Below are 72,089 nucleotides of genomic sequence, written 5' to 3'. Positions count from 1 at the left end.
TGAGTCAACTCTTCTCATGAGGTGGCCAAAGTACTGGAGTTTCAGCTTCAGCATCATTCCTTCCAAAGAAATCCCAGGGTTGATCTCGTTCAGAATGGACTGGTTGGATCTCCTTGCAGTCCAAGGGACTCTCAAGAGTCTTCTCCAACACCACACTTCAAAAGCATCAATTCTTCGGTGCTCAGCCTTCTTCACAGTCCAACTCTCACATCCATACATGACCACAGGAAAAACCATAGCCTTGACTAGACGGACCTTAGTCGGCAAAGTAATGTCTCTGCTTTTGAATATGCTATCTAGGTTGGTCATAACTTTTCTTCCAAGGAGTAAGCATCTTTTAATTTCATGGCTGCAGTCACCATCTGTGGTGATTTTGGAGCCCCCCCAAAAAAAGTCTGACACTGTTTCCACTGTTTCCCCATCTATTTCCCATGAAGTGATGGGACCGGATGCCATGATCTTCGTTTTCTGAATGTTGAGCTTTAAGCCAACTTTTTCTCTCTCCTCTTTCACTTTCATCAAGAGGCATTTTAGTTCCTCTTCACTTTCTGCCAGAAGGGTGGTGTCATCTGCATATCTGAGGTTATTGATATTTCTCCCGGCAATCTTGATTCCAGCTTGTGCTTCATCCAGTCCAGTATTTCTCATGGTGTTCAGTTCAGTTCAGTTGCTCAGTCAACTGAAGTGTCCGGCTCTTTGTGACCCCATGAATCGCAGCATGCCAGGCCTCCCTGTTCATCACCATCTCCCAGAGTTCACTCAGACTCACGTCCATCGAGTCCGTGATGCCATCCCGCCATCTCATCCTCTGTCATCCCCTTCTCCTCCTGCCCCCAATCCCTCCCAGCATCAGAGTCTTTTCCAATGAGTCAACTCCTCTCATGAGGTGGCCAAAGTACTGGAGTCTCATGGTGTACTCTGCATATAAGTTAAATAAGCAGGGTGACAACATACAGCCTTAATGTACTCCTTTCCCAATTTGGAACCAGTCTGTTGTTCCATGTCCAGTTCTAACTGCTGCTTCCTGACCTGCATACAGATTTCTCAAGAGGTAGGTCAGGTGGTCTGGTATTCCCATCTCTTTCAGAATTTTCCACAGTTTGTTGTGATCCATGCAGTCAAAGGCTTTGACATAGTTAATGAAGCAGAATTAGATGTTTTTCTGGAACTCTCTTCCTTTTTCGATGATCCAGTGGATGCTGGCAATTTGATCTCTGGTTTCTCTGCCTTTTCTAAATCCAGCTTGAACATCTGGAAGTTCATGGTTCATGTATTGCTGAAGCCTGGCTTGGAGAATTTTGAGCATTACTTTACTAGCGTGTGAGATGAGTGCAGTTGTGCAGTACTTTGAGCATACTTTGCATTGCCTTTCTTTGGGATTGGAATGAAAACTGACCTTTGCCAGTTCTGTGGCCATTGCTGAGTTTTCCAAATTTGCTGGCATATTGAGTGAAGCACTTTCACAGCATCGTCTTTTAGAATTTGAAATAGCTCAACTGGAAGTCCATCACCTCTACTAGCTTTGTTCGTATTGATGCTTCCTAAGGCCCACTTGACTTCACTTCCCAGGATGTCTGGTTCTAGGTAAGTGATCACACCATCGCAGTTATCTGGGTCATTAAGATCTTTTTTGTATAATTCTTCTGTGTATTCTTGCCGCCTCTTCTTAATATCTTCTGCTTCTGTTAGGTCCGTACAATTTCTGCCCTTTATCGAGCCCGTCTTTGCATGAGATATCCCCTTGGTGTCTCTAATTTTCTTGTAGAGATCTCTAGTCTTTCCCATTCTATTGTTTTCATCTATTTTTTTGCATTGATCACCAAGGAAGCCTTTCTTATCTCTCCTTGCTATTCTTTGGAACTCTGCGTTCAAATGGATATACCTTTCCTTTTCTCCTTTGCCTTTCACGTCTCTTCTTTTCACAGCTATTTGCAAGGCCTCCTCAGACAATCATTTTGCCTTTTTGCATTTCTTTTTCTTGGGGATGGTCTTGATCACTGCTTCCTATACAGTGTCACGAACCTCCATCCATAGTTCTTCAGGCACTCTATAAGCTCTAATCCCTTGAATCTACTTGTCACTTCTACTGTATAATTGCAAGCGTTTTGATTTAGGTCATACCTGAATGGTCTAGTGGTTTTTCCTACTTTCTTCAATCTAAGTCTGAACTTGGCAATAAAGAGTTCATGATCTGAGCCACAGTCACTTCCTGGTCTCTTTTTTCCTGACTGTATAGAGCTTCTCCATCTTCAGCTGCAAAAAATATAATCAGTCTGATTTCTGCATTAACCATCTGGTGATGTCCATGTGTAGAGTCTTCTCTTATGTTGTTGGAAGAGGGTATTTGCTATGACCAGTGCATTCTCTTGGCAAAACTCCATTAGCCTTTGCCCTGCTTCATTTTGTACTCCAAGGCCAAATTTGCCTGTTACTTCAGATATTTGTTGAGTTCCTACTTTTGCATTCCAGTCCCCTTTAATGAAAAGGACATCTTTTTTGGGGGGTGTTAATTCTAGAAGGTCTTATAGGTCTTCATAGAACTGTTCAGCTTCAGCTTCTTCAGCATTACTGGTCAGGGCATTGACTTGGTTTACTGTGATATTGAATGGTTTGCCTTGGAAATGAACAGAGATCATCCTGTTGTTTTTGGGTTACATCAATTAACAAAAGAGAAGAAGATTCCTACCCTTATATTCTAGCAAAGAAAACAGACAATGATCAATAAAAGCACTTCCTCTTTTTAATCTTTTTATTTATTTATTAAATTTTTTAATTGAAAAAATAATTGATTTACAATGTATTAATTTCTGCTGTACAGTACTGATTCAGTTATATTTATATATGTGTGTGTGTTACACACTTTTTTCATATTCTTTTCCATTATGGTTTATCACAGGATGTTGAATATAGTCACCTGTTCTATACAATAGAACCTTCTTATTTGTCCATTCTATACATAATAGTTTGCATTTGCTGATTTCTACCTCCACTCTACCCCTTCTCCACCCCCTCCCCACTGGCAATCACAAGTCTGTTCTCTCTGAGAGTCACTTGAGTCTTTTTCTATTTCATAGATGGTTCATTTGTGTCATATTTTAGATTCCACATATGGTGATATGATATTTGTTGTTCTTTTTCTGACTTACTTCACTTAGTATGATCATCTCTAGTTCCATCCATGTTGCTGCAAATGGCATTATTTCCTTCTTTTTTTATGGCTGAGTGGAATTCCGTATGTGGCGCACCCTCTTTATCTACTCATCTGTCGACGAACACTCAGGTTGTTTCCTTGGCTATTGTGAATAGTGAAAAAACACTTCCTCTTAAGTAACAGGGAGAAATCCGATTGGTTTTTTGTTGCCATCAACTACTAGAAACCATAAGACAGTATAGCTCTTGATCCTGAAGTCTCACCAAAATAATAGAATCCAACAATATGTTACAGTGATAATTGCTCCAAATAGATCCTAGAGACAGTTTTAAAATCAATGTGGGCCAGTTTAAATGCTGGTAAATGCTTAACAATTAGCTCTCAGAAATAAATAACAAAATCAATTAAGTCCTCATTTGTAGCATTTTCCATTTTTTAATTTTTGTGGTATAAATGCTCTAACTATAACCATTTCAAATTAACATGATATATCATTAAACACAGCTTTGGGGGAAAAATATGTATAATGACCCTTAAGAACCCGTGCAACCTTGCTCCAGCACACCACTGATTGCAGGCTCATAGGGTAATGAAAGGGACTTCAAAGTCTATGAATAAATATTTCTTGCTCATGGTGTATTGCCATCAATTCTGACAGAGGTGTCACAGGTGAATTGCTAGAAATACCATATTTCCTTAAATCACCTCTTTGACTCAACAAAATCTTTTGCGGGGGACAGAAATAGAAACATTAAACATATTTATTGTATTTACTAACTAGAGCACATACCGTACTTACAGTTTCTTTTTATTTATTTTGACCATGGACAGTTATGCAGAGCATTGTAGTGAGAAGCTGCTATTTTGGGAGAGCTTTGCTGCTTGTGCAGATTTAATATTGACCTTGAATTTGAGATACGTTAAAGAGTATCTGGGTTTGGTCTATATTTCTTATTGGGTTAAGCAGATGTTTTGTTTTCTTAATTAAATTATGTATTGAGGATCGTTAAACAGTTCCTCTAGAAAATCAGCCAGGAGATTTTGTCAGACCCGTGTCTGAGTCCTTTCATGAAGGGTAAGTCATTTACACCAAATTATTCCACCTGGATGTTTGTTGTCTCTGATTTCACTGTGTGTGTTTATCCAACAAAATGAAACCCTACTCGGGTCTAGAGCACACTTGGTTGGTCCTTTAATAAAAACTGTGCAAGAGTGCTTACTCCTCTTCTGACAAACTTTGATTCGCTTCTCAAGGTGTCTGCCTGAACTTATGCACTAGGAACTTTTTCATTTCAAGACTGAAACGTGAGGTAACATCTTGGTGAAATTTTCAACAATTTTTAGACAACCATATTAAGTAAAAGTCAAAAAAGCACCAAATGTAGTATAACTTTGGAATTGTAGGATAAAAGTAAAAATATGAAGACAGACGTTTATGAGAGATGCATTGTTGTTGGCTGTCAAGATGGAAGAAGACAGCCACAAGCCAAGGAATGTGGGTAGCATCTAGACGCTAGGGAAGGTTGGAAAACAGATTCTCCCTTCAAGCCTCTGGAAGGATCACAGGCCTGGTGACAACTTGATCTTAGCCCAGTGAGACCCATATCTGATTTCTAAGCTATGGAACTGCAAGATAATAAATTTATGTTGTTTTCAGCCACTAGGTTTGTGGTAACTTGTTACAGCTGCCATAGGAAATGAATGCCCATGTGCTTCTTTACACTTTCCAGCCTCTCTCGCAGAGAGAGTGTAGGTGGGCTGTGAGACTAGTTGTGGCTCTTAGAACAGGAGTAGATGTGTGATTTGCACCCTAACTAGACAACATGCCACAATCTCTCTCTCTGCTGGTTGGACAGCCAAATCCAGAGAGCCAAATGTTTAGGGTTCCAAGGAAGCTCCAGTGGAGGGCAGAGCCACGGTTTGCAAGGAACCTTCAATCTGAAGTTAGCATGTGGAAGAGTGTTTGTTGTCTAGGAGGGCTGACCCAACCAAGCACATGAGGGCTGATCCCCAGAGTCCCCAGAGATCATTCTTCTTGCAGCAGAGCCTCTCCTAATCTAACTCCAGAATCTCCCAGTCAGAGATTCTGGAATTTTTTTTTTAAAGAATTTGATACTTGAGTTGTTGTTGTTGTTGTTTATAAAGATTGATCTCTTCTAAATGGGCAGTCAGAACTTTGTTGGGCATCCTTAAGCATTTTTTGTAATTTAGTGTTTTAAAAATTTCACATAGCACCTGGAGAGCCTTGTAATAAAATTTCCACACCTAGGGCTTGTGAAGGTCTTAAACCTGTTCTGCTTTCTGGGCCATGGAGGCACCCACAGCCTGACAGTATGGACAGACAGATCACTCGTCTCTTACAGGTTCTTCTCACCCTTTCCAAGATATGCTTTCTATTCCCATGAATTTCTACTTTTGTTCAGAGATTTTGTTTTTTTCTTAGAATATGTACCTCACCCCCTCCTTCAAGCTCAGCTCAATCCTTTTTGTTGCAAGAAGGCTTTCTACATTCTCCAAGGAACGTGAATTTTCCTCTTCTACGATTCCCCGTATTCTTTCATCATATTTGCTACATTTGTACCTGTCCTCTCGCCCTCCATACACACACATGCACATAATAAAATGTTGAAGGAGGAGACAGAACAAACTCCATCTTGAAAGCAGGACTCCATCTTGGGCCGGACTGGACTGTGAGCTATATGCCCAGGATCTATGGAAACAACATACCAACTGGAAAACCAGGCCCCCAGAAAGAAGAGCCCCAGGGCTCTCCATCCCTAAAAGAATACCCTAATTATCTGTGTAAGCGAATAGAATCATACATTCTATTATGCTTATTGGGGTATGACCACAAGCCTATTGATAATTGTCCACTGTTAGCTACCTAGGCTTAAGGCTTATGAATCACAGGTTAACTTTGATTGTATCTTTCTTTTTCCCTTGTTCAGACTAGTTTCAGGGAATTTGGGGGAGGTGGGTTTGGGCATGTACACTTAAGGTATATAAGGTTTTCATAAAACTGGTCAGGGTCCTTGGCTAAGAGGAGACTCTGCTTTGGGCCCGCCGGTGTAATAAACTGCACTCCACTATCTGCATTGTCCTTCTGAGTGAGTGTGTTTCCCAGAAGGCATGGCTACAACAATGTAGCTTCTAGAAGGCAGGTAGCATCCCATACTCCCTGTTGTTGTCACCATAACAGTGCTCTAAATGTAGTAAATGTTCAGTGCATTTATAAATTTTAGCAAAACTATCTGTGGCTGGTGGGACAGTTCTGTTTTGTTTGTTGGTTTACCAGACTAGGTCATGTGGTGTGTTTTAAATTATCCTGTAGGATTGCTCCATTTATATGAGGCAAAGTCCCCATGATGTACCTTGTTCATCCACCAAAAAATAATCTGAAGGCTTACTCTAAAGCAGACACTGTGTGTACACACTGGGGCACCGTGTACTCTGTGTCACTATCATACATCATCAGCTAGGACAGCTGCAAACCACGTACAGAGTGGCACCTACTGCGTGCCAGACTGTACAGCTGACTTGCATCAGCCTGAGCCCCCAGCCAATCCTTCTCTTTCCAGGACTTCTTCCATTTCAGGGAAGTCTAGCCTCCCAGCATCTGGGGATCAAACTGTTCTTTTGCTCATGTTTGTTTGCACATCAGGAATTTTTAATTTTAGGAACAGTTTGTCTCTCTGGCTCAGATCTCTGTGTTCCCATACCATTTATTTATGATGTAACTAATAATCTATTGTATAGAATTAAACTCAATTTCCATTTTGAAATTATATTTATTTAAAATGCAAGAGGGATATGTAGGAGCTGTTTAGGCCCTGGAGCTAATCCCTGTCTATTATTTCTCCATTTCTTTACAGCTCACTGAGAAGGGTGGAGGAGAATAGGAAAGGGGAGACTGTTCTTTCACGAGTAATTGTTTGGCCAAGCTACACCATTGGGGAAGTAGCATTCAGAGGGTCACCCCAGGGGCAGGGCTGGCTGTGTCCGGTTGTGATGAATGGTGCACACTGGGAGGTGGAATTTGTCCAACAACAGGAAAAGCCTAATAGGAGATGATGATTGTTAGAACATTTATAGGCATAGAGAATAGGATCTATGTCTGCCGTATGTATTCTATGTACCAACACAATGCCTTGGCTTAGTAACTGCCACATAATATTTAATGATGACTGAATGAATGAATGCCATATTCTGGCTTCATTCTCCAAACACTCTATAAAAATTATGGCATCTCATTCATGTCTTCCTCTATAAATCAGGGATTTGATCAAGTATGCAGTTTACTCTTTTGGAATCATTTTGCTTAATTACAAAGACCTCAGGGTCTTGGATAAGAAAAAACAGCATAGCACCGGTAATGCAGGTTAAATATAAGATACATGGGTTCAATCCCTGGGTTGGTAAGATCCCCTGGAGGAAGCCACAGCAACTCACTTCAGTATTCTTGCCTGGAGAATCCCACGGACAGAGAAGCCTGGCAGACTGCAGTCCATGGAGTCGCACAGAGTCAGACACAACTGAAGTGACTTAGCATGAGGGAAAGAGAATAGGATAGGATCTTTCTAGAGACTTTTCAAATAATCTAGAGCTCCACTTCCCTGTGTGGTTAGTTTCACTATTCTAAGCCACCCTTCCAACATGTTGAGAGCCCTTATGAGGACCAGGATCAGCCGTATATGACAATAGATAAATGCTCTGCAGTCTACAACTCTGGGTTCTAGTCCTGATTCCCTACTGACAATAAGGAAGTCGTTTAAGCACCCTGCCTTCAATTTCTCGTCTGTAATATGGGGGTGATAATAGTACCTATCTCATGAGATTACTATGAAGATTAATTTGTGTATTATTCGCATGAAATACTCAGCCCAGCCCAGGGACAGAGTAAGCTCTGAACCGTAATTAGCTCAAAACACAGCACACAGAACATCACAGACATTTTTTAAAAACTTAATATTGGGGTATAGCAGAATAATAACGTTGTGATAGTTTCAGGTGAACAGCAAAGGCACTCAGCCAAACGTATATGTATCCATTCTCCCCCAAAATCCCTTCCCATCTGGGCTGCCACATAACACTGAGCAGAGTTCTATGTGCTACACAGTAGCTCCTTGTTGGTTATCCATTTAAAATGCAGCAGTGTGTACATGTCCATCCCAAACTCCCTACCTATCCCTACCTCATGGCAACCATAAGTTTGTTCTCTAAGTCTGTGAGTCTCTTTCTGTTTTGTAGGTTCATTTGTATCATTTCCTTTTAGATTTCATATATAAGGGATGAGAACATCACAGACATTTTTTGATTGCCTGACTGAAATGGGGTCTAGCTTGGAGAAAGTGGAACAAATTAGTATCAGACAGCTCATCAGGATTCCTTCTAAATCTGTAGTTCAAGCTTTTCTCTTGCCTTGGTTATTTCTCCAAATGTGAGCAATTCAGGACTCTGCAAGGAGGAAAATGGGTCTGTTTGCAGGAATAAGTTATGATTTAGGGAAGCTCTGTAAAGGGATAGTTTTCAGGGTTTGGCTCATTCTTGACTAAATGCCTTAAAGAATTTGAAGAGTGTCTGAGCTATTTATTATTCCTCTTCACTGAGGGCCAGGTAAGAGGAGATGGGACTCAGTGGCAGCTGGCACACCCCTGCTAGACAGGAAGAAATTCCTGGAAGCAATTTAGTTTTGTCATGCGGGTGTATGTTCCTTGATTCTTTGTCTCGTCACAACAGAGATTTGGAGTGACGGACATTAACACCTCCTCGGCGTATCACAGCTCTCAGGTCTTGGATAGACCGTGTTATAGCTCTCAGGTCTCGAATGGACCATGTTATAGCTCTTAGACAAATTGGTGTTACTGCTCAGTGTTACAGCTCTATTTTATTTAGAAGATAGCAGGAAAATCCATCATCAAGGTGTGAGGGCACGTCAATCTAAAGACATGAGGAGAAGAGCACCCCAGCGCGTGGGGGGGAGAGAGAGAGAGAGAGAGCTGGCTTTGGCTCTTCTATTTATATGTTTATCTCTCCCTGGGCCTGTCCTATGTAAATTGGGCCAGCCAGGAGTGTTGTTTGTTTTACCTGAGGTCCTCACTCCGGTTCTTGGACCTTCTTTTGTTTCATTTTTGTGGGCTTTTCCCTTCCTTGTCTTGTAGCCACCGCCATTTTGGACTCCTTTTCCCTGTTCTACCTACCTAACAATTTCCTAAGGAGGGCAAATGATAACCCTTCTATGAAAAAAAAATTAATGAATTTTATTGAGATGTATTTTATATACAATAAAATGCATTCATTTATTGAGTGGAGCTCAATGAGTTTTAACAGATGAATGCATTCATGTAACTAGCCACAATCCAGATATAACACATTTCCATTGCTCCAAAAAATTCCTTCATTCCTTTTTTAGGGCCAGCCTCCCTGCATTTTGAGTCTCAGGCAATCGCTGGTCCATTTTCTTTCACTATTTTGCCTGTTTTGGGATTTCACATGGAAGGAGTCACACAGTATGTACTCTTCTGTGTTTGGTGTCTTTTGTTCATCCATGTTTTTGTAATAGCTGCCGCTTATTCATTTTTGTTACTCAGAAATACTCTGTTGTATGGATAGCTTCTTTCATCTGTCTATTCACATGCAGATGAACATTTGCATTGTTTCCAGGTTGTGATCATGATAAAGTTGCTCTTGTGTACAAGTCTTTGTGTGTGTTTTCCAAAATGGCTGTGCCAATTTATATTCCCACCAACAGAGTATGAGAGTTTCAATTTCTCCACATCCTCACCAGTGACTGGAATTTGTGGAAGACAAAATAATGGCCTCCCAAAGGTGTCCATGTCCTAATCCCCCAAACCTGTGAATATGACACCTTCCATGGTAAAAGGGACTCTGTAGCTAAGATGACCAAGTTAATGATCTTGAGATAAGAAGGTTGTCCTGGATCCTTTATGTAGGCCAGTGTAATCATAAGAATCATTTAAAGATGGAAGACAGGTAGAAGCATGAACTGGCAGTTACAGAGGGAGAGCTAATATCTTCTGTTGCTTTGTCTTAAACACATGGTTTATCCCACTCATCAGTGGTTGAGCTGAGCCTTTAAGCCAGGTTTGCCTAGTTTATATGTACATTCACTCTGCCCCTCAGTCTTCTCAGAGCAAGACACTATTAGGACCCCTCTCAACAGAGAGGTGATTGTGGGGTTTGCTGGATGACCTTGGGAAACTGGGGAGAGAGTGACAGAAGGAGCTGAGAAAGGAATTCTGGGGAACTTACTTCCGGGATAACCAAGTTGAGTCATGCAAACCATCCCATGTAGCAAATCCTGGAAACCTCTTTCCATGTATTACTCTCAAAAGCAGCAGGGTGTACCATCCATGGCAGAGCTCAAACATTACTCAGGAGTCTTCCAGCAAGCACTAAAATTGCTTGTGCAATTCAGTTTTGCATTACTTTCAGTCGTAATTCAGAGACTTAGTATATGGCTTTCCTGATGGCTCAGACAATAAAGAATCTGCCTGCAGTGCAGGAGAACCTGTGTCTAATCCCTGAGTCAGAAAGATCCCCTGGAGAAGGGAATGGCCAGTATTCTTACCTGGAGAATTCTGTGGACAGAGGAGACTGGTGGGCTACAGTCCATGAGGTTGCAAAGAGTCAGATGTGACTGAGCGACTATGCTTTCACTGTACTTCAATGTTCATTTACTTTCTTTTCCTTCTTTCAGAAGATTAGAGGAGGACTTATCATTTCAGTTTTGACCAATGGTTTAAACAGTAAAAAGGGGGTAAACAAGTTAATTTTAAAAAAGCACTCTTTACAGAAATGCAAGGTGATGAATTTTTCAAGCATTGGAACATAGATGACAGTTAGTACTGGGTCTGGATTCCATTTAAAAGAAAAGGAATAAAGTTGAAAAAAAAATACTTCAGTAGTTGTATGCCAAGGATTTCAGCAAAGACAAAACAGCCTGAAAGTACAGGATGAGTCATCAAATGTGTTTGTCAAGGCTTTTCCAGATAGTAAGGGCTGTACTTTTGTGCAGGGAGAATTTCTGTTTGCAGCTTGCTAGTAGCAGTCACCACACCAGTAGTTTCATACTAGCTGCTCACCATCAAAATCACTATGGACAAATGAGAGTAACCATGGGGCAAAATTATTTTTAGCTGATTTACAGGCATCCAGAAGGACCTGGAACCCCAAAGTTCACAGCTCTTCTGCCTGCCTCACTATGTCCATGGTCCTTGTACCAAAAATCCATTCTCTCCTGCCTCAGCTCAACATCCATCTCTTACTGGTTTCATCATTATAGGCTAAGAAATCCTTTCCAGAGACAATGCTAATTTTTCTCCAACATGCAAATTCCCACAGATATTTGGAGGAGAAAAGCAGCTTTTCGTGAGAGTATGTGTGTGTGTGCACAGGGCAGAAGACAGGCAGGTGCACTGAGATGGGCAGGTTAGCCACCACCCGGGAGCTCATTATATTCACTAGGTAATTATTTATCAAGCATTTACCTCTGTACCAGGCTCTGTGCTAGGTGAAGTGGAAACCATGGAGAATGAAATAGATGACTCATCTTTTTTCTGGACGATGCCGTTTAAAAACATTTTTTGTGAAAGTTAAAAAGTTAATTTGTGTCTATGAGAGCTTGATCTGAAATTGTGGGTTTGGGAAATGGTGTGACATATTTATTCCTATTTTTCACATTTCACACGCCCTCATCTCCACCCTATTGCAGTCCTTATCTGACTTTGGTAGATCAGTCTGTCAGTAGATTAGAGAGCAGGGACCTGTGCGTCATAATCTATTTCCTTAAATTTTTTTGTCATTGACTTTTGCAGAGACAAGACTGAGGGCAGCCATGTCCCCAGTGGCGGAAACTGCAGAAACATCAGTCATAATATCTTATGGCCTGTATCATCTCTCATGTCTTTTTCAGTAGGCTCAGGTTGTAAATTTCTTAGACAATGCCATCCATTTATTTTTAAAACTTGGAAAAAAAAAATCCCCAAGTAATAGAGAGAGTGATGTGGATTCATGTAGGACAGAAGCTCTCAAAGCATCTCAGACCAGTGGTTTCCCTGAATCTGAGCGATCACCACGTTGTTCTGTTTTCACTCGGACATTCCCTGACTCCATGGACTTGATGCCAGCAGTTGGGTCTCTTCCCGAGGTTCTAGCAGAGAGTCCAGATGAATATTCAATTAGATATGTCTTCCAGCCTCAGCCAGGACCCTAAGTGCATTCAACCTTGTTCCACAAGCTAAGTGTCTCTCCTTTTCTCTTGAGATGACGCTTTCACACCTTCTCCATCCTCCTCATGGGGTTGAACCCTCAGTTTCCCCTTCACTCCTGCATAACAGAAGGCACGCTGAAGTAGTGGTAGTGGTAGTCGCTCAGTCATGTTTGACTCTTTGTGACCCTGTGGACTGTAGCCCACCGGGGCCCTCTGTCCATGGGATTTCCCAGGCAAAAATACTGGGGTGGGTTGCCAGAAGGCGCACTGAAGCAGTCAGGTGAAAATGCCTTCAGCTTCCTGCCTGCCTCATGGCTCCCCTTTCCCTTTCCTTCCTATTCTGATAGAAGAGGTACCTGCTCGGTCTGAGACTGAAGCTGTGCGTGGGTCCCACCCACTCTGGTCTGCTCAGGGACCTTGCACTTATCAGCCTCCTCTCTGCTGGCTTCTTTCCACTGTTTTTTACACATACTCTATACATTTCTCCTATTAAAAAAAATCTCTCTACCCCAGATAATCCTCCAGCTGCTGCCTTTTTTCTCTCCTCCTACTCATGCATTTACATTCTCAGCTCCTTCTAGATCAGCCACGGGTCCCCAACCCCTAAGCCTGTGGCCTCTTAGGAACCTCACCACCACCCTACCCACCTCCTGGGCTGGCACAGCAGGAGATGAGTGGAGGTGCTTCTCTCCATGGCTCTCTCCCATTATTGCCTGAACCAACCCCTCCACCTCCTCACCCTATCCATGGAAAAATTGTCTTCCACAAAACTGCTCCCTGGTGCCAAAAAGGTTGGGGACTGCTGGCAGCCTATTGCAGTTTGACTTCTGTCTCCATTACTCCATTGAAACTGTTTTAGGTGTTAATCACACAAGGATGCAACTAATCTCTTCTTCCTCTGACACCTGGCTGCCCTTCAATCTTGCTGTCTGGGGCTAGGTTTTGGTTTTGTGTTTTTTTAAAAAATACCTTTTGGATGAATCTAGAATAGGTCTCTGGCTTTTCTGACTGCTCTTAAATAATAAGAAACCCTCTTGTCACGCTAGAGTTTCACAAACAACTCCATTTCCAATATTTAAATGCCAGGCCCAACTTTTATCTAAGGTTACATCTTGTCCCCTCCCTGAGTTCAGGACAGCTCCAGGTGAGAAGCCACTTTGAGCAAGGGGACCATGTTTGGCTGTCCTTCTCTTCCTCTCCATCCCTTACTCCCAGACTTGAAAGCTACAAGCTCTAATCTCTGGAAGATTGGAGTGGGGAAAGAGGGAAGAGGTCAGGCTCAGGAAAGCTCTCAATTGGCTGACCATTATGGATTGCACTTGGTTTCCTTTGCACACAGCATGTATGTATTTCAATCTGACTCTGTGTCAGGGCACTTGGTGGATTCTTTGAAGTCTTCATTTGTAGGACTCTCTCTCCTGCTATTCCCTTGAATGGACAGGTATACCCTTTGGCTGGGCACTTAGAATCCCCACCTCCTCTCCCCTCCAACAGGCTGTCCCAGGTGGGGTTTAAGAAACCCAGCAGGCTCTATCCGATGGCTCACATGTGGTTCAGGGAAGCCCTGATCAAGCCTTGGCTGTGACAAATCCTTGGAGTGCAAAGAGTCAAGCACAGCTGCTTCTCCTGGCCCTTCCCACAGACCAGGATGCTCGCAACCACAGCTTCTCTGCCTTCAGATGCCTCAGGCATATGACAGAGTCCTCTGTGCCCTACAAACTGCAGAAAGCACATAATGAGCTTCCCAGGTGGTTCCATGCAAGTTCCTCTCACTTGATTTGAATAAAACAAGGGGAAAGGACTTCCTTTTCTCTCTCCACCTCCCTGTGACTTGCAGGACACAGATGACTCATCAAAAAACTATCCCCTCTCTTAGCCTCTTTAAACATCTTGTATAAAGTGATCAGCTAACGATCTAAAAAAATATCTGGACACCTCCTTCATACGTCCAGTGTAGGTATTTAGTGCACCATGGTGGAAAATGGGAGTCCCCTTTAACATTCTCTTGCAACCACATCTCAGCCTTTATCTTATCCACCTGTAACCAGATCAATTCAGAGGGAATAACATGAGCAGAGTAGACACTGAAAATCCAGAGCACCTGAGTAGGCGTCTAGAATTGCCCGTGGCCGAATTCTAGGGCAGAGGAGAAGTCATCTTAAAATGAACCTTTTGTTGAAATGCTGCTTGGTGGCTTTTAGCTCTGACACAGACTCAGTTCTTGGATCCTCTGAGCCTTGCTCCTCCTCCAAGGTGACATGCTTCAGCCAGGCTGTGGTGACAGTTGCTGAAGAAGAAGCTCCACTATGGGCTCTGTCGGGCTGGACAGGGCTAGGTTAGCCATGCAAAGGACTCCAGTTTTGTCCTATAGGACTCAGGGACTCTGGGGAGGTTTTTAAGCAGAGGAACATTATAATCTGACCTGTGTGTAAGAAGGATGGCCCTGACTGTGATGTCTTTACCTTTACCTTATTAAGCCTGGGCACTTTTTTTTTTAACATTTGCTTGTGGGGACTGCAACAATCCCAGTGGACATTTTTTCTGTCCCTAACATGTCTTAGTTTGCATAACAAAACTCCACAGACTGAGTGACTTAACAACAGAAACTTATTTTCTCATAGTTTTGGAGACTGGAAGTTCAAGATTAGGGTGCCAGTATGGTTGGTTCGTGGTGAAGGCTCTTTTCCTGGTGTGTAGACAGCTTCTTTCTCACTGTGTCCTCATGTAACCTTTGCTCGCTGTGTGCATGCAGAGAGAGCGCAAGCTCTGGTCTCGCATCCTCTTCTTTTAAGGACGCTAATTATACCACTGCTTTTGTGCCCTTATTTAACCTTAATTACTTCTGTGAGGGCCCTTTCTCCAAATACAGTTATACTGTTGGTGGGGGGTAGGGCTTCAACAAATGAAATTTGGAGGACAAACAGTCCATCACAATACTCAATAGATTTTTTAAAATAATTGGGAATATCCAGCTCTTAAAATGTTCCAGGGGCTTAAATGCAGTGCAGCCCCATGACGTCAATCAAGGTGCAATAATTAATCAGCAGGTAAACGCAAGATCTCTTTTAGTCCAGCTGTTGACCAACTTTGATTTTCTTCTTTAACCTGTCTTGACTGTCAGTTTATCCCAGTTAAATCTGTGCTACTTGAATTTCCCCAGAGATTCCTATTTACTCTCCTCCATCTGACTCTGGGAGCTTATCAGGCCCAGAGTTCAAATTCTGACTTTGCAAGGGATCCCTGTGAGTCCTGTGTCCTTTCCATCCCTGCTCCTGGAGCATCCCGAATTGCGTCAGATGCCCCTGTGCCTGGTCTGTGGACGTGAAATCTGTGGGAAAGCTGGCTGTCCTGTTCTGATGGGAAACAATTACTCATGAGTCTCTGTGCACTGGTTGGGATGTGCCACCTCAGAGGAGGAGCTGCCCTACAGGACTCGAGAAAACTGAGTCTGTGTCAAAGTAAAAACAGCCAGCCAGCATTTCCAACAGAATGTCATTATGAAGTGGATACATGTGGAATTTAAGTAAGCAAGGGTGAAATAAATATTTTATAAATATTTTTATTTCAGTTATGTTAGTATATCCTGTTGGCTTTTTTTCTTTCTTATTCCCACCTTCTTCATTCATTCCCTCTTTCTTTTCCTTCCTTCCTTTCTTTCTTCTTCTCTCTCTTTTTCTTTAAAAAAAAAAACCAACAATAGTTTTGGTGGACTTTAAAAATAAGTTGCAATCTCTGCAGTTTTTTTTTTTTTTAATTTCTTATTTTTTGGCCACACCACACAGTATGTGGGATCTTAGTTTCTAGACCAAGGGTTGAACCCAGGACTGCTGCAGTAGAAGCACAGAGTCTTAACCACTGGGCCATCAGGTAAGTCCTAATCTCTGCAATTTCGATAGCAAACACTGGCTATGTATTATGAAGTGCACTTGACCCATAATAAATTCTAAGATTTAGTCCTCCTGTCATTTTTTGTACAGTTTATTGAAAATACTAAATAGCCATATGATTACAAAAGCATACATTTCTAGGATTAAAAATTTGAAAAATTCAAATAAGCATAAAGATAAACTCAGTTACAAACAGAAATAACCATAGTGAACATAAACATTTGCCTGCCTTGTTTTTGGTCCATACATATAATGCATTTACCATTCGGTCATGTTTCCAACAATTATTTGTTGACCTCTCTCAAGGAACTTACCTTCTAGTGGGAAACTAGACAAGAAATAAAGTCTCAGGTAGTGATGAACTCTATTATAAAGATAAGACAGAATGATATGATAGAATTCATAATCAGAAGACTTGTGAAGACCTAAGGAAAAAACACTTTAAGCAAAAGGAACAGCTGGTACAAAGCCTTAAAAACACGAGTACCCTTTATCCAGTCATTTCACCTGAGATTTTGCATAGTACAAAAAAATATTATGTGTGTATATATATGTATGTGAATATGTGTGTGTGTGTATATATATATGTATATAAAGATGGTTGCACTGTTGTTTATAGTAACAGATGGCTATATTCAATCTAATTGTCAATAGGAACAGGTTAAATATTCATGGTGCTTCCATGAAATGAAACACTTTATAGTTGCTAAAAATTGAGTGGCTCTCTCTTTATATACTGATATGGAAAGCTCTCTAAATATGCTTATTTATTAAAATGGGGTTGTATTATATACACATCTTACAAACTTTTCAAGTAATACCTGAAAAACCTTTTTCCATGTATTTAAATACTCTTCAGTAATGTCATAGGTAATACTGCATGGTCTCGCTTTGGATGGACCATGGTTTAATTGTCAGTCCAATATTGGGGGTGAGAGTCCTACAAGCAGAGCTCAGGACACAAATAAGAAAATCATGGTCTCAGTGGGTGTATGGTAAATTATTCAATGAAAATATGAAGAAGGTATTTAGGAAGCATGCTCATGCTCAGTTGCTTAGTCGTGTCTGCCTCTGCAACCCCATGGACTGTAGCCGGCCAGGCTCCTCTGTCCGTGGGATTTTCCAGGCAAGAACACTGGAGTGGGTTGCCATTTCCTTCTCCACTAGGAAGCATAGAGGAACACTGAATTCTGCCCTGGGATGCCTGGCAGAAGGGTCAGGGACAACTTCCCAAAATGATGCCACTCAGTTGAGGGGATTTCACTTGACCTGACCTGTTTATCTACCACTCCACAATTGCCGGAAGGGTAGCCATCCTTCTGCCCCTAAAGCACTGAAATAATCCTTCCCCATTTTTTAATAAAGCCAAGCCTTAGTTACCGCCTAAGTAGGCTGACCCTAAATCCCAGTTTATCCAGGGTTGTTCCATTTACACCTATTGTCCCTATGTAGTAACGCTCCTTTTCATTCTCAGTCATGTCCCAGCTTGGTTGATAAATGACAAGGCACCCCATCTAATCCTCTTCCTCCCAGCCTTAATCAATCAAAGTTCAGTCAAAGGAAACTTTATGAAAGAATTGAATTTTAAGGGAAGATAATAATAATTATCAGCAGCTTCATACATCCCATGCCTCATTCCTCTGTACCCTGTCTTTTTGCCCCAGGATCAATCTCTTCTAACTCTTAACTATTTCTTATGTTTAGCACCATTTCTTTAAATAATACGCTACTTAATTTTACCATTTCATATCTCCTATTGACTTCTGCTGTAGAATGATTTGTTTCCCTCTAAAATTTATATGTTGAAGTACCAACTCCTAATGTGACTATGTTTGGAAATAGAGTCTTTATACAGTAATTAAGGTTAAATGAGGTCGTAAGGGTGGAGCCTGATCGGATAGGATTAGTGCTCTTGTAAGATGAGGAAGAGACAGAGTGCTTTCTAAGAGTATTCACAGAGGAAAGGCCACAGGAGATCCCAATGACAAGGTGGCTGTCCTCAAGCCAACCAGGAACCAAACTGGCCCATACCTAGATCTGGGACTTCTCTGTCTCCAGAACTGTCAGAAATAGATGTCTGCCATTTAAGCCAGCCAGTCTGTGGTATTTTGTAATGGCCGCCTGAGTAGACTAAGAACCTCCTACTGTGAAGAAGAGACCTTAGCTTCTTCCTACAATTTCCCTCCACACACACACACACACCCATCATACATACACAAAACATCTCATGCACAAACACACACACAGTACACCCCATATATATGAATAATGCACACACTTGTACACATTCACTCACACCTCACATGTACCTCACACACACACAGCCCTTATGTACACATACATTCAGACATGCTTCACACTCACACTCACTTTTCACACACATCTCATATATACCTCACATACTCACACATGCATCTCGTACACACACACCCCTCACCCAGCCCATATTCACACATACACACACACCCTTGTCTTCTCCCCACCTTCTCCTGTTTCTTACCTAGTGTTGGCTTCTGTCCCATTCTCTTTGTCTTTGATGGTTTATGTGTAATGGGTTCTTAAATCTTTTCCCTGACACATTAGTGGGATTTCAGGATGGTGATCACGTCTTCCACCCGCCATGCTTAACCAGAAGCTTATATCACTTATCTTTCCCCCGCATGTGCCCCTAATCCACTCTCCACTCATCGCCTCTGCTGATTTGCCAAGAAATGTTCCTGAAGAAGCACTCATGTCTCCACTGTCCTGACATGCAAGCCTCTATGACCGTAAGCTGGCTTCCTCAACCTTGGTGATTTCCAGCCCTTGAACTCTGGCCAGTCGGTGTGGCCTAAGTTCTCCTTCAGGACTCCTTAAGCTCAGCTTCTGTAGATAAAATATCTTTATGATATGGGTTCACTCCCAGTTATCATTTCAGAGAGGCATGTGAAAGTGTTTTTTAAAACTGCATGGGGGCACTGTTCAAATAGAAGCATTATTATTATTAACATTAACAAAGTGAAAAATGCATAAACTTTTAAATTATGCCACCAAGATAGTACCCTCAGCACTTAAATAAAATACTTACTTATTTGGTTGCACCGGGTCTTAGCTCTGAACTCTTATGGCATGTGCAATCTAATTCCCTGACCAGGGATCAAACCTGGGCTCCCTGCATGGCGAGCACGGAGTCTTAGCCACTGGACCAACAGGAACTCCCAACCCTCAGCATTTTTAATCATTGGACCTCAGACTGCTTTCCCTCCACAGCATTCAGCTATGGAAATATTCTCAACATTGGTTTCCAGGACACAATGCAGAGAAGACCCACTCCATGTGTTAAATGAGTAAATCATCAGGTCCATCTAAGGCCGCTGATTCCTCCTAGCTCACTCTTCTCATTCTGTAATGACCATGCTAATTCTGATCGGCACCAGGTTTTACCTTTATACATATAGCAAGGAATAACATTACCTTCCATTGGGAACACAAGGTTTCTTCTCAAGTGAAGAAATTAAATGCCCCACAAACTCAGAGTACAATCCAAACTTCAGAAATTTTGAGGAGGAATGGCATTACAGAATACTATTTTGCTGAACTACATCAGTGTTTCACAGATACAAATGACTCTTTAACTGCATTTATTATTCATTCAGAAAATATTTATTGAGTACTTCCTGCCTTCCAGTCACTAAAAGTAGTGGATAAAGATAATAGCAAACATTTAAATAGTGCTGACTATACTCTATATTGTTAAATAAATTAACTGATATTTTTAAAAGTAATTTTACTTCTTTATTTTTGGCCATGCTGGGTCTTCGCTGCTGCACAGACTTTTCCAGTTGCAGTGAGTGGGGGCTACTCTTCGTTACAGTGCATGGGCTTCTTGCTATGGTAGGTTCTCTTGTTGCAGAGCATGGGCTCTATTACACAGGCTCAATAGTTGTGGAGCCTGGGCTTAACTGCTCCAAGACATGTGGGATCTCCCCAGACCAGGAAATTGAACCTGTGTCTCCTGCTTTGGCCGGCAGATTCTTTACCACTGAGCCATCAGGCTTAATAAATTAACTAATTTAATATATTAATCAATAAATTAACTAATTTAATTCTCATAATGATCATGGTGGTGGTGGTGGTTTAGTCTCTAAGTCATGTCTGACTCTTGCAACCCCCTGTAGCCTGCCAGGCTCCTCTGTCCATGGGATTTTCCAGCCAAGAATATTGGAATGGATTGCCATTTCCTTCTCCAAGGGATCCTCCCAACCCAGGAATCGAACCCAGGTCTCCTGCATTGCAGGCAAATTCTTTACCAACTGAGCTATGAGGGAAGCCCATATGAGAGAGCTACTGTTATGATTCCTATTTTACAGATGAGAAAACTGAGGCACAGAGCCAATAAGTAGCTTGATTGGTCTATATCAGTGATTTTCAACCAGGAGTGATTACCCCATCACCCCCACCATTTGGCAATGTCTGGAGATATTTTTAATTCTCATGACTTGTAGTGATAGGGAATTATAAACCCCAAGGGTGATGCTAAATATCCTATAATGTATAGAATGGCTTGACAGCAAAGAACAACCCATCCAAAATATCAATAGTGCTGCTACATAGAAGCCTCGATTTACACCAACTAGCATATAGCATTCCTCTGGCAACTGTCATTGAGCCAGTGGTGGACACATGACTTACTCTGGCCCAATAAGACTAAAGGAGTGGGCTTTGGGGAGAAGCTACTTTCATTCATTTCTCTCCTGCTGGGCGTGAACAAGGAGCACATAGCCTGATATCTAGGGGCAGCCATATTGTTGTACTGAGAATAACCAAACTTGCAGTGAAGCTGATGCTAAAGACAGCAGAATGGAAGGGCTGGATTAACCCTTGTCCTTAATGACATTACCAAGCATCACTGAACCGTATCTTTCCTGGAAACCAAGCCATCTCTGGATTTTAAGTTATGTGAGGCAATACATTGATTAAGCCTGCTTGAGTGTGCAATTTCTGTTTCAGGCAACTCAAGGTGCCATAATCAACACACTTTGCTAATTACAGGCAATATCTTGGAATATTCAGCAAAGTCTCCTTCACATAGTCAGATAGGAATCTGAAATTCACTTTTGGCTGAACTTTGTCTTAGGAGAAGATTCAGCCACACCTTCCACAGCTTATTCTCTTGTCTGAATGAACATGTACTAAGTAGAGACTTTGTGGGGTCAGTCGACAAACAGAGTCCAATGCTATGTGCTGGGGAAAAAAGAGGGGGGAGGCCAGAGATGTAATGTAAGTGGAAACATGGCATGCTGTCCACATGGAGGAAACAGAGAGAAATGAGTGGAACTCTGTGGTAAGGACCACCTGTTTATTGAAATTTAGAAAATGAAAAGGATGAGTTGAATTGATTTGGAGGAGGTAAGCTTGGAAGTAAAGTCCATTCCCATGTATTCCAAGTGACTTGGGATGATGTATTGAGGGAATTGGAAAAAGATGATCTTTAAACATTGTTCCAATGGGACATTCCATCACTGAAACTAAAGGAGATGATAACCTGAATTGTTTGGTATCCATAATGTATCCTACGGACTCTGATCATGGCATTTTCTTTACATTGTGGAAGCCACGATCTTGTTATTGCCCAAGAGAGACAATTCATGAGGTAGCAGAGAGGGGCCCACCTCCCTTCATATTAGGCACATCTTTGAAAAGTGAGTGAAGTGAAAGTCGTTCAGGCATGTCTGACTGTTTGTGATCCCATGGACTTTACAGTCCATGGACTTCTTCAGGGTGGAATACTGGAGTGGGTAGCTGTTCCCTTCTCCAGGGGATCTTCCCAACCCAGGCATCAAACCCAGGTCTCCTGCATTGCAGGTGAATTCTTTACCAGCTGAGCCACAAGGAAAGCCCAGGAATACTGGAGTGGGTAGCCTATTTCTTCTCCAGCAGATCTTCCCAACCCAGGAATTGAACTGGTATCTTCTGCATTGCAGGTAGATTATTTACCAGCTGAGCTAGTAGGGAAGCTCCTAGTAGGAAAGTGTCAGGAAGCATTTAACAGGAGGCTTCCTGTGTGCTGTTTTGGATCTGTCAGGAATTCTCTGCTCCTTATTAATTCCTGAATATTCAGGAATTAAGAGGAGAGGCAAGCCTCTCCCCGGACTGAGGAATCCAGGCATTTCCTTCATTAGCGTTTCTATATGGTGATAAATATCTTCTTCCTCCTTGTGAACCATACGGCAAAAGTCATTGTTTATAAATCTCTCTTTAATATGGATCGCCTATGTTTTGTAAGTCTGGAATTTTAATCTTTATCTCTGCTGAGAATAACTACTTTGTAAGATAGTATATATGCACACACCATGTTAATTAAAACACCTTTGCTCCATCAGAGCTCTGGTCCCGCATCTTTCTTTCTGTCTGTCTGTCTCTCTTTTTCAGGCTGATCCCTTGGAGCGCAGAGGCCCTCTGAGTTCACTTTCCTGCCTGGGCTTCTAAAACCCTCTCGAGAAGGCGCTCTGCGCCTTCACCCCATCGAGAGGGCGCCTGAGGCCTCTGTGAACAGACCAAGCCCTGTGCCAGGGGCTTTATTGGCTTTCTGTGTAAACCAAGGAGTATCAGCCTCTTTCTCTCCTTTACTTTCTTATTGTCGACTCCGGACCACCAGGTTCCGGTCCATTAAAGGACCTCAACAGGAAAGGATATAGAAGCTGACTTTAGAAGCCCGAGAATGCCCTAAACCAAGTGTGTTGGATGCTGGATGACTTTTTTTTTCAATTGAAGGATAAGTACATTACAATGTTGTGTTTGTTTCTGCTCTGGATGATTTTCTTAAACATCCATAATCTATACCACATTAGAGAGTATTCTGGGGTCTGTTTAGATAGGCTTTGCTTTGTTTTGGTTTTGTCTTTTTTGAGGGGGAAATAAATTCTTAGTTTAGTTTCTGAGCCTGGAAAATGAATCATCTCAACATATCTGGCAAAAATAATAGGTGTTTTTATGGTGCATACAGGACTTTATTATCACAACATGTGCTTTTCCATATGAACTCAGTGGATGTTAATTCCGCTCATCTCAGATTGGACTGTGAGTGGTCAGTAAGCCAGTAAGCACACACTCCCATAGTGGGGCTACCTTCCTTCAGAACTCTCTCACATGCACAGAAAAATCCACCAAAACAGAAAACAGGCACAAGTTTTCAAGATTCTCTTTCCCAGGTCCCTGTACAACACGGCAAGAATGATGGGCCCAGAAGTGAGATAGTAACTGAGTCTTGGAGGCTTTGAAAAAGTGACACCACATGTGCCCTTAAACTTGACCTGACCTTTAATTTCCCTCTGAAAAAATGGCACATAGTGTGTGGACTCCTTACTGCAAGGCTTAGCAGGATTCCAGGGTTTCCTGTTCTTGCCTTTTCCCTAATCACCTGAATTAGATTTGATTTGATAATTGTTTGTGGTGGTGTCTGAGAAGGGGAGACTTTGCTGACGCCCATATTCACTGTTTCTGCTGAAGGGCTGACTCATGATCCAGACCTCTCCTGCTGAGCCTTGCCTGTGGCTCCTACACACTTATTTTGCAATCAGTTCCTGCGTCACATCAGGCTTTTTCCCTCTGAAACTGACCTGAAGACTCCTCTTGCTAGCCTATAGTCAGCTCCCTGGAACAAGCCATTTCATATTAACCCAATGGCTAGAGAGGCAGATATGTGTGCGTGCATGCTAAGTTGTTTCATTTGTGTCTGACTCTTTGCGACCCCATAGACTAACCCACCAGGCTCCTATGCCCATGGGATTCTCCAGGCAAGAAAACTGGAGTGGATTGCCATGCCCTCCTCCAGGGGATCTTCCAGACCCAGGGATTGAACCCACTGTTGTTTCCTGCATTGGCAGGCAGATACTTCACCATTAGTGCCACCTGGGAAGGCCAAAGAGGCAAATATAATACAGTATTTTCTGAGCTGTAGATCAAGATGCATTAGAGATCAAGATGCGTTAGACGGTTCCAAACAAATTTAATGCAGTACAACCAGCACTTTATAGGGAAATTTACATAAAACAGTCCTAGTTCTACAATTAATTTTTTTCAATTATGATTTTTTATCATCATTGTGAAACTGCCCAGGGGCTTTAAAGACTGTGTTCCTTTGTGGTGAAATAGCCTCCTAATAGTTTGAGAAATTGCCAAGAAGAAGAAAAAAGCACACCCCCAGTAGCAGAGCATGGATTCTGTGTGGTTTTCCATTGTTATTACTGCATCATTCAATAAATAGTTAACAATGTCACAACAACAACATCAAAAAATGCAACGGAATAGAAAAGAACTGAGGAGAGAAGGCTCAACATTCCAGTCCCCTACATGTAACAAGGGCAAGAATTATTTGGCAAAACTGTTGTTTCAGTTATATAAATTCTACAGTATGAAAGCACGCATTGTGTCTTGATGTAAAATGCATTTCTTACTGTGGGGTGGCAATCAAAATAATTTGAAAGCTACTGAAATGTAAAATTGAAGTTTTGTTTCACTGTCTTCAAAACTTGCTGTTGAGCAGTGACAAGTCTATTGTTTATTTAGGGAACTGAAGAGAAATACTTCTAGTTACCCACTGCATAAACCCCATGACTCCAAGAACCTATATTTCTCTTAGAAAGTCCACTATGCTATGCAAGAAAACGCCTGGGCATCAGTCCTGTTTTCCTCCATCTGTTCCCTCCACCGTCTTAGTAGAACCCTCAAGGGGAGCAGGCATTGGGACTAGTGAGGCAAATCAGAAAGTGAGAGCAGATTCTGCATCCCTCCGATGATGACATCCACTGAAAAACATCTGCCGTGACATCTGCCTGCAAGACTGGAAACTGGAAACCTTCACATAGCAGGGTTGGAGCAGAAACTTCAGCCACAACTTGGACCTCATTTCTCTTCCTGCTTCGTGTGGTTTATTACAGTGAAATGTACGCAACATCAAGTTTACCATTTTAACCACTTTGAATTGTACAGTTCAGTGGCATTAAGTAGATTTGCATTGTTGGGCAACCATCACCACCATCCATCTCCAGAATCTTTTCATCATCTCAAACAGAAACTCTGTACTCAAACAACGGCTTCTCATTCACCCCTCCCTCCAGTTCCTGGCAACCACCATTCTACTTTTTTGTCTATGTGAGTTTAACTATTTCATGCCAGGGTACTTTTGTTCTTTTGAGACTGGCTTATTCCACTTAAAATGTTTTGAAGGTTCATCCATCTTGTAGCGTATGTCACAATTCCCTTCCTTTTTAAGGCTTCATGATATTTCATTGTATGTATATATTCAGATGGGGCTTTCCTGGTGGCTCAGATGATAAAGAATCTGCCTGCAATGCGTGTCGGGAAGATCCCCTGGAGAAGGAAATGACAACCTACTCCAGTATTCTTGCCCGGAGAATTCCATGGACAGAGGATCCTGGTGGGCTATAGTCCCTGGGGTTGCAGAGAGTTGTATATGACTGAAGCAACAGAGCATATATTCAGAGGCTATTTTATTTTATTTTGAGATTTTTATATGGACACTATTTAAAGTCTTTATTGAGTCTATTACAACATTGCTTCTGTTTTATGTTTTGGTTTTTTGGCTGAGAGGCATGTGGGATCTTAGTTCCCTGACCAGGAATTGAACCAGCATCCCCTACATTGAAAAGGCTTAACCACTGGACCCCAGGGAAATCTCGATGTCATTTTAAATATATAGAAACACTTATGCTTCTCCCCTGGCATTTACTGTGTATCGTTCACTTTGGACCAGCAGCAGAGGGAAGAAAGCTGTGAAGCTGCTGCAAAAGACCTGGAGACAATGGTTCAAAAATCCTATGGCTAAAACTGTGTGGTGGCTGACTTCTCTGGTTCTCTTTAGCTGGCTCTGAAAGTTTTCAAAGGTTACAACAACGTTCTAAGAATGCCAGACTTCAAAACCTGTTGAGATGTTCCCTTCGATCCTTACTCGTAGGAGCAGGACCCAACTTCCCTTAGAAACTAGCTGACTCCTCTCTCTGAGGGCTACATTTTAGCATCTGTTATTGGAAAACAGAAGAGATTTGTTCTGATTCCTTTGTTTCCCTCATTCAAAAGCCCCCATTTGCATTCCCGTAACTTAACTATGATTTCTAGAGCAGACATTTTGCTATGTGCCACTCCCCTCTTTTCCTTTCTTATTCAGGTTCTAGAAGATCTAGAGGCTCAGTAAGAATGTGGACAAGACATTTGTACAGAATGGAATTGTTAGAAACTGAGATTGAAACAGAGACAAGGGCAAACAATCCTTATGTTTGGGTATCTGATATCATTATATTCCATGATTCAGTGACAAATTCAGGTGTATAAAGTAGCCTAGGTAGGAGACACAGACAAAGCAGAATCTCACCTGTCTCTGAGGGGTCTGAGCTGTGGCTATAGTCCTGAGCCTTTGTTTATGAGCCAATCCAGCTCTGATCACTGCTCGATAATACTAATAATAGCTAATGTTATTGAATTCTTACTATGCATTAGGCTATTTTCTAAACGCTTTTTAAGTGTGTTCTCCCATATAATCCTCAACAGTAACCCTATGATATTCCTATTACAATTCCCATTTTACAGATGAGGACTGGTTGAGTAGTTTGTATAATGTCATGCAGTTAATAAGTGGTAGTGCTGGGATTCCAGCTGAGGGAGTCAAGAACCTTCTTCAGTCTTTAGCACTCCTCTGTACCTCTCTTATTTAATTCTTCAACTCAGAAGCCTAACTTGTGATCAAACAGAGTCTTACAGATGCCTCTGAAGGCTCATATTGGGCCAGTCTTTCTGAACAGTTACCAGTACTGCAAGGTCACAGAAACACTCAGAAGAAGCACTGTGGTTCTCTTCCTTTGTCATCTCAACCCCAGGGCATTATCCAGAAGACGTAGCCTGAAGATAGCCTGATCAGGCATTAGAACCATCAAAATTACTTCTTTTTTTTTTTTTTTTAAGATGGAAAGAAACATTTTATCACATGTCCTACCAACAATGTAGGACAATGTAGGACTAACAATATCACAGAATAAGTATCTCCTGCATTCACAGCAAGAACGCTGTAGAGAATGGAGCTAGTAAAAACATTTACTTATAAGTCTTGTTAAACATTTCACTATATGCATTGCAGATTGCAGATTGCTCCATCAAAATTACCTCTTAAAGTCCACAAATTAACATTGACTTTTTGAATACCTACTAGTTAGCCAACATCAAGCTGAATACTATAATGGAAACAAAAAAATGTGGCATGATATTACCCTTTTATAAAACACATCCAGGGTAATTTTAGTTCTCTGACACATGAGCATTGAGCAGTGGATGGTCCATTCTGGGAAATCTCTATATGCTAACTTTTACTATATGAAGCTGGCACATTTCCTCCACAAGTCACCACTCATCTTTGTGTCTAGAGCAGAGATTCAATCACCTCCCACTTCTTCCTTACTCTGTTTCTTGTCTGTCAGTTTCTTTAAGAATTTCCTTAATTTCTTTGCCTTAAATGGCAGAGAAACCAAGGACTAGGAGAGGTTCAAAGAAAAATATATTCACTGCACACAAAAATAAAAACAACCTCACTTAAAACTAATCAGCACTGGAGAGGAAAGCAAGGTCAACACAAACATTTCCTCTGTTTCCAGCATGAGAGGAATTCCTCCCAGCATTTTGGTCATGCTCATTTCTGTTCATTTTCTGGTTCACTTCATGTGACTTCCCCTGGGTCTTATTTGGGTCATTTGAATCAGAAATGACAGCCAGTGAACCCACTTAAATCTAAGTCAAGCATGGCATGAACTCTGCTATTCTTAGAGACTCTGGAATCATTTTGAAAGAGGGAATGGAACACACATTTCACCAGGTGATGACCTAGAACCTCCTTCTTTTGAAAAGTTATAGTGTCAACTTCAAGATGCTGAACGATATTCAGCAGCTCCGAATGGCCTGGGGAGTATACACCCTATAGCCTGAATCCAGCTATATGCTTGGATGTCTGTTTATCCCATGGCTTGGGCTATATTCCAATCTAGGTGATCCCTGAGAGCAGTGCTTTTTTTTTTTTTTTTTTAGCTACATGTTCAACATATATCAAAATCTGCATAGATTAGGGTTCTTGTGAAAAGAGCAGATTCTAAGATTCCACCCAAGGCTTAATGACTCCTAAACTTGGAGGTGGAGCCAAGGAGTCAACTTTCTTTAACATTCTCAGGGTCCCTTTCCCTTAATCTGTCAGCCACTGAAAAGGGGCAGAGGGACTTTAGCCAGCTTGGGCTTGGGAACAATATTGGCTTCAGAGTGGCCCTTCCAGCAGGCAAGAGTGATGGCTAGGGAAGGGCCAAGAGGAAGCAGTGACCAGTGGCCTTTGGCTATAAAAAAGCCTCGGGCAAGTGCCAGAGCTGGAAGCAAAGTCAGGCTCAAAAAAAAAAAAAAAAAAAAAACCCAAACACAGCCTGATTACATCTCTGCCTAGACTTCCACTGGCTTTTAATTCTCAGACTTAATAGGAAAACCTGATTTCTTCTTCCCATACTCAAAACCACCTTCTATACCCACGACACCTCTGATCCAACCTGTACTTTACTCAAAGTGATCCAATGCAAAGTTTAATCCAGGAAGGGAAGGAATGGGTAGCTGCTGGGGGAAACCAGTTGGTTGCCATGGAAACCCTGCCTGCCACAGGGTCTGAATGGTTTTCTGTTTGCTGACGTCCAGTTCTTTAGGGCAGGCCCTGGCATCGGCAGGGGCCTGGGCACCGCATCCTGTGTGTCCCGTTTCCGGCATCCGGCCGAGTGACATCCACCCCAACAGGTCTCCCGGGAGCAGGCAGGGTGTCCGGGACTGAAAGCTTCCTCCTGACCTCTTGTCCTACTGCTGCTACCCTCCCCAGCTGGGAAGTGAAGGGAAGCAGAGGGTGTTTCCCAGCTCTTTGAAGAGAGGGTCCTTGTTTTCTCTTGCATTTTATTCTTCCTTTCCTCATCATCCAAACACGAACCGTTGGCCATTTGCCTGTCTCCCTGCTGGCCAGCTGTCCTTGCCATTCTCCGTTTCTGAATTTCTATTTATCTCCCAGGGACTGCAGAGTTTGTTTTCATCCCCCTTGGTACACTGGGTGAGCTGCTGTCTCTAGTTTGCTCTCTGAAATTGTGCCTCCAGCAGCTGATGAGAAAGGCTGGACCACAGCCATTCAAATGATCCAGAGAGATGATCAATGGCTTTGGTCTGTTTGAAAGGTTTATAAGACCCAGATTAGGAAATGACCAAGGCTTCTAGGTACCCAGCTCATGCTGTGCATGGACTGGATGCTGCTATGCTCTAGGCTACCATGCTCACATACCAGTTCCTCCAACTGTCAACTGTTTTCACATTTGTAGGCTTTTACATGGGCTACTCCTGCTTGGAGAGTCCCTGCTGCCCATTTTTACTTTGGCCTACCAAGCCCTGAATGTACTAGTCCCCGCTTTCCTCCCCAGAGTGTATCATGCATCTTTGCTTTTCATAGTACCTTCTACCAGACACAAAGGCCTTTTTGCAGTTAATGGCAACCCACTCCAGTACTCTTGCCTGGAAAATCCCATGGACGGAGGAGCCTGGTAGGCTGCAGTCCATGGGGTCGCTTAGAGTCAGACACTACTGAGCGACTTCACTTTCACTTTTCACTTTCATGCATTGGAGAAGGAAATGGCAACCCACTCCAGTGTTCTTGCCTGGAGAATCCCATGGACAGAGGAGCCTGGTGGGCTGCCGTCTATGGGGTCACACAGAGTCGGCCACGACTGAAGCGACTTAGCAGCAGCAGCAGCATACAGTCTTGGCAGTTTTCTGCCCCAGAGCCTTTGCACCCTCCACCCCCACCCCACCCCCTCACTCTCCATGCTCTTACCTGTCTTCCCATGGGTAATTCCTTCTTATCTTTCTGGTCTCACCTAACATAGGCTTTTCAGAGGCCGATCATTCTAATGTGCCCCCTCCTTGTCCTCTATGTCAGCACTCTTCTTATTTCTTCCATTTGTAATATTTATTTATTTCTTATTGCCTTATCACACTGCCTGGTGCAATATATTGAATAAATGAAAGAGTAGCTCATTTCTATCTGTCCTTCCACCTAGAAGTCAATTGCCTCCTTGTATAAATCATTCCTGATTACCCTGCCATTGGCTTACCTCCCAGGTCTTGGGGTATCTGCTCTGAGTGTTCCCCCACACCCCAGGCTTACCTCTCAGGCTAACATAACAGTGCCTGCTGGTGTGTCCTTTCCTTCAGGCAGATGGTAAGCTTTGTAAGGGGAGGATTAATGTGGAGGATTATAACTTTCATTTCTAGAAAAATATCTGACACATAGAGATGGCCTAACCAATGTTAGTTAGATGAGTAAATCAATGAACAAATGACTAGGTAACATTTCAGAGATGTACAGAAAACTTAAAGAGTGAAGCTACTATCTACTTCAACAAGATACAGAGATAAATTGCAGAAGAAAGATTTTGTGTAGTTTGGTTCTCATGTTTCCTTATCCTTCCTGGTCTGATAATATTCCAGGAATCTAGGCAAGCAACAATCTGGTAAGGTCTTAAACATGGGAGACCAAATTCTTACCACTGAAATGTCCCTATCATTACAAGATTTTATGATGCTCATTTCCGAATCTTAAAACACAGAGTTGAGGGGTGAATTTCACACACCTCTTTGGGCCTCAGTTTTCTCACCTATAAAGAAAAGGGTGGATGACAGAATGTCTGAAGTATCTTCCAACTCTATAATTTGTGATTTTAAAAAATCAAGGTAACTAACATTGACCTTTGAACGCATTGAAAAATTTCCAGCATCTTGGGGGTGCTTTAGGGCTGAAGAGAACCCTGGCTAGAAACCTCAGCTCTGGGCATCTCAGATTTGATGTTCTCTCTCAGGGAAGACAAGAGTTATCTTCTTTCCCATATCATCTAGTGTGTTGTGGCTCAAAAGGTTGTGGGATAAGAGCATAAAGCAAGACCAAGGGCATGAAGGGCAGAGAGGGACTCTCAATAATGTGGTCCCATTGATCCAGCAAACAGTGATGCTGAAGGGGCCAGAGATGAGTGTGGCTGCTTCAGTGAACATGTGATGTAAATGTGGCTGGGAGGGAGGAAGAGGCTGGAGGTGGAGAAGATATAGACTGAAGTCAGAATGAGTTGAGAGGAAGGATTATTGAGACAAGGAAAGAAGAGTGTAAGAATAACAGGCAGCCAGAAAATGGTGCAGAAAGATCCTGAACCCAGTCAAAAGACTTTATATTTAGCCCAAGTTGGCCACTAACTAGCTGTGTAACAAGATTTGCTTGACATCTGTGGGCCTCAGTTTCTGCATCTGCAAAAATGGAACGAATACAATAGCACCCTGCCTATAATGCAGTACTATTTCTTGGACTAAAATAAGCTGATGGAAAAGAAAGCACTTAAAAGAATTTTTTAAAAAATGAATGAAAGCAGAAATGATTGGATCAAAAGGGCTAAGAGAGTAATTATGGAATAATACAGCAAAAAATGCTACCACATTAAAGAAATACTACCAGGAATTTGTAACTCACAAGGAAATGGATCAAAGAGGTCAGGGAAAGGTTTTTTCCCCCCCAAAGGCTTGGTCATATTTTTCCAATTGTTTAAAAGAAAAAAATTAATAAATGTTATCTTTATTTTACCCAAAGGTGACTTACAGGAACTGAAAGGGTTGGGCCAGGATGAGGGGTTGATGGATCAAAACAGGCCTTTGATGGAGCTACATCCCAGGTAATTACAGTCCTGGAAAGGTCCCCTAAACTCAAGGCCCTGGGCTAGACTGCCCCTCAATCATCCACAAACCCAGCCAGGGCAAGAGGGAAAACAACTAACCAACCAAAAAATCCAAATCCAGAGCCTGAGATGACAGTCAAGGGAGGATGCAGGTTAAGTAATGAGGACTTAGAGGTTAAATAAGCTCACCTCCAGATACGAGCAGACCTTTAAGGTTGAGAAAACAGCAAATAGGAGCAGATAGTCACTGTTTTATGTCCTCATTTCACTTAAGGCCCAAATCCAATTCTTTCCACAGTAGGGACTTCCCTGGTGGTCCGTTGTTTAAGACACCATGCCTCCATTGTAAGGAGCAGGAGTTTGATCCCTGGTCAGGGAACTAAGATACTGTATGCCGTGCAACACAGCCAAAGAGTAGAAGAAAGCAATCTCTTCCATAGGAAAATGGATCAGTCTTCTAAAGTTGGCCAAGCCCATTTTAGAACCCCTTCTTGCATGGGGTACCCCTTCCAATCCTGGTCCTGTCTAGTATCCTGCCTCTAGAATGTCTCACTTTGTTCCAAGCCCTTGTTCTAGGCCTGCCTGACTTTCCTTTCTGTTCCAGCATCTCCATCCGTACTCTGCTGTGCTGGCCGCCTCCCTGTACCTCTACTGTCCAGCCCTTCTCTCTTTGTTTTGTTATTTATTTATTTGGCTGCACCAGGTCTTACTTGAGGCTTGTGGGATCTTTGTCTTCATTGTGGCATGCAGGTTCTTTTAGTTATGGCCTGTAATCTAGTTCCCTGACCAGGGATCAAACCCAGGCCCCCTGTATTGGGAGCTTAGCTCAGAGTCTTAGCTACTGGACCACCAGGGAAGTCCCCTGCCCAAATCACTTTGGATCGAAGCTTGCTCTAAATCAACTCAGCCAAACTTCAGCTAAGCCCTGCTGATATGCAAATAGCACAGAGCCAGAGGCAGCCAGTCCTCCAGGGCCCGCTCTCCTGCTTCCTCTTTGGGGCCTGTAAACTTTTCCTATAATGAACCAGAGAGTAAATAGTCAAGCTTTGAAGGCCAAATAGTCTCTGTCACAACCACTCAACTCTGCTGTTGTACAAAAATAGCCTTAGGCAACATGTAAACGAATGGGCAAGACTATGTTCCTATTAATATTTGTGGATCTGAAACTTAAATTTCATGTAGTTTTCATGTGTCATACAATTTTTTTCTTTTCATTTTTTTCAGTAATTAAACATAAAAATCATTCTTAGTTAATGAGCCATACAAAACACAGATTTGCAGCAACATGAATGGACCTAGAGATTATCATACATAGAATTAAGTCAGAAAGAAAAGATAAACACCACATGATATCACTTACATGTGGATTCTAAAATATGACACAAATGATCTTATCTGTGAAACAGAAACAGACTCACAGACATTGAGAACAGATCTGTGACTGGTAAGTGGGAGGGGGCGTGAGAGAGGAACGGAGTTGGAGTTTGGGGTTAGCAGATGCAAACTACTATGTAGACAATGGATAAACAACAAGAACATACTATATAGCACAGGGAACTATATTCAGTATCCTGTGATAAACCATAATGGAAAAGAATATGAAAATGGATGTATGTGTACATATATATATAAAATCACTTTGCTGTACAGTAGAAATTAACACAACATTGTGAATCAACTGTACTTCAATAAAATATTAATAAATTTTTAAAAAACAGGCAGAAGACCAGATTTGGTCTAGGGACCTAGCTCCATGTTCAATGGCTGGAGTGAGTAATCGGAATGTGGCTGGTGGGAAATGAAACACCTCCTGTCATATCAATAAACAAGAAATGTCATAGCCATCAGTGATTTCTGGCCTCCAAATGTGAATGCAGGCTCCCCAAACTGTGATCCAACAGAGGCTGCCACCCGCCATGGTGTTTGCTGAGGAGCTGGGGGAAGGCAAGAAGTAGCCCCCTGCCACTCCTTAAGTGAACAAGGAAACAGAATTTGGCCCCAGATAGCTGAGGTGCATATGAAAGGGATGAATTCGAAAATGGTAAAGGGAGAAAGATTGTGGGTGAGTTGTCCAGCACCATGGAGATAATCAGGCCCACCTCTCCGTTCATGAATGATGATCTGTAAGGTAAAGAACTTCCCTAAAATCTCACAGTTGGCTGGACAGGTCTTTTTTGCCTGTGGCATTTCCATTACACATTTTGACCCAGGCAAAGAGATCAGATGTTGAGCAGGGTGCAGATGACCCCGCAACTCACAGGAGGTAAGTGCCTTTCTATTCTGTTGGCCCCGGATATTGGGGCAACTCCCCCACAATTTTTCTCCCTTTACCATTTCCGACTTTTTCTCAAAGTCTGTGGACCCAGGAGAGTTGATGGGAATCATAAAAGGGCACTTAAAAAATACATTATGGTCCACACCCCCAGGGATGCTGAATTAGTGGGTCTGAGGTGGGGCCTGTGAGTCTGTAATAGGCCAAGAAGCCCCCTAGGCAGTTACCAAGGCACATTAACCTTTAAATTCTGCTGTTCCTGGAGTGGCTTTGGAATCCTGATCTATATGACACAGGGAAGACATTTTTATATGGTGGCAAAATAGATTCTAAATTAAAATGGGTTGAAAGCCTTCATTTTGCAAGTGCTATGATGACTGAAGTGACTTAGCATGCATGATCGCCTCAAAAGAAGGTATTCACATAGGTGAACATAACATGGTTTGCCGCAGTAACTATTAGATAATCATGATTTCTTTTTATTCTTGGCATACCCTCAGATCTTGCTAAAGGAACAACTTTGGATCTCAGAGGCAGCTCTTACGGTTCTAAAACTCTTGCAAACTGTGCCTTTCAGTTTTCTGTACATCAGTTGCACATGGGTAAACAATAAATTTTGAATGCTATTTGTCAAAAAACTCATGGTACATGTGCAGGGAATGAGAGTTTAGCCAGTTACTCAGCAGAGTTCTGCCTTTCAGTGTTGGCCAGAAATTCAGGCCAACTCATTGCAGACTTTACATTTTAGGAGAAATGAATTAAGATGCTCATTTCCTTTGGCCACAAAAGTGTCTATCACTTTGAGATTTTATAGGTAGTAAAGGCACAAGGAGCAAATGATGATGTCTGTGTAAGACATATAATTTGAAAGAGTGCCCAGTGCAATATTCAACTTGCATGTAAGATATTTTCAGATTAAAGTTAAGCAAAGTAATGTATTTATGAGGGAAATAGCCACACTCCATTCTGCAAAGACAAGTACAGAGCTCCTTGTTCTGATCCAGGAAAGGTCTCAGTCTTTTCAAGAACACTTCAATTCAAGGTACTACTGAATTTTTAGTTAATTTAAAAAACTTTATACAATTTTAAAAGGTTACATTTCATTTAGTAACTAGAAAATATTGGTTATATTCCCCTGTGTATACAGTATATCCTTGAGCCGATCTTACACCCAACAGTTCACACACCCCTGGCCCTCATCTGTATATGGGACCTCCAACCCCAACACTAATAACCACTAGTTTGTTCTCTGTATCTGTGAGTCTTCTTTTTTGGTTATATTCACCAGTTTATTGTATTTCTTACAATTCTATATATATATAAGTGATATCATACAATATTTGTCTTTCTCTTACTTCACCCATCAATATGCTCCTACAGTTTTAAATGACTAATAAAATGTTCAAAATTGTCAGATACAAACTATAAAATGTTATCTTGCTGCTGCTGCTGCTGCTGCTAAGTCACTTCAGTCGTGTCCAACTCTGTGCGACCCCATAGACGGCAGCCCACCAGGCTCCCCATTCCTGTTATCTTAGCCTTGTGTAAATCTTCACTAATCTATCACAGGGAATGCTCCCAGCAGCTGTGCATGTATGCTTAGTTGCTCAGTTATGTCCAATTCCTTGCAACCCCAGGGACTGTAGGCTGCCAAACTCCTCTCTTCATGGGATTTCCCATATTGGAGTGGGTTGCCATTTCCTTATCCAAGAGATCTTCTTGACCCAGGGACTGAACCCACATCTTCTGCACTGGCAGGCGGATTCTACACCATTGCACCACCTAGGAAGCCCTGCCCTGCAGTTAGAACTATCTAATTCTGATAAAGAAAGAGAAATGTTCCAGAAAATAATCAAGCAAAACCATTAATTTATATATTCATTCATGCATTGAACCAATACATGAGTACCTAATTTAATACAAGTCCCTAGAAAGTAGATACAGACTCTGCCCTCAAGTAGCAATAATCTAAAAGGAGAAATATGAAAGATTTTGCCTAACTGAAATCCAATAGGGAAAGTGAAACATACCCTACAAAGGATCGAAGGGTATAGAATCCTGTGGTTATTTCACACAAGAGTGAAATCACTTCCATCGGGGAGCTTAAAAAAGGCTTCAAGGAGGGGGTCATCTTGACCCAGTCCTCAAGTGTAGATTTTGGCTTTGAGGAAATAAGGAATAGGTGGGAAACGGGGAAGGCTGTTTCAGTTTGAAAGGTCATGGGAAACTGAAGGCATAGACAAGGAACAGTCTAGAACTGCTGATTTGCCTGGAGCGAAGGGTCAGGAACGGACACATAAGAGTTGCCTTACAAAAACACTGAAAACATGACTTTTGGCCTGGAAAGATGAGGCCTTAGAGCATGATATAATAAATCTAAAGAAAAGCAGAAGTTTCTGTGAGGGGAAATTAGAATTTACAAATCTTGGAGATCAGAATTAAGCACTGTTCTTTAAAGACTGATGATAGTTCAAGTGAGAGGAAGAACTTGGATACCAATATGATTAAAACCAGTTTACTCAAGACACTGTGCAAGCAGAAGGTTAAGGTTCAAGGGGAACTTAATTAACTTAGAGATAATAGCATTGTCATGGTTGTTCTGAGAACTAAACAGTGTTTTAGGGAGCCCAATCCCAATCTTATATGGTTAGTTCCTTTCATAGAATACAATTCTCCCTTTAAAAGCCTCAGTCCCAGAGTGCAATTGGTTAAAAGCTTGGGTCTGGGCTTCCCTGGGTTCAAGTCCTTTCCTGCAGCATGCAAGATACATGACTTTGGGCAAATTAAGTTTGTCTCCCCAAGTTCTAGATTTATCTATAAAATGATAATAGTTGATTGTTACAAGAACAATCATATTAAATAAGAAAACACTTGAGAAGTACTTAACAGAATGCCGGTTCTTTAGAGTAGATACTGGCTGTTGTAGTTACAACCTGACTTGAATGCACCATGGGCCCAATTAGGGGTGAACTTTCCTATGATCTGAATTCAAGGATTCAAAGTAAGTAAATATATCAGAGCTCGCCTTCAAAGGGCACCTAACAGGTGTGTGTTTTGCATGGAACATGTTCAGCAATACCCCCAGGGGCTGTCACTACATGCCCTTGTAGTGCTGAGAGCCCTGGGTCACATGTGAATTTGGTTTTAGATATTCGAGTCTTCAACTGTCAAACTCAAAAATCCATACAAGACCCATCCTGTCTGGTGCCCAGGGCTGGGCTGAGACTTCAAGGTGAAAGATGAATAAATTAATTATGAGAGTGTCAGGGCCAGGTTACAAAAACATGGCTTGCGTGAATGTGATATTGAGCTGAGATGGACATAACAGGGAGCCACAGCTGGCCAGGACAGAAAGACAAAGTTGAAATTGCTTGCGCGGAATAGTGCCAAAGTTCACAGCTCTCAGGGCGTCAAGAAAAACAAAGAGTAGTGAGTCAGTAGGAGAGATGGTCAAAACTGGAGGCCACATGATCCTATTGGAAGACACTGCATTCAACGTTGAATTCCATAACTGAAAATATTCTCTGAAAAGGACCGTGAGGTACAGTCCTGAGACTCTCTAAAGAAATGTAACAGACAAACAGCAAAAAAGTGAACTGCAGTGACTCAGTAGGGCTAGAGCCAACCCTTCCTTCCCCTTCTCAGAACTCTGTTGTTATAAGTTAGATGACGGCTGAGGAAATCTATTGTCATGTAGCAATGAGACTCTTCATGGCAACGTGAAGTTGGAGCCCCTTAGGACTCTCTGGGGCCATCGGGAGCTCATTTCTTAGAGCAGTATCCACCCTCCCTGGATGCGTTGCCCCATAAGGACCTCTGTCACTTGGGGAGCACCCCCATAAACACGTGCTCCCAGCAAAGACAGCTCCCTTCCCCTCCTGCATTCCTCTCAAACTGAATCCAGTCCCCCTCAGAAGCTTCCTCCAAGTCTCCCCTGACTTTACATATCTCAGTTGTTTTAATAAGGAACACCAGCCCTCAGGAATAGTCAAGATGTAAAAGACTGCTCCTTTGCGCCAAACATTCAATAACTGAGACTCTTTGAGACCTACTCTGGGCTAGGCACTATTCCAGGTCCTAGTAAGATAAATCAAAGTTCTTACCCTAGAGGAACTTACAATAAATGGAATTTCCAATTATATTCATCATTTATACACGCATGTCTTAGAGACCTGCTGCTGCTAAGTCGCTTCAGTCGTGTCCGACTCTGTGCGACCCCATAGACGGCAGCCCACCAGGCTCCCCCGTCCCTGGGATTCTCCAGGCAAGAACACTGGAGTGGGTTGCCATTTCCTTCTCCAATGCATGAAAGTGAAAAGTGAAAGGGAAGTCGCTCAGTCGTGTCTGACTCTTTGAGACCCCATGGAGTGCAGCCTACCAGGCTCCTCCGTCCATGGGATTTTCCAGGCAAGAGTACTGGAGTGGGGTGCCATCGCCTTCTCCGGTCTTAGAGACCTATTACATGTTAATTCAATGTTTCTCCAACATGATCTATAGACCAAGAGAGATGATTATCCTGGTATACAAAAGGAGGTAGAAAAGTGGAAAATGTAGCAGAAGGGTAGGTTTTACCAGTGATAGAGGAGAAGGATGAAAGGAAGGGACTGGGGTAGGGAGCAGCCCCAGGCAAAGGAAAAGGCACTGTGGTTTCTCTGTGGGCTCTGGGGCCACTGGTTAGCCCTGCTCATACTGTTACGCACACTTATGCCCAAGTGCCCAAGGCTTCTTTGGTTTCCAGGTAGGACTGGGCCAGCAGGAATCTACAGGGGGGCAGAACATCCCACCCTGGTGCCCTGCTCTGAGACCCAGGTTCATGGGTAAGGCTAAGGCAGAGCTGTAACCTCGAATGACATTATAGCTCCCACTGAAGCAGGAAAGCATGGGATACAAGCCCTGAATGATGGTGAACAGACCTGAATCCCAGTCCTGAAATCACCATTAGTCATTTGCTCCTAGGTCACTTGACTTCTCTGAGCCTCGGTTCTCTCAGCTGTAAAATGGAGACAATATGTATGTCATTGGGGGTATTATGAGAATTAAATAATTTAATCTTGCGTAGCACACTGTTAATCCTCAGTAAATGGTAGCTGACATCAGATAGTAAACCAAGGATTCAGGGATGTGTCTGCTAAGCTGATTCAAGCGTTCGATTCATTTTAAATATCAGAAAATGTTTTTATTATCTGAACCATAGAGTTATGGACTTATCAGAATAACTAGCTGAAAATTGTTTTGAATATTATATAGGGATCTTTAGAAAAGGAAATAAAATATCTTTATTTTTCTAGAGGGGGATGCAGTAGGGAGTAAATGAGGAACCCATTTTCCTTCATTTTCTAAACATTACAAGGTAACTCAATATATTCTAAGACTAAGATTGTAGAGATTGTGTTGGAATCCTTATAAAAAGGAGAAATTTGAGGGGCCACAGTCACTTCCATCATTTTGGTTAGAAACTGACTTTTAGTAACCAGTCTCACTGAGGAAGATAGTTAAAAAAATTTTTTTTTCCATCTTTCAAACTCAATAGTCTAGTAAGCAGGAATTTAAAATCCATGAATCTTGCTAATGCCAATACTGGGACTACTAATTATAATGATAGCTAACATTCATTGAGAGCTTTCTAAGTGCCAGGCCAGGTCGTGTCATAATTGTTTTGCATGTATAATATTAACTCATGCAGTCATCACAAACAACTCTGAGATCAGTGCTATTATTAGTCCTCCCTGACAAACAAGGAACTAAGGCACAGGGGTGTGGAGAAACTGGCCCTCAGTGGTCTTCCAGCTCCTCTCCTAAATGGTGAGCCAGAACTCAGATCCAGGAGGTCTGGTTGCTGTGCCTGCGTAACTGTGCTTAACAGATGTCATGTTTCATCATCCTCGAAAACTTAACACATGGAATCAGACATTCTTTTTTTTTTTTTTAACAGGAAGATTAGAACGTTTTTTTTTGTTTGTTTGTTTTTTTTTTTCTTGCAGAGGAACTTACTTGTATACATTGATGAGATTTATTGCTACTTGCAAGGTATCTGAAATATCACTGTTCTGTTTTCATGACTTCATGCTGTCATTTCTCTATTTTTATGCTTCCTTTTTATTTACAGAAGTGATCTCAATTTTGCACTTATAGTGAAACTATGAAGTTTTTTCCTTAAGCAAACTGTTTTCAGTAAAAAGAAAAAATCCGCTTTCAGCAAAGTGATGAAACATTCTGTGTCACCAGTGTGCATGGCATGGTCACAATGGGCTGGTAGACCTGGGACTTGCTGGGCACCATGCAAGCCACAGCCATCTCTAGTCAGCAAGCCAACGTTCGCCTGGACAAGTCCAAAGAGCAGATGACACGGGACGGAGGCTGGAGTAACAGAGGCAAATTCACCCTCCGCTGACCTCATGATCCTTTGAAGAGGCCAGCCTCACATCTCACATACCTAATCACCTCGGAAAATTTAATGCTGACCCCTTCTAGGGATAAGCATGCTCATGCTTTAGTTATTAACTGTTTAATATTTTTATTGAAAATATTTATTTTAATACTGATCTAAAAGGGTGAATATTTTTAAAGGTATTGCCCCACTGCTGATTTCTGATCTGAATGCTGCCAAGAACAAGAAAGGAGAGAATACAATTGAAGAAGCTATCAGAGTCAATAAACATTGTATTCAATCGTTCTTTGATTTGAACCTTGCCCTTATCATTGAGGTTGCCACTTCTCTCATTTTTCGAGAAACTGCATGTTGGAAGAAAACAAGAGAAGGGAGCAATAGCTGGCCTGAGAAACTAGGGTGTTTACTGCCTAGAGGAACCACAAGTTCACAGGGGCCTGACTGGACTAAGAAATGACAGCTCAGCATAGGGAAGGAAAAAAAAAAAAGAAAACCCGACAGCAGCAGCAAAGCAAAAACAAAACATGTTAAGAGATCTGGCCAGCGCAAATTCCTGTCCCTCCCTCCTCTTCCACTCTCCCCGCAGCCATAGCAATCCTGTCTCCCCTAGAAAACCTTCGGGACAGCTCACACGCACTCCTGGAGTCCCGTGCACGCGCCCCATGCATTTCACCGCGGACCCTCTCGCCCCAGCAGAAAGCAGACCACGTGTGAGGCGGGGCTGGAGAATGGAGTAAGAAAAAGAGCGCTCAGCTGGCTGGCCCTGGCGCCTGACGGAAACAAGCGGAGGCAGGGAGGAAAACATACTGTTCCCTGCAATCTGATCACCTCCGTGCGAGCCTCCGGGTTACACACCCGGGGACACTGAGGCCTAGAGGCGAAGCTGATTACACCGGGCAGGAAAACCGAGCGTGGTGGACTGATTAGAAACGCATTGTTGGAGAAGCGGGGCCAGGCGACCCGGAGTGTGCAGGGCAGGGGGCCTGGAAGCTGGGTGTGGGGCCAGGGCCAGCAGGGCGGGAGTGGAGGGGGCAGAAGGCCTGCATGGAGCCCTCTGTTAGTGAGCTGAGAATCCAGCTCCCAGGGTGGCCCCTGGCAGCTGCCCAGGCCGGCCTCACAGTGAGAAATCTGGAACAAGGAAGACGCTGGGACAAAAAGGGGTCTCTGGCCAGAGGGGCCACAGACTTTATGAGACCTTTTTCAGTTCTGAGGGGACACTGAGCAACCTGGGCGTGACGCTGGAGGCAGATTGCCAGACGGACGGAGCTTACTTAGGAGGACAGCGAGTGTTTCTTGGGCACTTACCAGGAACTGAACCTGGGTCTCAGGTCAGAGCCACCTGAGCCAACACGGAGTATATTAAAGGGGCACTGGGCTACGCTCTTTTTACATATTTTGTGAAGTTTGGGATCACAGTATGGAATTCTCACTGAATTGGAAAATGGGAGGGAAATGGCATTTTTTCCCCCCAGGTGACCAGCACCCTAGAGTTGTCCAGAATCACACCAGTGCAGTTATTTGAAATAGTACCTAGAGGCCGTGCTGGGGATTTTGTCACTAGGAAATCAGTAGAGCATGCCCCCCCTTTTAGCTTCCAGCTTAGGCAAGGACAGTCAAGAGTGAGAAGACCAAGGCGTGTTTTCACATTGGCCCCTGGGGGCGCCACCCCTGGGACTGCTGGACCCTCAGCCTCTCAAATCCTCAAGTCTTCCTTTGCTCACAGCTGTTGCTGCTGCTGCTAAGTCGCTTCAGTCGTGTCCGACTCTGTGCGACCCCATAGACAGCAGCCCGTAGGCTCCTCTGTCCCTGGGATTCTCCAGGCAAGAATACTGGAGTGAGTTTTGCCATTTCCTTCTCCAATGCATGAAAGTGAAAAGTGGAGGTGAAGTCGCTCAGTCGTGCCTGACTCTTAGCGACCCCATGGACTGCAGCCTACCAGGCTCCTCCGTGCTCACAGCTGAGCCCTTGCCAAAGTTCTCTACTCTATCGCCACCTGGTGGCCCTGATGGCTAATCCTCCGCATACTTGGCTGGAAATTCCCGGTTTACAGCAACTAAATGAATGTCCTGCTGCAGTCCCTGGGGTCTCAAAGAGACGGACACGACTTAGCGACTGAACAACAACAAATGAATGTAACCTGGCTCAGCTTTGAGGCCCACCTGTCCTTTCGCTCTGCCATTTAGATCAGCGTTCTTATCACTCTTTCCTCGTTTCCATAATCTCTAGGTTCTCTGCCATTTCATCTCACTAAGGCACCTCCAGTGTTATTTTCATGGGACCCCAAATCAGGGATGCTACTGCTGCTGCTGCTGCTGCTAAGTCGCTTCAGTCGTGTCCGACTCTGTGCGACCCCATAGGCGGCAGCCCACCAGGCTCCCTAATCCCTGGGATTCTCCAGGCAAGAACACTGCAGTGGGTTGCCATTTCCTTCTCCAATGCATGAAAGTGAAAAGTGAAAGTGAAGTCACTGAGTCATGTCCAACTCTCAGCGACCCCATGGAGTGCAGCCTACCAGGCTCCTACGTCTATGGGATTTTCCAGGCAGGAGTACTGGAGTGGGGTGCCATTGCCTTTTCTGATCTTGCTTCTATTCTTAGAATTTTGCTAATGGACCAAAGTTTCATTTGAATATTTTTCAGTTTTCTAGGGAATCCTTCTCTCCCTCTCCTTTCACAGGTTTGGGACGTGGACAATATCTCTGAGTATTTGGTTTCACTCTGTGTGGATGGTACAGCACTGTATCCCACCTGAATTGTCCCTACCACCATTACTCAATCAGCTGAGACTGGGGACAGTAGCTCTGTCCAGTCCCAGGGTGGCTCCCTGCCCACCTGGAAGCCCTGAGAATGCAGGTGAAAGACTTTGCTCTGGTTTTGACCAGGAGGCTCAGTCTGGTGTCTGAATCTGATCCATGAAGCCTGACCAAGCACAGTGGGAAAATCAGCCTTGTGGGCAACTGACTTGGAGGCTAAGCTTGAGTTAGAAGGGAGTTCGTCCAGAGCGGCAACCACAGGCGCAGTCTGCAGGGTTAATGCCCATTGCAAAACAGGAAGACAGCCAAGGTCGAAACCAGAGAGGCAGGGTCAGGCCAAGGATGTAGGGGAGAGAAGGCCAGATGAGATGTAGGAGGAGATTGTCAAGGAGCCTCGCAGAGGCTCTTATCAGAGGCCTGCTGCATGGTGCGGGGGAAGGGGTTTCAGGGGAGCAAAATGGAAATTTGCAGCACTGGCCCAGATCCACAGGGCTGAGCACACCCTCCAGATGTCTGGTTACCATTCCTTCAAGCAGATCCTTTGTAAATGGAACCCCTGTTAGCCACCCTGGTGATTCAATGCCCACCACGGATATAGAACACAGGTATCTCTGGGGCCTATGTCACACTGATGTAGTAGGTTGATCAACTGGGCCTTCATTTACATAGAGCTTCATTCAAATGTTGATTTTTTTTAAAAAAAGAATCATTTATTCATTTTCATTCAGCTGTCTACTGATGTGCCAGGTACAGTGCTGAGTGATGAGGTAGAAGACAAATCAGGTACAGTCTTGACTGTAGTAACTTACAGACTGAGGAGAGAAACACATACATAGGGAATCATGGCATTGTCATCTCCTGATAGTTTCACAATAACCCTGTGAAGTACCCAGGGCTGGCATCACTATGATCACTTAGCAGAAGTGGCTGACTTTTCAAGACTCAGTTTTTCTGTGCAATGGTACTTTGGAAACATTAGAGCCAATGACATCGGTCAACTCCTTAGCATTGTGCCTGGCATAGAGTAATGTTTCTTGTGTCTCCTGTATTGGCAGGTAGGTTCTTTACCACTAGCACCACCTGCTGCTGCTGCTGCTGCTGCTGCTGCTCCTGCTCCTGCTGCTAAGTCACTTCAGTCGTGTCCGACTCTGTGTGACCCCATAGACGGCAGCCCACCAGGCTCCCCCATCCCTGGGATTCTCCAGGCAACAACACTGGAGTGGGTTGCCATTTCCTTCTCCAATGCATGAAAGTGAAAAGTGAAAGTGAAGTCGCTCGGTCGTGTCCGACTCTTCGAGACCCCGTGGACTGCAGCCCACCAGGCTCCTCCATCCATGGGATTTTCCAGGCAAGAGTACTGGAGTGGGGTGCCATCGCCTTCTCCAAGCACCACCTGGGAAGCCCAATTGCCTCATGAAAATGGAAGTGTTTGTTGCTTAGTCGTGTCCAACCCTGTGACCCCTTAGATTGTAGCCCAGCAGGCTCTTCTGTCCATGGGATTATCCAGGCAAGAATACTTGAGTGGGTTGCCATTCCCTTCTCCAGGGTATTTTCCTGATCCAGGGTTCAAACGTGGGTCTCCTGCATTGCAGGCAGAGATTCTTTACTATATGAGCCACCAGGAAAGCCCCAGTTGCCTCATAAATGTTAGCTTAGTGATGATTGTGGTAAATTTGAAGTTCAGAAGGGTGATCTACTAATGATGGAGGAGGTATAGACTTAACACCTGGATCTTCTGATTCAAAATTCAATGTATTTCCATTACTCTGTACTACCTGGTAAGATGTTATCTTAGAGATAGTTGCAGTAGCTGGGTAGTTAAATGCTTTTGACCACTTTTCTACTGTAGAGTTAATGGCAAAAAGCTATGATTTAGGAGGAAGTGAGGCAAATGGCTGTTGGCTATCTGAGTATTTGTCAGAGCTATTGACTCTTCCTGTGTACTGGACTTGCACCTGAATCAAAGATCACATGCAGCATTCATTTACAGGGATGAAAGGCAGCTGTGAATTCAGCCTACAGAAGGAGGATTCTCCTTGGTCCAGGCTAACTGAGGTGGGTGTAAGTTTGGATGAGAAATTTGGCAGATGAGTGGGGACACACACCCCCAGAGGTTCTCATTCAGTAAATCCCCTTCAAGAAATCTGTGTCTTTAAGACTCTGATGATGAACAGGTTTGGGAAGGACTGGACTAGCTACCCCTCAGGGGTCTCTGTTGTTCCCTGGCTTGGCTGCTCGCAGATAGGAAGGGTCTAATTAGTTTAAAACATGGCTAGGAATGAAAGGCAACTGAACCACAGAGGATGAAATTCAGCAGGAAGCCATGAACTCAAAGAAATGACTTGAATTCTAGCCCTGGAAAGGGCATGGCCAATCCGAGCCCTCCAATGGTGGAGCCCTCCTTGGCCTGCTCACAACTGCCAGCAAAAAACCAGTTCTCACGATAAAATAAGCCCCAAAGTAGGTTTATATCTGTCTTCTAAGTTCTCAGCTAGGTCTGGGTGGAGCTGATGTAGGTAACTCTCCATAGAAAGTCAGCAAGATCAACCATGACCAGACTCATCGAGAGACCAGACATCTCCAGATTGGCTCATTTCTGACATTCTGCTTCAGGATCCCTTATTCGCTTGCCTTGTCCTTTCAGCCAGATCTTTTATCCAACGGTGAGGCAGTGCATGGATAACAGCACATAGATTCCCTAAGGTTAAGCAGGTAAACAGGTAGGCCCAGGCCAGGCCCTGAGATGACCTCACCCACTCTGGGTCATAGTCTCTTGATAAGTAAGCAACAGCTGTGGGTGGTATCCCCATCTCAGAGAATTCTCCAGGCTCTGCTTCCTGAACTCAGCGCTGTTTTCCCTGGATCTCCTTCCTGAATTCTCCTTGCCTGGGTCCTCTGTTTTGATGATGACTCTGAAAGATTCTCCCTGGATTGAATTCTGCCTTCCCTTTGAGCCCCTCCCCTCTCCTCATATCCTGCATCCGTCTGTGAGATTCCCGGAGCCCCAGCACCACTGGCTTTCAGGACATAGCACTCCTGCCTGTGTCCTGCTCCTATGGTTCCTCCTTGTCTGGAGCGGAGGACAGGGTTGGGTTCCAAAGCCTGAGGGGAAATGGGGTGTTTCTGTCCCAGGCAGCACAGGCCCTGAGGTCCAAGAGGAATAACAACAACAAGAAAAACAGTGAGAAACAGGCAAGGAAGGAACTGAGCCAGATTGCCTCCCTGCAGGCCTGAGTGCTTTAGACTAACTTAAAGGGCCAGGCACAAGGAAAATTGATGGTTCTCAGCCCTGCTTGCCCCTTAGAATGACTTGGAGAGCTTCTAAAGAAAAACACCAATGTCTAGATCCTATCACAGAGCAATTACAGAATTTCTGGGGATAGTCCTGACATGTGTGTGCTCACACATGTGTGTGTGCTTTAAACCTTCCCAGAAGGGTTTGATGTGTAGCCAGGGTTGAAAATTCCGGAGATGATGACAGACTCAGATCCCTTTGCCTGGTCTTCAGTGTTCTCTCTGTCTTTCCCAGCAGTGCATGGGCAGGTCCTCCCAGAAGCAGCTTGATGGGATAGAGAGAGAGCCAGGGCTTTTGAGAGATGCATGAACTCAGATCTTGTGCAGATCATCAGCTAGTTGTGATCTTTGGCAGGTCTTCACATTTCTAAAGTTGGTTTAGAGGCAGAGGAACCAGAGATCAAATTGCTAACATCTGTTGGATCATTGAAAAAGCAAGAGAATTCCAGAAAAATTTCTACTTCTGCTTTATTGACTATGCCAAAGCCTTTGACAGTGTGGATCACAACAAACTGTGGAAAATTCTGGAAGAGATGGGAATACCAGATCACATTATCTGCCTTCTGAGAAATCTGTATGCCGGTCAAGAAGCAACAGTTAGAACCAGACATGGAACAATGGACTGGTTCCAAATTGGGAAGGAGTATGTCAAGGCTGTATATTGTCACCCTGCTTGTTTAACTTATATGTAGAGTACATCATGCCAAATGCCAGGCTGGATGAAACACAAGCTGGAATCAAGATTGCCGGGAGAAATATCAATTACCTCAGATGTGAAGATGACACCACCCTTATGGCAGAAAGTGAAGAGGAACTACATAACCTCTTGGTGAAAGTGAAAGAGGAGAGTGAAAAAGCTGGCTTAAAACTCAGCATTCAAAAAACTAAGATCATGGCATCTGGTCCCACCATTTCACGGTAAATAGATGGGGACACAATGGAAACAGTGAGAGACTTTTTTTTTTTGGCTCCAAAATCACTGCAGATGGTGACTGCAGCCATGAAATTAAAAGATGCTTGCTCCTTGGAAGAAGAGCTATGACCAACCTAGACAGCATATTAAAAGGCAGAGACATTAATTTGCTGACAAAGGTGCATTTAGTCAAAGCTATGGTTTTTCCAGTAGTCATGTATCGATGTGAGAGTTGGACCATAAAGAAAGCTGAGCACCAAAGAATTGATGCTTTTGAGCTGTGGTGTTGGAGAAGACTCTTGAGAGTCCCTTGGACTGCAAGGAGATCAAACCAGTCAATCCCAAAGGAAATCAGTCCTGACTGATGCTGAAGCTGAAGTTCCAATAATTTGGCCACCTGATGTGAAGAACTGACTCATTGGAAAAGACCCTGATGCTGGGAATGACTGAAGACAGGATGAGAAGGGGACGACAGAGGGTGAGATGGTTGGATGGCATCATCGACTCAATAGACATGAGTTTGAGCAAGCTCTGGGAGGGAAGCCAGGTGTGCTACAGTCCATGGGGTCGCAAAGAATCGGTCATGACTGAGTGACTGAACTGAACTGAACATTTCTAAGGGCTTCCCAGGAGGTGCTCATAGTAAAGAACCCACCTGCCAATCCAGGAGATGCAGGAGACGTGGGTTCAATCCCTGGGTCAGGAAGATTCCCTTGAGGAGGGTATGGCAACCCACTCCAGTATTCTTGCCTGGAGAATCTCCAAGGACAGAGGAGCCTGGCAGGCTGGAGTCCATAGGATCACAAAAAGACACGACTAAGCGACTAAGCACAGGACATGGAATGTAGAGGTACCTTTAATGTGTTATAGAAGATATTTGGAAATACACTACCCTTTTCCCAAAGCCAAATCAACTCTGAGTCTTCAACAATGCTTCTAGTTTCTATCAATACGTTAATTCAAACAATCCAGATATATAGAACTGTCACATAAAACCATAGTCTCTTTCTGGAATCCCTTCTACAGTTTACTCATCAAAGGCATTCATATGGGCAGCAAACTCATACTGATGGCTTTTGGATGGCTTGAATTCCTTCTGTCACTTTTGCTTACTAACACATTGACCAATAGGAATCAGCTTGAAAAAGCAGTATAGCGGGAACTTCTAATGTAAAAACTCCAAGTAAAGGCATCAAAATACAACCTCTGGTGATAGGTCAGCTTTTGATGTTGTTCAGGCTTACAGTACTGAATCTGAGATGATATAACTAGCACATATGCCAAAGACAGCAATTAGTCATATCATGTGCCAACTCTGATCTATCCATAACAGCTTTCTAGAGCACTCTGCTAAAAGAAGTCCAGAAGCCCAGTCTGGGCTGAGTGAGAAAGAATTCAGTGATTGATTGGTGATGTCTGCCATGGGCCAGACAGCATAGTAGTTGGGTATTGTAGTTAGAAGTTCGAGTTCTGTCTCTGCCACTTATTTGCAGGGTGACCTTGGGCAAGTTACCTGATCACTTTCAGGCTTGTTTCTCATCAGTAAAATGCAGCTAGATTATGGTACCTGCTTCCAGGATTATTTGATGCTTGGTTGAGTAATTCATGTCAAATGCTTAGCAACGTGTCTGGCACAGATTACTAAATAAATATTAGCTGTTAGTAGCCTAAATATTACAGCCAAAGGATGGGGTGAAGCAACTTGTGCTTGGCATATCTGCCTTTCTGGGTTCAGGCTTATATGAGTGCTCCTAAGACACCTTTTAAAGAGATTTACAGAAGTTGTTGGAACTTCTTTGTTCTTAGGATACTAGCAAGAGGATTTCAGTTGATGTTGGTGTAGATATATGATAGGTACATTTTTTCCCTCCCTACGTATTAAGTGGGGGCTTCCCTGGTGGCTCAGATGGTAAAGAATCTGTCCACAATGCAGGAGACCTGGGTTCGATCCCTGGGTCAGGAAGATCCCCCGGAGAAAGGAATGTCTACCAACTCCAGTATTCTTGCCTGGGAAACCCCATGGACAGAGGAGCCTGTCAGGCTGCTGTCCATAGGGTCACAAAGAGCCAGACAACTACTGAGCAATTAACGCTTTGGGATTATCTAGTAGCACAGACCCTTACTGTAGGTATATACAAATCGGATCTGACCTTCTAATTGGATTCTAATTGTTTGTAGGACAAAACAAAATATCAGCATGGCTTACACCTGCCTGATTTTCCAGCCCCTGCTTCTCTCCGGTACATCTCCTGAGCTCCAGCTGTACTGAGCCACTAGTTTCCAAAATCTGTTGTATCAGATGATCACAGCTGTGATTTTCAGCAGCACCTACTCCAACTTCAGAGGGAGGCTGTAACGTTTTACTATTAATCAGCATTATCTGACAGCCAACTTATACTGACCATGAAGGTCTCCCTTTGCTTATTTCTCTTGGTTAGTTTTATTTTAGTAAAGAGAATCCCTTATTCAAAGAAGATGTATTATGTCACAGAAATCAAGCAAGTGTTATTTATTTATTGACAATGACTTCTTGAATTTTCAATTCATTTATTTTTGGCTGCGTGGGTCTTAGTGGCAGCATGCAGACTCTTCACTGCTGCATGTGGGATCTTTCCTTGCAGCATGGAGGCTCTTCATTGTGGCACGTGGGCTCCAGAGTGCGCATGCTCAGTAATTGTGGCGTGCTGGCTTAGTTGCCCCATTGCATGTGGGATCTCAATTCCCTGACCAGGGATCGAATTCATATTCCCTATGTTGGAGATGGATTCCTAAGCACTGGACCACCAAGGAAGTCCCTGATACTGACTTCTTGAGGCCTAAATGCCCTTCCAGCCTTTTCTCCAAGCCAGGTTGACTGTTGCAGGAATACCTGGCTCAGAGCAGCACTTCTCAAGAGCACCCACTCTCACTCCAGCTGGGCTTTGGGTCACCAAATCCATGTTTGCAGTGAACCTGGGATGCCTGAAATTAAGATGTATCCTCATGTCTGGTGCTCTCTAAGGCATCATCAGGTTGATCCCCCAGGAGCCTGCAGGTCTGCACACGATGCTGGCCTGGTAGTGGCTTTTGAGGAAGGCTTCATAAGCTTGAGAAGTAGGGGTGTCATTCATGTTACTGCAGTTAGAATGGCTTTGGGGGCTGCTAACCAGAAGGGGAAAAGTGCCAAATTTCATATCTCCGCTGAGTTAGAATTTAGTCATTCAGCTGCTCTGTTCTCTGATAATCTCCTTGTGGAATTTAAACTTCATGGAACAAGATCTGTGCTTTTACACTGTAGCTCCAGAGGGGTTCTGCAGTGTCACCAGAGAAAGGGAGAGAGATTGTGGCCCAGACGAGAAGGAGCACGTGGGGTGGGGGAGGGGGACAGCTCCTAGGACAGAACAATCCAGGTCCAGCTAAATAAAAGTCTCCAAGAGTCTTAAACTGTCCAACGGTCAGCTGAGAACAAAAGGAGCAAAACAAAATTGGGTTAAACTTCAAGGTTAACCAGGTGAAAAGAAAGCACATACATAAGACAATCTTTTAAGTCAACTGGCAAGTTTTACAGGAACTAGGTAGTGGTTGGGAAACATTATACCAAGGCCAAGGGTGGGGCTAAAGTCAGGCACCGTGGTGGGTTACTGGGGAGGCCACTTCTCTGGCCTGATGGGAGACCAAGAGCTGAAGGGCGGTGGCAACTGTGCAATTGGCTTCACAATCCAAGTTGTTTTCTAAAATATCCCCCCGTTTCCTTCCAACTTCGTGTGAAATTACACCTAGGTATTGCAACAAACACCAGGATTGCAGTACTAGAGCAACCTCAGAGGTCCTAACAGTGACTTTCTCTACTTTTGGACAGCATAAGCTAGAGAAGCTGAGAGAGTTAACCAAGGCCATATATCAGTGAGCAGCAGATTCACAAGAGCCCAGCCCAACCATGCCTGAACTCCAGGCCTGGTTCAGTGCTTTTACTAGTACGCAGTCTGATTCCTGATGTCTGGCCAGTGGGAGTTCTTATTTTCCAACAGCATCAGGTTTTATGTGTGCTTTTGTTGGAAATTGTATTTATAGCTAATAGCAGCAGTATTAGAAACTCTTCTGGTGGTAAGAACTGCCTCACTCAATTTTATTTTGCAGGTTGGACACTGACTATAGGAGATTAAAATGAGTTTTCCATTTTCTCTTTCGATTGAAGGGGATTCCTGATGCAATCTTATTTCCTGAAGCTGCCACTGGGGGGTGGTGGGCAGCACTCAGGATATTTATACAATGGCAACAAGAAAATGGTTTTCTCATACTCAAAATCAAGACGTTTCCTGAAGAGCTCAGGAGCTAAAACTGGCCCATATGGAGAAGCAGTGATGCTGTAAAACAGAGTAGATTTGTGAGCTAAAAGGATACACTCTGGGGACTTCCCTGGTGATCCAGTGGTTAAGAATATGCTTTGCAGTGCAGGGGACATGGGTTTGATCCCTGGACAGGGAACTAAGATCCCACACGTGCCGTGGGGCAACTAAGCCCATATACACAACTAGAGAGTGTTCACTGGAATGAGATTTCACATGATGCAACTAAGACCCAGTGCAGCCAAATAAGTAATAGATAAATAAACAAAAGCTTAATGACTTTTTTTTTTTTAAGTATAGACTCTGTGAAGATCCTGGAAGAGGAGTCAGTGAGAGAAGACTTGGTGTGGAAGATGGGACATGTGTTAGTCTTGGGATGGAATGGGACAGATTTATGAATGGGGAACTCTATGCCAGGGGAGGAAATGCCAAGAGTCGGGGTAGAGACAAAGGAATAAGCAGAACATCTTCATGAAGAGTCAACTGGGCTGGGATGGAAGAGGATATGGGGTGGCAGGAAAAGGAGGCTGGATATTATAGTTCCTAATAACCAAACAAGAGGATTGTAAGTGTGCCACCACGGGAAATGGGGAGCCATAGAGAGTCTGAGCAAAGAAGTGACATGAATGAAGTTCTAGGAGATGATCGGCTTGTCTGGCATTGCAAGACAAGTTGGAGGACACTTAGACTAGAATTAGGAAAACTAGCCATTACAACTATTTTGGGACTTCCCCAGTGGCCCAGACAGTAAAGCTTCTGTCTACAATGTGGGAGACCCGGCTTCAATTCCTGGGTGGGGAAGATCCCCTGGAGAAGGAAATGGCAACCCATTCCAGTATTCTTCCCTGGAAAATCCCATGGACGGAGAAGCCTGGTGGGCTACAGTCCATGGGGTCGCAAAGAGTCGGACATGACTGAGCGACTTCACTTTCACAACTATATTGTAAGATATGAGTAAGAAATGTCAAGAACCAGGGTGTACCAGTTCAAATGGAAAGGAAGCTACAAGTGTGGTAGACATTTGAAAAGAAAATATTGACCACATGCCATCTGCTCATATTGGCCTAAGTAGTCCTTGTTCATTCCTCAAAGTGTTAAAACATCAGATAGCTTTGCTGATGAAATATTGTGTCATGTAAATGTCTATATATCAGTATTTGTAGGTTTCTCATGATTTACTTAATTTTCCAAATATTTAATTGCTTCAGATAAGGGTTAAAACATTAGATGCACTTCGTAGGGTGGAATTATTCAGAATAGTTTCTGGTTTTCAAAAAACATCTCAAAAAACCTTTGAAATCTTTCAATACTCTGAATTTCACAACAGATGGTGTATTATTCAGACTCTTTCAGATTACAAGAAAGAATCATACCTAAATTGTAAATGATGAAGGTTTGAGGTTGGCATTTACAGGGAAGTAAGGAAGAGGGCCAAGTGCTCAGCAGTTCCATAATCATTGTGGCTCCCACATACTGGTCCAAGACTTTCACAGTGGGATGCACAGCAGGTCTAGATTGAATCTAGGGAAGCAATAAATCAGTTTGGCATAATTCAGGATATTGTAGTGGCTCTTGTGACCTGTCTTCTCTTTGCTCCCCAAGAACATCATGTCAACCATCATCACTATCCAAACGTGGAGTTGTTTTGCATCAGAGTCGTCCCACACTGGATGGCCCTTGACAGGGGCTCCATTCCTGCCATAATTAGCTAGAATAGGGTAGCTATCTCTTATCACAAATGACATACCATAGCCATTCAGGCAGAAAGAAAAGCCTGGGGTCACTTTCCTCAGCAGGGGTCCATAACAGACCCTCAAAGCTCCCCATCTATTTAGATGAGGTAGACAATGATACAGATGTGTGATTGGAGGCAAAAGGAGAAATTCTCTCTTTATCAGAGAGTCATATAACAGCCTTCTGAATTTCTAAACTTAGAAAGACAACTTTCAAATGGAAAGGGTTTGTATATATTTCAAATAATCACTAACTTCTGTTTACATCAAAAATTTCTCTCCTTTTTCACTGATGAGACAGGAAATACAGTCAGACATAGCACATCGGAGAATGTGAGGATTTTCCATATTTTATTATGTATTTATTGGAAATGAGATATCAGAGAAGGTTGGCTGCTGTTTTTCCCCTGGAGTCCAGAATCTGCCTAATCTACTTTGCCCCAGGTTATTATCAATGATTAGCCAGTGACTAGCTGGTGAGTACCTACTTTATTCATTAGCTCTGAGATGACATATCATGATTTGATCTCAGGTACTACTTATTGGAGTGGTTCCTGGAATGTTCAGAGTTGAGAAGGATTTTAGGTTTTGGTTCCTGGAATGTTCAGGGTTGAGAAGCATTCTAGGTTTTGATCTGTTTTCAAAAGGAAAGAAAGCCAACACTGATTAGTGACAATGAGTAGAGGAGGGAGGAAAAGGAACGTAGGCATGATATTCACCATTATACCATCATCACATCTTTACGTTATTCTCAATAATGTGCCAGTTCTTGACCCACATCCCAGTTTGCTGCTCCTGAAACTTGGTGATTTCACCGATGCCTGATTTTTTTTGCTTCTTCAGTTCTACTCCAGTGTTTGTTATCAACAAGGCTTTCCTGAAATTTCTCTCTCCCTTTTCATTCCTCTAGACATAACCTTGATCCAGTTGGCTTTGAAGGCTTTCAAAGCTGTTTTCATTAAGATAGGAGTGATATAGTTTTGGAGATACCAATTAGGTGCCCAGAAAGTGTCCACACTGACAGACCCTTGGGGATCTAAGATCTAGTTTTCCCTTAGCCTCCTAGGTCTAAAAACTCAATTGTGTCAGGGCCCCAGATTGGACCCAGAGGGAAATGGTTTATATGAATCAGTCATAGGAGACTGACAGGTAAGCAATTATAGGGAAACAATGTATTGGCCTTATAGAAAATTGTAAAGTTCTATGATCTGTGCATTTGTTCCTGGTGAGAAATCTCCATGAAAGTCAGGACACCATCAGAAGGGGGTTTGGTGAACATGAAAGCAAGGTCAGGCACTAGCTGTGGGGTCTAAAAGGAACGAAGCCACAGCGGCCCACCTCCTCGTGGGGGTGCCTCATCACCATTTCCCCAGGACGGTCTGGGTAAGCGCTGCCGTGCGCCACCCTTTCCTGGCCTTCATGTTGTGGCTGAGCCTTTGCCAACATGCTCTGTAACAACATCGATGTCTTTAACTACTGTCTAAGTTGCTCCATTCAATTCGTCCCAGACAACCTGCCTTTTAAATACAGAGGATTGATTTTGTTAGCGGACCCCTCTAAGTTTAGGGGGTGTTCCTCACTTTCATCACCTACTAGCCCATTCCCTAGCTATTTAGGAGCTTTACCGTCTCCAGATTTCTAACGAATTCTTTTGCCTAAAAGACTTTTCATTATCCACAACACCTCACATTTGATGAGCCCGAGCTGACAAAGCCCTTCCACAGGCAGTTTCTCCCAGAGTCCTCATCTGCTTGGGCAGAAGGTAAAGCGTGGGTTTGCACATAAGGGAGAGGAGGCTAACAGAAAACTCCAGCAAGTTCCTGCAGGGCCCCCACCCCAGCGCCAGGTTGGGGACCAGCGAGGCTGACTTGGGGCGGGCCCATGTTTTCTCTGCTGCTCACCATCTCCTGCTCTTTTTCCTATTAAAAAAAGCTCATAAAAGTTCCCAATCCCTGCCCTTGGGGGTAGAGTGAAGTTCCTAAGGATGGGTTTTCAGGCCCCCACTCTGCATCTGGTGTCTGACTTCCTGCTCCCCGCCCCCCAGACTTTTCTTTCTGCCCAGTCACGTGGGCCCTGTTCCCCTTTCCACTTGCCCCCGCAGCAGCCCCTCCTTTGGCTGCTGCTGAGCAGAGAGAAAACAAGTTCAGAGAGTGCTTCTGGGTCCCCTAGGCGTGCCCTTCCCCAAGTTACCCGGGGTATCAGTTTGGCAGGTCACCTTCTGCTGGCACTGGGCTCCGGGATCTGGAGGGGGTGAGGCTGGAGGAGGGAGCACGGGCTGAGAAAGGGGAATTTTCAATGCATGTTTGATTCTCATCCGCATTCAGGTCTCCTCATTAAAGCCACAGACGCGGCGCGGAGGACCTGCTCTTCATTTCAGAGTTGGCATCGCCTGAAGCCCCATTAGCGGTAATACGCACTAGCGGGATCCAGGGAGAGGAAGAAGGCTGAAAGGACTAGAGTTTCTGGCCCAATTTTTAAAGAAAAGAAGAGAATGAGAGACCCATAAAACTCAGAAGCACTCTTTTCCCCTGGGCTTATTCACATGGAAATGCAAGTCCGCTGATGGCGGACAGGGCAGTGATGGCGCAGGAGCAGGGGTCCCCGTGACCCTCCAGCTCCTCCGCGGCCGCCCCACGCGCCAGCGGGACTCCATTCCTGAGCCACCAGTGCCAAATGGAAAGACTTTAACGTCACATCTTTGGGCACTTGGCAGGAAACACCATGAATGTTCCAATTATTAAACTAATAAGCACTCAAGACCCCAAACAGCCCTTCGTGGTGCACGTACACCCCAGTGTTGAGTGCTGGGAAAACTCCTCATCAAGCACAAGGCTCTTTGGTTGCTGTGCTGACGATATGGAGCAGAAAGAGGACAGCGGTCATGACATTGGCAGTGGCTGTCTAAGGTTCCTCCGAGGTCTGCGGTGTTCTGGATCTGAGGCTCAGGCCTGGTGGGGTTCAGGGTTCATGTGGGGAAAGGAAGCTGTGGATCCCGTTCCTTGAAACTTAAGGACGCAGGTGCTAACATAAGATCTATGTTTTGCAGCCTGATCTCTTGCTGACAGATGTAGAGAGCAGCACAGCCTTTGTTGTAGTCACCGCTGCTTCTTAACCTCAAGAATGCTGCCTTCAGCACAGCACTGGGGATGGGAGAAAAGCCAGTCTTGATTCCAGTGGCCCAACCCAAAACTTTGGTTACTGGATTCTCAGCCCACCTTCATAGCCACTCAGGGAGGCATACAAGGTAGTGTTTATCTGCCCATTTTTGTTGTTCAGTCTCTCAGTCTTGTCAGACTCTTCGTGACCCTGTGGACTGCAGCACGCCAGGCTTCCCTGTCCTTCACCATCTCCTGGAGCTTGCTCAGACTCAATGAGGAAATTGAATCTCTGTGTGCAAATGATCTGTTTGTGATCTGCAGGATGAAGACTCAAACCCAGACCTTCTCTGCAACTTCAGTATTTTCAGTATTTTTTCCAGGAATCTATTTTCTAGAAAGATCTCAAGCTAACCTGTGAAATGAGGATTGGGAAGAGTCCTATCAGATTTGGGACTGTGAATCGCTCTGTTTGAAGACAAATCTCATGACATGGACTTCCTGAAGATCCACCAATTGCCAGACTCTTTAAGAGGCCTGAGCTGACTCTCGTTTCAAGGAGCAGCCTCACATTAATATCATCAAGAAAGATCTATTGTGCCCTTCAGTTTACGAAGTTGACTTCCTGTACTTAACTTCATGTTCGTTCTGCTTTCTGGCTGGCTTCTGGGTTTCACATTCCTCTTGTCAAGCACTTGTTCTTCCTTCTATGACTGCTGATCTTTTCCTTTTCTGTCCTTGGGTTTATTGCCCTGTTTCCTGCCTTCTTCACTGTGCTATTTGAGGATGCCTTTTGAAAGAGACTAGAAAATTTGTGTCCATTGGAGGAAAGAAAATAGAAAAAGCCCTTCAATGAAACTGCAAACGTGGGACAACAAGCTGCAAACACGCATCAGGACATCTTAAGCATCACAGATTATGTGTCTGGAGTGCACATATCTATCACGTGCTATAGAGTGAGGTCAGCCTTCCAGAGTTCTGCTTAGGGAACAGAGGGGTTTGAAAGAGATTGTCTCATTATTCAAGTGAGAGATGATTTCCCCAACATGACACAACTAGTCAGTGGCAAAATAAAGGTTCATGTGTATCTGTGTGATTCTCTCCCCCCGCCCACTCCTGCCCCGTAATTTGTAGAATTGAGGGATTCGAAGGAATCTCCATCATCTTTTTAGAAGAGAAAATAACTCATATGAGCCTACAATTCTTTCTTATGGTTTTTCTGTAAGTTCTAAGGGTGGGATAAAAAGATCTTGCCAAGAGGTAAGAACTGAGGGAGTGATTTTTTTATTTTTGCCAGTGATGGATCTTAGTTGTAGCACTTGGGACCTAGTTCCCTGACCAGGGATTGAACCCAGGCCCTCTGCATTAGGAACTTGAAGTCTTAGCCACTGGTCTACCAGGGAGGTCCTGAAGGAAGGATCTTAAAGAAAGAGATCAATCTTAAAGAAAGAGATCAACCTGTCCTCTTTTAGACTCTTGGACTTTCCATCTATCCCTTTAAGGAATGAGTAGGAAGTTGGAAATGTGATTATATTATCCTCAATGCGTAGGCACTAGCTCACCAGGAGCAAAGAATTGGAAACGGGGGTTTTCCAGGTGAGATGCCTCAGGTGGAAGCTTTTTTGCAATCTTAAATTTGAATCCTAAATTACAATCTTAAATTTTGTAATCCATGTTACAAAACATGCTGTTGTTCAGTCATTCAGTCATGTCTGACTCTTTTAGACCCCATGGACTGCAACACACCAGGCTTCACAAACCGCTTCCATAAAGCACTTCTCTATACAGAAAAGCTTACTGTGAATCCTTGTGTCTTTGTTCACATCCATAGCTTAAAGGACTTGCCTGCTTTTGTTTTCCCTGACAGTGACCTTATTTTCTGATTTCAAACCTGAGATTCCAAGTCTAGCAAAGTCTTACTTTATATTGTGAGTTATCTTATACAGAAAATATTATAAAGGTGTAAAAACCAAAGTGCATTTAATCAATGTGCTTAGCTAAACATAGATATGAAAAAGAACAAAAATACGTGAAACCAAGACTGTTCCCATTAATGTTTTTCATGGGGAATTTTTAAAAAATGTTATTAAGTTTATTAACATTTTTAGATATATTTGGTTACATTTTTTACTTTTATTTTATTTTAGATATTTAATTCCTTCATGTGGACCAAAAGCCTCTATTGAATTTGTTACAATATTGCTTCTGGTTCATGTTTTTGGTTTTTTGTTCTCAAGGTTTGTGGAATCTTAGCTCCTCCACCAGGGATCAAACCTACACCACCTGCATTGGAAAGCAAAGTCTTAACCACTGGACTACCAGGGAAATCCAATGACTACTTTCTTTTTAAAGTAACTCTTTTGTATTATGAAACTCAGTAAATGTTATTTGTAGAATATTTAGAAAATGCAGATAGGCAAAAACCATAAAATTTTTAAATGTATAATCTCACTTCTTAAAGATAACCAGTGTTACTTTATCCTAGACCTACACACATACCATGTAAGCCCATGTACACATATGTGCACACACACATCACTGGATTACACTGTACAAACAACTTATACTTTTTCTCATTTAATATTCCAATAAATATTCACCTACAACATTATTTCCATGAGCAATTTTTATCCCCTTTTATGTCGTTCAGTTGCTCAGTTGTGTCTGACTCTTCGCAACCCCATGGACTGCAGCACACCAGGCTTCCCTGTCCTACACTGTCTCCCAGAGTTTGTTCAAACTCATGTCCATTGAGTTGGTGATGCCATCCAACAATCTCATCCTCTGCTGTGCCTCTTCTCCTGCCCTCAGTCTTTCCCAATCATCTCATATTGCTTGGCTATTTTAAAGCTACAGTAAATATCTTTGGAGTGAATCAATCACTCCAGAGGTCTCTCAAATTATGAAGCAGTGTTTTCCTAAAATGTTTTACTCCTAACACATCCATGTTCAGTAGTAGAGAAAGTATAAAAATTGCTAAAAGTTTGCAAATCATGATGCTCAGAATGATTTAGAGGTTATAATAAGTCAGATTGCTAGAAATTCAACTTAAATCACAAATGGCAACACGATCCACAAAGTAGTATCTCTCTTCTTTCTTTTTTTCTTTTTGGCCACACCCTGTGACTTGTGGGATCTTAGTTCCCCAGCCAGGGATTAAACCTGAGTCCTCAGCAGCTGAAGGCTTGAAGTCCTAACCATTGGACCGCCAGGGAATTCCCAGTAGTATCTCTTCAGGTACTTTTTTTTTTACACAATTCTTTAAAAAAATTTTTTATCGAAATATAGTTGATTTACAATGACAGCATGTTAGTTTCATGTGTACAGTAAGGTGATTCATATATAAAGATATGGGCTTCCCTGGTGGCTAAGGGGGTAAAGAATCTGCCTGCAATGGGGGAGACCTGGGTTCTATCCCTGGGTTGAAAAAAATCCCCTGGAGAAGGGAACAGGCTACTCACTCCAGTATTCTGGCCTGGAGAATTCCATGAGGTATAGTCCATGGGGTCATAAAGAGTCGGAAATGACTAAGTGACTTTCATATATATATTCTGTCCTATTCTTTTTTTATATTCTCTTCCTTATAGGTTATTACCTATAGATAGTGAGTAGAGTTCCCTGGGTTACATAGTATGTCCTTGTTGGTTATCTGTTTTATACATAGATGTGTGTATATTTTCATCACCAAGCTCTTCGGGGTGAGGGGGGAGGCAACGTGGTATTGCAAGAAGGAAACTGCTTTCTAGGACTGGTGCCACGTCACACGCAATCAGCACCATCATATCCCCTTCACTCCCCAAGGGGCTCTTCTTGCGTTTATTTGTACCTTCTATGTTGACCTTCACTAGAGAATAAAAATGAGAGAGAGGTGAGGAGTTGCACATGATTTGTCCTGGGTTCTGTGACCCACGTCTTCCATCCTGCCCTCATTCATCACGTTTTCTGGTCCCAGTGCATTGTTAATAAGTAGAGCGAGGAGGGCTGGTGAAGACATGAGAGAGAAGATTTCAGCACAATCCCTGGAAGACTGGTGTGGACTGTCCTGCACATACGTCAGCAGAGACACATTCCCTTTGTTACCTGAGACCAGATTAACGCTGTTGGTTTCTGTGTCACTCATCAGTTTCAACATCATGAGCATAATAACTTCCTCAACTGACATCATAGCCCAAGTCCCACAAAGCTTTCTTTAGCGTGTGAGGCAATGATAATTCACTACTAGTAACATACACCATGGATGGCCACAAGGTTTATAGAAAAGGTCCTCAAATTTCTTATTCTAAGCATCTGACTTTAAGAAAACAAACACCTCCTCCCCCCCCCTCCCCAATTTAGCTCATCAATTTCTCATCCCAATTTAAATGTATACATTTATAAAAAATGGCTACTTCCACATTAGCTAGCTTGGGCTACTTTGGAGCAATTTTGGTTTTCTACTACAACCTCTTTCCTTCTTAAGATGCCTTGCTAAATGATCCTGTTTTAGATGCCTGATTTTGGCTGCTGGTGAGAAGTACCAAGTGATGGACTCAGCATCTCTCTCTTCTACCTGCAGGTCTGGACAGCGGCCTTCCTCCACTCTGTGACCTTCTTGGATATGGCGCCTGCATTCCATTCACAGCACAGGGCTGGCTCCAAGGACGGGAGTCCTTTGCAAAGCACTGTTTCCCAAAGTTACTGATGCCTTTGTTCTGAGATAAAGTAAGCCTGTGCTCCATCCCCTCTGCCAAGCTTCTGCTTATCACTAGGCAAGACAAATATCATTGGAATGTTTCAGTGCGCTATTAACCAAATTCCTATGCAATCCCAATCACTTGATTAAGTGTTTTGAGGACTCACTAGTCCTGGCATTGACAAGTCCTTGTAGGAGATCAACAATGTCAATGGAAATAAATATTAGCTTGCCCTTTCACATTGAACATGTCAAGCTGACCTACAAGGATGTAAGCACCCCAAGGGCTGCAATTTCTGTTTGTTCTCTAATATATCCCCGAATACACCTGGAATGCTACCAGAACAGTACCCTGAAATAGTGCCTGTGACATAGTTGGTGCTTAATAAAAGACTTAAAAAAAATTATGTTAAAGTTTCTTTATAGTGAAAAATCTGTTCTTGATCTTCATATAAATGCAGTCACTTAGTATGAGCTCTTTTACATGTGTCAGAGTTTTAAATTCAACATCTTTAGAGATTTATCCATGTTTGCATATATTAGTAGTTTGTTCCTTTTTATGGCTGTGTAGTATTCCATGCATAAATATTCCGCAACGTATTTATCCATTCTTTTGTTGATGGATATTTGGTTGTTTCCAGTTTGGGGATGCTGTGACTAAAGTTTCCATAAACATTCTCGAATGTCTTCTTGTGGATGTATATTGTTATTTCTCTTGGGTAAATATTCAGGGATGAAATGCAGAATTACAAGGTAGGGGTAACTTAAGATTGTGCCAAGATGGTAGTAAATATTTATTAAATCCTTTGAAACATACCCAGTTAAGTTGTCTTTCCAATTTGAAATATCCTTTCCCTTTCTCAATCAATTATCATAAAAATTGCTTTTTCAAGGTTTTGCTGCATAAGGACTTCTATGATTATTGCAATATGTCTTCATTCAGTAAGGTGAATGTTTTGTTGTTTTTTACTCGCTAAGTCATGTCTGACTCTGTGACCTCATGGACTATAGCCTGTCAAGCTCCTCTGTCCGTAGGGTTTCCCAGGTAAGAATACTGAAGCAGGTTGCCATTTCCTACTCCAGGGGATCTTCCCAATTCAGGGATCAAACCCTTGTCTCCTGTCTCTCCTGCATTGGTGGGTGGATTCTTTACCACTGAGCCACCAGGGAAGTCCAAGTTTAATGCTAACCCAAGATTAAAATTAATAGATATTTATTGTATAATATACATTAGTTTCCTTGTATTTTATTGTTTTCTGAGGCTACAGAGATGGAAATCACCCCTTGGCCCCAGGAAGTTCACAGTCTAATCAAGAAGACAGATAGCTGTGATGGGGACAGTGAGGCATACACACAGTGCTAAGGGGCTAAGAAGAGCAAACACATAACTCAATCTGAGAGGTCTTTCTGGGACTGGAAGCCTCAACTGGATCCAATAGTCTGTATAAAAGAGAAGAAAGCATTCTAAGCAAAGAAAACTGCAGATATAAAGAGAGATGAAGGGGAGCATGCTTCATTTGGGGGTAGATGGGTCCCCATAGCTGGAGCACTGGGCTTGAATGTGGGTCGGGGAGGCACTAAGGAGACGAAGGGAGCTGGGGAACAACCAAGACCTGGACACAGAAGACCTTGGACATCCTGTGAAGGCATCTAGACTTTACCTGCAACTTGGTGGGGAACCACTGAATGGTCTTAGGCAGGGATGACATTATAGGATTAATGGCATCTCCTACTTTTCCACAGAAACTGATTTAACTTTTATTCTACTACTTGTTTCGATTTGTCTCCTGCTGTTGTGATTTGTCCGTGTGTCTCCTCTCCATCTGGCCTGCGAGGTAATCCTTATGAACATCTTTGGGATCTCCATGACTCCAAAGCACTTCTCAGCTGGCACGTCCCTGGTGGCTCAGATGGTAAAGAATCTGCCTGCAATGCAGAATATGTGGGTTCGATCCCTGGAGAAGGGATTGGCAACCCACTCCAGTATTCTTGCCTGGAGAATCCCATGGATAGAGGAGCCTGGTGGCCTGCGGTCCATGGAGTCACAAAGAGTTGGACATGACTGAGCAACTAAGCACGCACATACAGTAGGCATAAGGGCTTTGTGGGTGTTTGATCAATGGGCTTGAGCCATGAGCTCCTAGAGTCTACCCACACCCTTGGGGGCTGCTAGACTGAGGTTTAAGGAGGATGTTCATTTTCCTTGGGGTATAAATCCCATTGAAATGGACCTGAGAGAAAAGTTCTAAATTCTGACATGGAAGGAAGGGAAGGAAAATCACACAAAAATTAAGAATCCTCACGTGTTCCTGTCATAACCTTATCGGCCTCCCACCGGGAATCCCACTGAGGTATTTTGGGGCTGTTCTGCAGCAAAAACCTGGTTGCTTTTCTGAAGCATTCTGGAATTTCCATCCAGTGAACAGATGGCATTGTTTTCATACAAAGAGCAAAAGAATCTCATGTACTCAAACACTGGGAGCTTGAAAAAATACACAGAGACTGGGTAGTAATTACAATGGGGAAAGAACATGATATGTCAACAGACAGCTAGCCTCCACAAAGCAAGCATCCAGTTGGTTCCTTGGCTGGTATTGTGGCCTCTGCAGGCAGTGTCAGGGCTGAGGGTGTGAGTACACTGATGTGGTGCTAACACCACCTCTTGCCAGGCTATGGGCTCACCTACCAACAGCTGAACTGCTCTCTTGATATATAAATAAAGTTCCTATCATGTGCTTGGTGCTGAGAATCCAGCAGTGAAAAGACACAGTCTCTGATCACAGGAGCTGTCAGCATGGAGGTGAGAACACACTGATGAAAGATCTGCACAGAAATTGAGAACAAGAAGTAGAAAACATTATCCCAGGCTGGAGAGGTCAGGAGAGGTTCCTGGGGGAGGTAACATGTGAACTCAGTCTTATGAGCTGACTGGGAAGTATGGAGGTCCCAGGAGTGAAGTGGATTCAGGGACAGCATATAAGCAGTGCTGCCTGTTTGGATAGGGTAGGGAGTGGCATAAAGTGAGGCTAGAGATGCAACCTGGGAAACAGAAATATCTGAATACAGGGAAATATCTGAGCAAAACATTACATAAGTTCATGCAAATTACTTGCATAACCAGGTGCACCTTATCAGGAAGCCTGCTTGTAAGGCTGAGAGCCTGGGAATATTTGGTAACAAAACTCTAATGCCAAGATCAACAGGTCTCACAGGGAAGAAGCAGTCATTTATCCATTTAATCAAGACACATGTAGAGAGCAAGTGCCAAGTACCAGGTACTAGAAGTCCATGATGAGTAGTATATTCCTGACAAAATGACCAGCACTTGTTATTCTGCCCAAGGTGAGGACTCCAGAGATAGATGCCCAATAAATCCTCTTGGGCGAATCAGAGAAGTGAGCAGACAAGTATGATATCAAAGGATTACAATTAAGAGAGAGCAGGAAATTCATCCTGAAAATGCCTGCATGAGTCCAGAGCAGTAAAATACGTAAATGAAGAGACCTCCAGCTGAAGGACAGCAGGGCCTCACGGGGATGATGGCCAGCAGAGTGTGTGCTTATTCACAAGGGGATAGTTGCTACTCACCTCCAGGTAAATTAGAATCAAAAGAAGCTGGAAATTTGTGTTTTTTTTTTAATCCAGTGAAACATTACTGGGCAAATTGGTTGTTCCCACATGCTCAGGATTCCAGCATAATCAGCCTTGTACCTACATGGAGGTGATGGCATAGAGAGACAGACCCTGGTTACCAAGATATGAGGCTTGGATACCTGCCTTTCTGGAGGAACCTATCATGGGACACAGAGACCTGTGTGATCAGAGTGGAAGACCATAGCCCTCAGTGTCAGGCGCTCCCAGGGACCCCAGGGTCACGTGCACGTGGCGAGCGCCTGACTTCAGGTCAATCTCCGGCCTTCTTACCCAGGAGCCACCGGCTGCAGTGCAGCTCCTCCCCCAGAGAGGACCTGTGTAGCCCTTGCTAATTTGCTGGCCATGGGGATCTGTTTGGGGCTGTTTGTTTTACAGAAGGAAACAGAAGATTGCAGTGTGTCAGAATTCTGCTCCTCCTCCTGCGCTGCCGCCTCCCCCACCACATTAAAAACTGCTGAACAAACAGAGAAATCAGAGATGATTATATGCTGCTGGAAACCCGCATGCTTCCGCCTGGCCACATCCCCCTGCCAAGCTGTTATGTAAGCCATCAGGACTGGAACCAAGCGGAGTTGCCATTGACAGCCCGTCCATGACCTGCATCACCCACAGCTTTCTGCAGATCCCATCTCACCTGGCGGGAACCTGCCCTGGGGAAGGGAGGGCCAGGGCACAGGCTGCTTGTTTTTACATTTGTTTTGGGATTTCCCTCTCTCCCTTCCCAGCCAATTCAGAGGTATGGGTGGGTCAGGATTAGGAGTTTACTTTGGCTAGCTTCCCAGTGACTAACACGTTTTATACTGGCAAACTCCATCTGACAATCTGGGGGAGTTGAGTGTTTTTCACCCTCTGAAGTGAATAAGTCATTTTGGATGTTTAGAGACCAGAGTTGAACAAGTAACTCCTGGAGCCCCGGGTGACCTCTAGGCCAGACCACACTGCTCTGATGACCAATACTTATTTCTATTTAGGGATTCTGGGCATGTTTCCCAGTCCTAAACCACCTAAATGGACTTAGAAGAGCTTTTCCTTTGATGTGTCAATGATTTGAGTAAATGAGCTAAATTCTCAGGCTTCTTTTTTTTTTTCCTTCTGCATCACAGGGTTAGGAATACTTAATGGCTCCTACAGCAAGTGCACTAAGGGTTTTACTATGACTTTCTGGCCAGGTTATAATTATGTCTGAAGTGAGCCCCCATCTATTTACAGTTGACAATATATATTCAGGATATATATGGCCACATCTTATAGCCGATTAAGATACCTCTTCCCGTATCTATGCAACACTGGGATTCCATTCCTCTCCCTTTTTCAGCCTTAACTGACTTTACCCCACATGAGAGGTTTACATCTCAAGTAGAACGTCCTGAACGCTGGAGTCAGATAAAACCTGTGTTGGAGACACCGCTTGGTCATTCAGAGTCTCTGTGAGCTTGTGCTATAGCCTCAACTTTGCTAAGTCCCTGGATCTGCTGGTTCCCTTTAATTTTCCTACATCACTTTAGAAAGATGCAGGCTTCCAGGGTCAGTCCTGGCTTTGGAGAATGACTGACCATGTCCACCTCTCACCTGTCCCATCACGGTGGGTGAGCAGGTCTAGCACGGTGAACCCTTCATCGGCTGATGAGACTGCCCTAGGACTGAGGAGCTGGACTGAAACCTTAGGCTCAGTCCCCACTCCTGGCCCTCATCTTCTTTCCTATTAACCTTGGAGGGAGCGCCTCCAAAGCCAAGGGGCTGGGGTGGTTGGTCAACTCTCTCTAACTCTTGGTGACTTAGGTGCCAGCTCTTATAGCTGATAACAGATACCTCCTCCCAGGAAGATGGCCAGCAAATTCTTATGCCTTGCACAGGCATTTTTAAAAAAGCTCACACCAAAGAAGAAATTGCCCTTTCTAGATCTCAGTTCATAGGAGGGCTAGTCAGTAAGCCCCTGAATCCTAATAAGAGAAAGGATTTATGCAGGGGGCGGGGTTGGGTACCACATAAATGTTATGGCAGGGAGAGAGAGCCAACTTAATATACTGAGAACTAATTTTATTAAGTGAAACTACTTTGCACAGAGTGACAGCAGTCAACTGCCCTCCCATTGTCTGAATGTAAATAGGGGAACCAAATTCAGATCCTAACCTTCTTACAGGGAAGCTTTGCTTCCCACTCTGCTTTAAGACGACCTTTGGCTGGAAAACAAAAAATGTGGGTCTGAATTCATTAAAGCTTGAGTTCTTTGGTTTGACTCAACTCTTGCAGTTCAGAGAAAACAAAAATCCTTATTTCCGGAATCCAGTAGCCTCTTTAATTGAGTTCATCCAGCCTCTGATGGTTTTATGGATAATAATTAAACTCATGTTGACCAGCCTCCTTACATTGTTATCTTAAAAAAAGAGAGAAGTGGTGTGGTTTGGATGGGGCCGTGGGAAGCAAGCCTTTCTGAGCATCTTTCTTCCTCTGTCCAGACTCTGGCTTTCTGCCTGGCTGCATAAACATCATCAGGAAGCCTCCCTCCTCAGACCCTTCAGATCTCCACCTGGAGAAAGGGGTAAGGGTTATAAGAAATTGAGTAATCTTAATTGAGAAAGCTGGTTTCTTCATAAAACATGCTCTCCTTAATCTGGCTGGGGCAGGGTAGATGACAGGGAAGAGCAGCCCAGTGAAAGTATTGAGCCTGCGTCAACCATGCCCCCTAGATGGGCACAATTAGAATGGGGTGTTTAGCACCAGGGATGGAGAAGGCAATGGCACCCCACTCCAGTACTCTCGCCTGGAAAATCCCATGGATGGAGGAGCCTGGTGGGCTGCAGTCCATAGGGTAGCTACGAGTTGGACCCAACTGAGCGACTTCACTTTAACCTTTTACTTTCATGCACTGGAGAAGGAAACGGCAACCCACTCCAGTGTTCTTGCCTGGAGAACCCCAGGGACGGGGGAGCCTGATAGGCTGCTGTCTGTGGGGTTGCACAGAGTTGGACACGACTGAAGCGACTTAGCAGCAGCAGCAGCAAACAGCACCAAGGGACACTTCATGTGCCTGCCAGTTTGAATTCACGAGATCCAGTTTGAATTCACAAGATTCAGTTTGAATTCACGGGATCAGTTCTTTGGAAGACTTCTCTTCAACCCCAGGCAGTTTGACTAATGCAATAGCTCTTAAGACATGGATAGAGGGGCCTGGGTAGCAACATTCAGTTCCAATGACTCCAATTCCCAAAGATATAGATAATGAAGTAAAACAGCATGTGACATGTTTTATTTAGTCAAAATGCTTTGTCTACAAAATAAAGAGCAATGGGAATCACTGAAATATATATATATATATATATATATATATATATATATATATATATATATATATATATATATAAGTGTTAGTCACTCAGTCGTGTCCAGCTCTTTGTGAGTCCATGGACTGCAGCCTTCCAGGCTTTTCTGTCCATGGAATTCTCCAGTCAAGAACACTGGAGTGGGTTTCCATTCCCTTCTCGGGGATTTTCCCAACCCAGGGATTGAACCTAGGTCTCCTGCATTGCCGACAGATTCTCTACCATCTGAGCCACCAGGGAAGCTCCCCTCCCCACCCACTCCCCCCAAACACACACACACACACACACACAGACACACACACACACACACACACACACACACACACACATAGATTTAGAGATACATAAACACTCCAGTGTACAATTTTGGAACTTCTGCTATAAACTTTAATCATTAATAATTACTGTGCGTTCCTGGTGGCTCAGATGGTAAAGAATCTGCCTGCAATGCAGAAGAACTGGGTTCGATCCCTGAGTTGGGAAGTTCCCCTGGGCAAGGAAATGGCAACCCACTCCAGTTTTCTTGCCTGGAGAATCCCAGTGAACAGAGGAGCTGGCGGGCCACAGTCTGTGGGGTCACTAAGAATCAGACATGACTGAGCAACTAAGCACAATTCTAATCTGGGCCAAGATCTTAGCAAATCAATTGTTTCTGGATGTGTCTAAGAATAGAGGTCTTCTGGAATATGTATGTGGCTTTGGAGAATGAGGTTTTTAAAAACAAACTGTATTTTTTATAATAGTTTTAGACTTGCAGAAAAATTGCAGAGATAGTACAGTGTTCTCATGTACCTCTCACCTAGTTTGCCCTATGAATAACATCTTACATGAGCATGGCACATTTATTACAATTAATGAGTTGATATGATACACTTATTAACTAAAGTTCATACTTTAAAGAATGAGAGTTTTACAGAATATTGCCATTGAAATTCTTTAGAGGTATCTTAACTCTGGTTTTTGCATCACAGAGAGTTCTTTTCTGACCTCCTATCTCTCCCCATTGTGGGCTTCCCTGGTGACCCAGTGATAAAGAATCTCCCCCATCACTTCTTAGAATCTTCACTGATTGTTTGCTGCTTTGCTGATGTATGGTCCGGCCACTCAAGATGGCTGTTCTCTTGTTCTCTGCGTTTCCTGTCTGATCAGTGCCTGCTTCACCTACACCCTGTGCATGTGACCCACCTTCCTATATACTTGTCCCAAACCCCAGCTAGTGATCTTATTTAAGGGGTGGTGAGGGGCATGCCCCTCTACCGATTTCCCTGGTAACCAATAAGCACGCCTGGTGTCAATTCCTCTATAATTGGTAATCTCCCTTTCTTGCCCTCCTTTGCAGGAGCGAAGACTGTCATCTTATCCTGCCCCTCATTGCTCTAGGACTTTGCTTCAGAGGCATAAGTTCCCTCATCCATTAAACCACTGATGTCTCTGTTGCTGACTCTGGGCTATTTCTTCATTCTTGAAGCTGGGCAAGCACAGGGTTTGTAGGCCTGTGGAAGGCAGCCCAACAGCTATCTTTTATCTGCAAAGGGGAAAAAAAAAAAAAGTTTTCTGGTTTAAGAACTTGACTATCCACTAGGAAGAAACACTCATACACCTTGTTTCAAGTTGTTCTCCTCAAAAGTATTTTAAAATAGCAGCGGAGTGAATTGGGAAAGAGTAGAGATTTTGGAATCAAACAGATGCAATCCCAGTTCTGCCACTTTTAAGCTATTACTTTTTTAAGCCATTTTTTAAAATCTGAAAAATGGAAATAATAACAGTATCACAAATACAGAGAACATATTAGTGGTTTGTTACTAGTGGGGAGAAGGGAGTGGGAGGGGAAAGCTAGGGATAGGATGTTAAGAGGTACAAACTACTATGTATAAAGTAAATAAGCTATAAGGATATACTGTATAGCATAGGGAACACAGCCAATATTTTATAACTACAGATGGAATATAATCTTTAAGATTGTGAATCACTATTTTGTACACCTGAAACTTATATAATCTTACAAATCAACTACATTTCAAAAAATGAATGAGATATAAAATAAATAAAAATATATAATATGTGTTCACTTCAGTTCAGTCACTCAGTCATGTCCAGCTCTTTGCAACCCCATGAACCGCAGCACACCAGGCCTCCCTGTTCATCCCCAACTGCCAGAGTCCACCCAAACTCATGTCCGTTGAGTCGGTGATGCCATCCAACCAACTCATCCTCTGTGGTCCCCTTCTCCTCCTGCCCTCAATCTTTCCCAGCATCAGGGTCTTTTCAAATGAGTCAGCTCTTTACATCAGGTGGCCAAAGTATTGGAGTTTCAGGTTCAACATCAGTCCTTCCAATGAACATGCAGGACTGATCTCCTTTAGGAAGGACTAGTTGGATCTCCTTGCAGTCCAAGGGACTCTCAAGAGTCTTCACCAACACCACAGTTCAAAAGCATCAATTCTTCAGTGCTCAGCTTTCTTTACAGTCTGACTTTCACATCCATACATTACCACTGGAAAACCATAATATGTGTAACTGAGACATAAAAAAGAAATAATAATAATAGTATCTTCCACACTGAGTTGCTCTGAGAACTGAATAAAAATATTTCAAAGCACTTAGTACAGTGCCAGGCACACGATAATAGCCCAGTAATCATAGCTATCAGTAAACTTAAAAAGTGAGGCTCTTTGGAAAGGCAACTCTGGTCAATAGACTAGTCAATGAGTAATCTAGATCAATTTGGTCAAAAATAGCTTTTCAACAAAGATCTATTTCAATGATCAGTAGAGAGAAGATAAATAGTTATAGAAGTATAAACTAAATTGCCTGAAGAATTCTTTTCAAATTGGGAAGAAAAAGGTCATTAAAGGGACTGCTGATGTGAAAACATGTGAGGCATTACCCAGTGTCTTTCTCTGCTTTACCATTCCACTCGAAGGATTAAACTATCAGTAAATGCTTAGGGCAGTCAACATCCCCAGCGAAAGTATTCCCTGGGGAGAAATGATGTCTCAGGGCTAATTGGGAATATTATGGAGCTCTGGCCATAATGCATCTCTGGCTCCTACTGGCCACATCCCGTCTCACCACATTTCAGGTCCCCAGCCACGTGGAAACTAGTGCAGTGCATCAGACATGCGTGCTCTCCTGCCTTCCCTGGTCTTGCGTGCTTGGCTCCTTTTGCCTGGCTACACCTCCCCACCCCTTCACCTGGCTGACATATTCTGCAAAACTCAGCTCAGGTATTGCCTCCTCTGGAAAATCTCCCCCCACTGCTGCTATTGTGGTTACCAGAGGCTTCCAGTCTTGTAGCATTTAACCCACTTCCTCATCTTTGTCTCCCACTCTGTTGTTTAAGTGCCATAAGTAACTCCAGGGTAGCACGGTACCTGAGACAGAAGTGCTCCAAACATGTTGGCTACAGCCTCTTCTCTGGTAATCTACAGGCCTATGGGCTATGATTCTTCTCTCAAATTCTAAAGTGGAAGTAGTTAGGGGAGGCCCATGGATTTGGCAGAAGCTGTAGTTTCATATCTGAAGCACAAATGAAAAAACTTGAAAGGTAACTCTTTAAAGAATATCATTAAACTCACTGTAGGATTACATCATAGCAGATCATTTGTGCAATGGTTTCCAAGCCCAAGTACATGATACGCTATTG

The 72,089-nt window shown here is 43.3% G+C and overlaps 1 long non-coding RNA gene across 2 annotated transcripts; it reads left to right on the top strand.

Annotated features, from left to right (window-relative positions):
* Positions 1–16,158: 16,158 nt before the first annotated feature.
* LOC138416655 (uncharacterized) lies at positions 16,159–62,285 on the top strand. Of its 2 annotated transcripts, none has more exons than XR_011247795.1 (5): positions 16,159–16,247; positions 44,493–44,785; positions 56,027–56,108; positions 56,749–56,946; positions 61,353–62,285. It is a non-coding gene; the product is annotated as an uncharacterized lncRNA (long non-coding RNA). The 2 variants fall into 2 exon arrangements; XR_011247794.1 differs by lacking the exon at positions 44,493–44,785 and adding an exon at positions 31,941–32,022.
* Positions 62,286–72,089: the final 9,804 nt, after the last annotated feature.

This window comes from Ovis canadensis, chromosome 12 (genome assembly GCF_042477335.2).
Source record: "Ovis canadensis isolate MfBH-ARS-UI-01 breed Bighorn chromosome 12, ARS-UI_OviCan_v2, whole genome shotgun sequence".
Classification (NCBI taxonomy): Eukaryota; Metazoa; Chordata; class Mammalia; order Artiodactyla; family Bovidae; genus Ovis; species Ovis canadensis.
Note: the sequence above shows the minus strand (reverse complement) of the source record. Positions and strands in the feature narration are given on the sequence as shown.